General features: G+C 38.0%; 2 protein-coding genes across 2 annotated transcripts; one reads left to right on the top strand and one right to left on the bottom strand.

Annotated features, from left to right (window-relative positions):
* The first annotated feature begins 30,720 nt into the window (after positions 1-30,720).
* marcksl1a (MARCKS-like 1a) lies at positions 30,721-34,500 on the top strand. The gene is made up of 2 exons (XM_051647998.1): positions 30,721-30,998; positions 33,202-34,500. Exons 1-2 carry the CDS (start codon positions 30,927-30,929, stop codon positions 33,727-33,729), a joined length of 600 nt encoding a protein of 199 aa, XP_051503958.1. The 5' UTR covers positions 30,721-30,926; the 3' UTR covers positions 33,730-34,500.
* Positions 34,501-43,278: 8,778 nt separating this feature from the next.
* On the bottom strand, positions 43,279-52,226 carry LOC127411948 (E3 ubiquitin/ISG15 ligase TRIM25-like). The gene is made up of 7 exons (XM_051647907.1): positions 52,113-52,226; positions 50,929-51,583; positions 49,329-49,427; positions 46,475-46,708; positions 46,221-46,377; positions 45,605-45,646; positions 43,279-45,065 (listed from the first exon to the last, which is right to left on the bottom strand). The coding sequence occupies exons 2-7, from the start codon at positions 51,484-51,486 to the stop codon at positions 44,782-44,784; spliced, it is 1,374 nt and encodes a 457-aa protein (XP_051503867.1). The 5' UTR covers positions 51,487-51,583; positions 52,113-52,226; the 3' UTR covers positions 43,279-44,781.
* Between the last annotated feature and the right edge of the window lie 19,863 nt (positions 52,227-72,089).

Below are 72,089 nucleotides of genomic sequence, written 5' to 3'. Positions count from 1 at the left end.
CATCACATTTCAAATTCTATATTGTGTTTAATAGATATTCATGTGCTGGAAATGACACTGATGGAAATGACATTTTTAGCATTTAAAAAAAAAAAAAAAAAATGTCATAGCTAACATTTGATGGATCCTAAAATACACAATAAATAATATTTTCACACTTTTGCGTAATTCGCCAAAATAACAGCTTGATTGGAAATTAAGACCAAAAAAATCCTAAATTAAATTGTATTTGTTTTCTTTAAACATCAGTTTGTCTCATATCTCAAGCATGCTCTTCACTGACACTTTAGTTGACTTGGTAAACAATAACACTAACTTAAAAAAAAAACAACAACCTTTGTTGTAATAAAATTTTTTTTTTTTTTAAATCATAGAAATCTTTATCACAAAATAAATATTGACATGGTTTATGTTTATTTCACTCTGTGGACATTGTCATAGTTTTACACACGTAATAATTTATGTTTTTATAATGGATTTTCAAAGTTTAATATTAAAAATCTGGATTTGGGACAATGATGTAACAGTAAAATCTTTACATAAAAGGCCTTTGAAAAATACCAAAAGTAAATTATGAAGGCCTGGTGAAAAATTTTTAACATAATTTTTAATTAGACCCTTATATGACAAAAAGAAAACAAAATCTGTTTGTTTTGATGAATATCAACCCCTGGGACATGAAATAGCCCGAAGTTGAAGAAACACCCATATATTCAATATTAATTCTTTCTTTCTTTATTTATTTATTTTTATTTTTTGCTTACCTGAGCAAAATAGGGTGCTGTGGGGACCTTCCTATGTGGTTGCTAATGTGTTCTGAGTGGGTTTTTAGTGCATTATGCGGATGCTATGGTGTTGTTTGGTGGTTTCCAGGGTTTGAGCAAAGTCAAAAAAGCCCAACCCAAAGTCTCTATAATACCCTGGTCTCTAGATATAGTCTTCAGTGTAAGTCAAAGGGACTTTTTTTTTTTTTTTTGCTAATTTTTTCAACTGCTAATTGAAAATTTTACATCTAATTCCATAGAAAAGTAATAGCAAAGCAATGTTAGTAATAGTGATACGATTTTAACTAGAATTACTCAAAGCAAAGTTAAGAGATTGTTTACTATAGTTGTAAATGCCCTTGTCATAGTTCACTGTCCAGAGCCCAAACCATCAGCCAGCAAACAGGAAATCCTCTTCTGACAGGAAGTGACACAGCCCACATGTCAGTGAAACAGGAAATGCAGCCCATGTGCAATAAATTAATAATCGGACGTCAAGCATAGGTAAAACAAATCTAACCAATTATTGAAATACAGCAACTCTACTGATTCTGGGCAAAAACATTCTAGCACACAGTCTGAATCATGGGAAACAAAGAAGACTACAGACACTTGATAACTTGTATAGCCATAGATAACAGTGTCTTTGAGGAACATCCCTAAAGGAATGTACACTCTTTTTCTCTCTCTCGCTCTCTCTCTCTCTCACACACACACACACACACACACACACACACTTAAAGGTAAGAGCCAGGGGGGATGATGTCATGTGGCAGATGACACATTTTCCATAGAATCAGATGGGAAATGACAGAGTTGGTGAGTTTTGTTTCAACATGCCATGCTCTTACGCAACGGTCGTTTCTACACGGTTTGATGCTTTAGATAATTTCAAATAGTTCCGATAGTTTCAAAGTGTGCATGCCACCAGCATTTCACACCAATAGAATCCCACCTATGTCCTGTACAGGGGCGTAGATTCCAGGGGGGATGGGATCTCTTGGAATCTAGTACAACAAGTACCCCATATTTATACCATAATCAATGGAAACATATAAATTCTTCACACTGTAACCCCCCCGCCAAATCTATGCCCTTGGTCCTGTAAGTTATGATGTCTTAACACATCTCTGCTCTTTTAACACATTTATTTATTTAAACACTGTTTGTGTGTTAAGCAAAAATCCCAAATATTTCAATGGCAAACAGAGCTATCAACACCAACTGTGCATAACATTTGATTAGTGGTGTTGATAAGGCAAACTTCATTTTTGCTCACACTTAGGATTCGAACAAACCCTTAACCTAAAATAATGTTCATAGTTCAATGCAAGCCCAATTGACATAATTTGTGGCATAATGTTAATTACCACTAAATTTATTTCAACTCGTTTCGTGTTTATTTAAAAACAGCAAAAAGGACAGTTACATTGAGGCATTTACAATGGAAGTGAATGGGGCCAGTCCATAAATGCTTAAATATGCATCTTTTAAAAAATATAGTCACAAGACGTAAAGAATACACATGTTAACATGATTTTATTGTGATCAAATCACTTAGTAACCTTTTCTGTGTAAAGTTATATCCAATATTACAACTTTATTGTCGTGACAATGTAACGCCTTCTAGTGCTTCTTCTAGTGCTTTTAGATCTTAGTGCTGCCTTCGACATGATAGATCACGATATTCTCTTGAATAGGCTAGAGAATTATTTTGGCATTTGTGGACTTGCATTAGCATGGTCCTATTTAGCAGACCGCTACCATTTTGTCTGTGTAAACGAGGAATTGTCAAATCAAACAAAAGTTAAGTATGGCGTGCCACAGGGATCAGTTTTAGGGCATCTGCTTTTCTCCTTGTATATGCGTCCCCTGGGAGATATTATCAGGAATCGTGGAATAAGTTTCCACTGTAATGCAGACAATACCCAACTTTATATTTCTTCGAAACCCGACGAAATTTCACAATTCTCCAAATTAGCAGAGTGTATCTATGAAATAAAAGATTGGATGGCCAGAAATTTCCTTTTACTCAATTCCAACAAAATAGAGGTACTACATATTGGACCAAAAACCTCTAAAAACAAGCCGCTAAAATATAATTTGACTCTCGATGTATGCACTGTTACATCGTCTTCAACAGCGAAGAACTTAGGTGTTATATTTGATACCAATATGTTATTTGAAAAATAAATTTCCAGAGTTTGTAGAACAGCATTCTTCCACCTATGAAATATGACACATGCTCTCTGTTGCTGATGCCCGAAAAACTAATTCATGCGTTCATGACCTCAAGACTAGATTATTGTAATGCATTAGTGGGAGGATGTCCAGCAAGATCAATAAATAAACTTCAACTGGTTCAAAATGCAGCAGCCAGAGTGCTGACTAGAACCAAGAAATATGATCATATTAGTCCCATTTTATCATCGTTACACTGGCTACCTGTTCAATTTCATATTAGTTTTAAAATGCTGTTAACTACATACAAAGCTTTGAATAGTCTAGCTCCGCAGTACTTAAGTGACCGTCTACCACGCTATATTCCATCACGTTCATTACAACTGCAAAACCCTGGCCTGTTAATAGTTCCTAGAATATCAAAATCCACAAAAGGAGGTAGATCATTTTCCTATTTGTCTCCTAAACAATGGAATAGTCTCCCTAACACTGTTCGGGACGCAGACACACTCACTGAGTTTAAGTCTAGACTAAAGACTCATCTATTTAGCCAGGCATACACCTGCTGTCAGTTGAGCAACTTGTATTGAACCCAGAACACCTTTAACCTTTGGTGTTTAACTTGTCTCACACTGTTAATGGTACAGACATACTGTAAATTAGACAGTACCTTAAATAATGCAGCTTGGTAGGAAGATGCATGCTATTCTTTTTCTATGCAATTTTTTGTTTGTTTTTTTGCCGGAGAGACAATAAAATGTGCAGGGTTCCCACAGTTGGAGTAAACATGGAAATATCAGGAAGCCCCTTTGTAGACCAAATATACATTTTTGTAGTTGCTCAGTTGTAAATTCTAAAGGTGTGGGAACCCTGAAAGTGCAAGACAAATCCCATTGACTAAAACTGAAAGAGGGACATCTCACATTTTCTAGAAATGTGCAAATCTAGTATTGAATCTAGACATTTCTAGTCTAGTATTGAATCTAGACATTTTCTAGATGTGCAAATCTAGTATTGAATATGTGTGTTAAATTGTGTAGAGATGTGTGTTTATAGATGGTAGGTGAGGTGGCAAGGCTCCTGTAGGTCTGAGAATGATGTACATGATCTTTCATCTTAAGGAAGATGGGCACACACACAAACACACTTCTCTTATCCACGTCTGTCATTTACACTGGCATGTGTGGAATGAACAGAGACAGACATGGCTCAGATGCGCTCGCTGTGAGATAAACAGACAGATTCATTGACTGTCTTGTCTTTGATTCTATTGCTGCTTGCTGTAGTGTCAACAACACTGACGTGCACAGAACGGGGGCAGCAGAGGCCCAATCCCCTGCTCCTTTCATTCACAAATCTATAGGTGCCCTTTTGGTCATTCAGAAACGGGAGAAATTTTAATAATTAAATTAAAATAGTTAAATAAAATTAAATTAAAATCTCGTCATAATCTCACAGTAAGAGTAATAATGTGTTATTGTGAGATTTCTTTGTAAATCGCGGACATATTAAAGAAAAGGTGCCTTTAAGAGCGCGTGCTACAGCAGATCGGGGGCTGATTCCAATCGCAAATGATCCTCCCTATGCCCTATACTCACTCCGAACTGCAGAGCCCTTGAAGTGGGTACTCTGAAGAAAGCATGGCATTACTGTATGAATGTACCCTTCGCTAACAGTCTTGTCAAAGGGCCTTCCAAGAAAAGATTCATTTTCTCACTTTCATTTTGAACGAGCTTTCGAGTGGCATCCCTTCCCGCAGCAGTGTCCTTCAAGGGAGCAAATAATGCAGTTTTGAATTCACCCCGGAACATTGAAGTGCCGTTACCTCAGACGAGTAACAGGTCAGATAAAAAATCCACTCCATGTATTGTGTTGTAAGTTCATCAAAAGAATCATACTCGATTTCTACCGTATTTCTGACATCACGTACCACTAGTGTAGACAAATGTATTAATTATAATGGGAGCGGTCGCGTCGCTTTCAGTGATATAAATTAAATTAGTCTTTTATAGAAAATTGACATAAACTGAAGGAGCTGTCAGGTTCAGCCAGTTTGGTTTTGTTGAAACTAATAAGCCATTAGACTAATCACTTTCAGAAAAATAATATTAGGCTACCACAGTACAGCAGCCCCTTATAGGCCTTTATCACATTTCCGTGTTCGCAGAGCGGAAGCATTGCTTAGTAGCGTAAAACAACTTCTGCTGCAGTCTGTTTCAATGGCAGTGCCCACAGCGCAGAATTATTACGGACTATTTGATGTACAATTAATCTCAAATACTTAATCTAAACAGACCTACCTCACTGTACAATCATTACTCAGGGATGATAAAGAAAAACGGTGTCATGTTGGTTTATTATTTTAAACAGGGTGTATGTGAGCAGGGAACACTTCACAGAGTATAAGTAAATAGAATGCAAGAATATATACAAACAAGAGTACATTTACACATTAAAGAACATTAGAACAAGACAGTGTTATACAGTATGTCACAAATAAAGTACATTCCGAGTAAAGATTATATTAGTTAGAGTATTTGCGATGATAATGATCACGTTGCTTTCATGTACTTACTTATTATTATCTGCATGTATGACATAATATCCATTTAAAAATATTCAAATAAAGAAACATTTCCATCTCAGAGTCCAGTTTCAGAAAATAACTGGTTTAATCATTGTAAACGTAGAGTTATATCCTTGTGGTTTGAGTACGATGATTGGGGAAGCATCCACTCACTAGTCGCGACCAAATGCAATGGAAATAAAACATAAAGATGAAAATGTCCCAGTGTCTACAACTGTATTATATTTACAAAAGTGAAAACAAAGACATTACAACACTTAAACGCGGTCTCTTCGGACTTGAGTTGAGCACCATAATCCTCTGGGAGTCAGCTGAACAGCACGTGCAGCTCCTCGTGAACTGGGAAAACTTTGCACTGATAATCACCTCACTCAGATACTGTTACACATTAAAGTGGTAGATAACACATATGGTTAAAGAAACAATTAAATGTCTTATTTTTATTGCCAAGTGCATCCAAGTTGGCTACATTTATTTAGAAAACCTGTGATCGTCTATAAACAGATCGACGGGCGGATGTTTGGTTGCGCTACTATTCGGAGCCGGATGTGACGACATGCGAACTGTGATAAAGGCCTATACACATATTTCGCAGTCTGCGTAGGGCACCAACTCCCTAGTGGGGCACCATCATACCATAGGGGGACACCAGAAAAGGTAGCATTTGCGGAACACAGTCGATCGCCTCGCACTCTGACTTTCTCATCGCGCCTTCGCACTGTGCACCACGTTACCAGAGTAATGCCATGGTAATGGATGATTGATGATGCTCATATTTAATGATACTGTCATGGAACTCCAAGGTACTTTAAAAAAATACCATGGTTTTACTATGACACATGTCATAAACATGGGGTTATCACAGACCATGTGTGAAAATAAATAAATAAACAAGTGTATTGACATGGTGCTTTTTGTGAGAAATATAACAGAATAGGCTATTATTTGTGATAAAGGAAAAATGGAAAAGATTATGTACAATATTATATATACAAGAAAATGGTTAAATATTCAAAAAGTACCCTTTTTTATCCTTCCGCCCCTGTCCCTGCTAAGGTCTGTGCACGTCACTGCTCAACAACATGAGTTGATGTCCAATTATCAGTGATTTACAATGACTATCCCAAATATTCAAGACCTATATTAACCTTTGACCTCTTGGGTCTTGAGCGGTACCATGCTCTGACTTGCACCTCTGATGATAACGGCAGAGAAGAGCCTCCGTGTCACCATCAGATAACACTGAGAATCCTGGAAATGTGTGTTTGTTTCCTTGATCTCTGAGATATGATCAATGCAGAATAGTTTTCTCTATGTCTTATCCGAACATCAAACATCAAAGGTGAAGTCTGTAATTTTTAAAATGTTAAAATAAGTTATCCTATTTCAGCTTAATATGCTGAGACAACTTTTAGTAAGTTATTGTCCGCAAAAGTTGGGAGGCGGTGGGGCGTATCAGGGAAACCTGTTTAAAAACAATCATCATTTTTGGGAATTACAACAGCATTCACACTCCATATTACTTCCTGTATTGTCCTGAATGACTCCCACCACATCTCTGTCATCAACACTCCACCTAAAGACTGAACCACCCAAAACATCCACCGCCATCTGCGTCAGCTGAACTTATGCATACACTTACACATGGGCACATTTCCCTTCTCCTCTGACATGGTCATAGACCCATTTACAGTGTGTGTTTGTCCATTTCCTGGGCAGCTGAGTGTGGTTCTTTTTAAACTGCTTCCTCTGATCTCTCCCGGGGGTGAGTCAACAACAGATGCAATTAAACGCAGCTTAAAAAGAACACTCTTTACACTGCAAAAAATTAGTTACTTGCTCAGTATTTTGGTCTTGTGATCTGGTAAAAATTTCGAAACATCCTTAAAAGAAGATACATTTGCAGTAGATAATGTTTAATTTGTATTGTTTACATTGTGAATTCATGACGCTAATGCGCTAACATGATAACGCAGCCATAATATGTGGCGATTACACTCTGTTATTGTAATTTATGATGACACTGATACTACTGCAACGGTGGGCGTATAAAAGTGTTAATGTTCATAATGCAACAAAAGAATGGTGGTAGAGGCATATCTTACTTTGGGCAGATGTGTAAACGGCTTTTGCAGCAGATTGCACTTGAGTAAATGGGCACTTGAGAGTATTTGAATAGATTTAATTCCTTCTCTGGACAAATTAAACAAAACAAAAATCGCATGACATGTTCTTGGAAAATGTTTCTATGCGAATATGCGATCGTACTAATGGATGAAAATGTTCACCAGCTCACTAATAACTCTACACGCTGGTGTGTTCACGTTGAATACTGACTGAACAATGAAAGTAGTTAGTGGAGCTTCAGATCACACCTACTGATCATGTGGACAAATGGCAGTAAGAAGGTGTTTAGCAGCCGGTTAGAAGTTTTCCTAAAATTTCGCTCAGGCGAGCTGTTACAAACCACAGAAACTAACATAAAAACACTTTCTTTTTGGCCAGACTTTGTTCTTAATGACGTCACACCCATTCGGTTTTCAATTTCGTATGAAGTATATCTGGGCCTAGAGTGCTTCTTTTACCCTAAAAATTTGATTGTTGAGTGTCACTGTTATTGTTGTTTTTTATGTTGGATGTTAAAGGCCCCAAATGCCGGGTTGAAATGCGTGTGTCGAAATTAATCTGCGATATGTAGTCTTATTTTGAGACTTTAAGCTCACAGTTTGCAACATTTGTTTCAATAAAAAATAAAAAAATAAAATAAAAAAAATAATAATAATAAAATGTTTGTACAACAAGATTTTGTGTGTGTGCGTGTGTGTGTGTGTGTGGAAATGTTTCTCCAATTTATTAAATTCACATTTTTATTTGTATTTTTTTAGGCTAATTTTCATTCAGTTAAATTTATTTGAAAACAAGACTTAATATACTATATTAGGACAAAGATATTTTACCTGAAAAACTGTGTAAGAAAATGATTTTTTGCAGTGTTATTTTATTAAATAATTTTATTATTTTTAATAATAATACTAATAATGAAGGTAACTGTTCCCTGTACATGCAAATAGTCAAACACTGTAGATACAGTACTTTAAATACACAGCTAATTATCTTCAAATGTACATGTACACATCACGCATCCTCAACTCATCCACACTAGGATTTGTCATCTTCTCTTGTCTCCCTGAGGCGATTGACATTTAGGCATGTGTGGTCACTTCCTGTTTCCTGATGAGATGGTAGTCTTGCTCAATCTCAGAGAGCCCCAGCAGGGGGGAAACCCACTTCCTGTGTCCCGGAGCGAGCTGGGAGGAAGGATGGGAGGATAAACGGAGTGACATGTGGTTGACAGGCATTTCTCTGATAAAGAATGTAAATTCTCAGTCAATGAATCACTGGCTGAATCAGTTTGTATCTGATCTTAAAGCTGATTCAGCAGCAGTGATTAATCACACAACTGATAAATGTTTGGGAATCAGTGCTGATGGGAAAATCCCACTTGTGAGTTTAAAGCAAATTACTGTATAGCAGTCTAGTCTAGTCTAGGACATATGCAGGCATATGCCGAATGCCCATCTAACTTTCTTAGGATTTTGCATATGCCCACCTAAAATAAGTGATGATACATATGGCCGCCAGAACAATGACTAATCTTTTGACCTGGAACTTTAGCAATCTACTAACGTGATGCTGCAGCACCGTTGAGCGAATGTTTTTTTTTTTTTTTAGTGTACAGAGATTCATTCTAAACGCGCACAACTGATGGCACTGGCAAGACAGACAGTCCGACCAATCTGATCCACCAATCTGAACGTTCATTTCAGATGTGACTGGATATTTGCTAAACAATCATATTTTCTGTTTCAGTAAGGGGCGGGACATTTCCAGCGTCTTATGCTGCACAAGCATTCCTGGAGTAACCATAATTTGTGTTGTAAATTTATTTCCCTGCTAAATGTAAATATATATATATATATATATATATATATATATATATATATATATATATATATATATATATATATACAGTATATATATGTCACACATTATATTAGGTGGCCTTAACTACTATGTACTAACATTAAATACATACAAGACTATGTATTTACTGTGTAACTACATGTTCTACAAAATTTCCACATTTGCTGCTACAGAGTTTGAGGTACGGGTAAGTTTAGGTGTAAGGGTAGGTTTAGGGTTAGGATTAGGGGTTAGAGTTATGTTTTGGGGTAAGGGTTGGGTTAAGGTTAGGGGTAAAGTTAACAGTGTAACTACAAATGTAATTAAATGTAAGTACTTTAAATGTAACTGCAATGCAACAACGTGTGTACATAATAAGTACATTGTATTAAATGGTTAAGTACATAGTAGTTAAGGTCACCTAATATAAAGTGGGTCATATATATATATATATATTTGCCTTTTACTGATGTCGGTGGTTATTTTTTTCTTGTGATATCAGATCATTCACATTTATATTTTTAAGTAGGAAAACAATTTCACTATACACAGAAAAGCACATTGTAGTACACAAATAAAACAAATAACCATTAATCTTATGTAGGCTATATATGGTAATACAAAAAAAATGTGTTAAGTTAACGTGAACATTACTACACTTATATACAATGCTTAACAGTTGATTGCACATTATGTATGTATTAGTTTATTAAATAGAGTACTTAAAGTATTAACAATTTTCATAGCAGCCTAATGAAAGGAACATTAATGACACCTTAATTTAAATATATATTTAACACCATGGTTCTTAGTAGTGTTCTGTACACCATCCCAGAAAGAAACTTACCCTGATATACATTTTGTAAGTTCATGTGGGTCTATAATTACATCAGTATTTATTTATTTTTTAATTTAATGGAAAAATCCCCCCAAAACATTTCTTAGACATTTTACATATGTACGGTATAGAAATTTACATAAACCAAGATTAATTTACTTAAGAAACACAAATGTGTTAGACTTATTTATTTTTTGAACCCCATTGTTTCAAACATAAATCAAACTAAATTTAATGAGATTTATGGTTAAAACAAGGACAAAAAGTGAGGTCTATTCTCTGAAAACAAGTCTTATTGGTTATATTTTTTGCTTATTTTAAAGAAAATTATTTACTTTGCAGTCCATTCCCACAACCAGTAAAATGACAGGAAGTAAGCTGAGCAATTTACAACACTTCTGAACACAGATTTGCATAAAAATACAGAATTTACTAAATCTGGAGTGAAAAAAAAAAAAAAAGAAAAAACAAAAGTTAGTTCCTTTTTAGATGCTTATGTGATTCAGGGCCACCTGGATTTAAAGGGATATTTTAGCCAAAAATGAAATTTCTGTTGTTGTTTACTCACCCTCATGTTGATCCTAATTGGTATGACTTTCTACCATGTAATACAAATGGAGATGTTTCGCAGAATGTTGAAGCTGCTCTTTTCCATAAAACAAAGTGACCATGGGCTTTTTTTAAAAACACACCAATAAGTATAATAAAAGTTGTCCAAATGACTTATGTGCTATATTCCAAGTCTCCTGAAGATGTACGATAGCTTTGTCTGAGGAACAGATAGAAATTCCCTCCACCAAGCAGTGAAATCTCATGCTCATGTATAGTCACACTTGATGACAATGCTAAATCGCATTGGTTCTTGTATGTTTCATATCTTAAAATGCAGAGACAACCATTTGTAAGTCATTTGTAGGATGATATCCCCCTAAAAGTGTAAACACTGGCTCTGTTGTGCTATCAAAACATTGTGCTTATTTGAGAAACCCATTTAGCCTGACACAGCAACATTAGCTCAACCAATGACATGAGTCTTGGGTGGGACTATCTGTTTGGCGACCAGTGGAAGACTTGGGGAGTGTTCAGGAAAACTGTTTGGAAACATTTGTAGAATGCAATGAGTAAATCTGTGTCACTAAGAGGCTAAACTGCAGTAAGTTTTAGTGTAGGAAATTCCCACATAAATATAATAAACAGGAGTGGCTTTTTGTCACATTTTTCCTTATTACTTCCTGAAACATACATATAACATAGACAATGACATATCGTCACTTACAGCAGACTATCCTGATTCAAATGAGCCCAAACACAACAGAATATGATGAGTAGATCTTGAAATATTTCTTAAAGAGTGTACATGGAAAGACGATAAACAAAATGGTGCTCAACACACATTGTGTGTGTGTGTTTGTGTGTGTGTGTGTGTGTGTGTGTGTGTGTGTGTGTGTGTGTGTGTGTGTTGTGTGTGTGTGCACATATCTGAGAAATATGAGTGTGCAAACACACAACCACATATGTCTGTATCTAAAGGATTGTAATGCTCCTGAACACTTAATATTTCTGTGTTTTGTTGTCTAATCCATTCATTTCCAATGGCTGGTCATTTTTGTCTGGGAACACAAGAAGTGTAACAAAGTGAAATAAAACCAAAACATTTTTTAAAAAAGTGTTCAAATTTTTTTGTGTGTAAAAAAAATAAATAAAAAATTAACATTTGGCAGTCTGATGTTAAAAAATGCAGCTGATCTTACATCTGGTTCATTCATCACACAGGAAAAGAAAGGTCAAGCTGAGTGCATTGAATTGTAAACACTGTGAACAGTATTTTGCACAGTGTGTCTCGTGTGTCCTGCCTATTTTGGCAAATGTAGTTGATCATCTGTGTATTACAGTACATGCAGAAAATGTATACATTGATATACAGTAGCTTATACTAACAATATGCCACAGAAATAAATAGAGAAATATGGTGGCATGCTATTCTGAACATAATGTGTTTTTTATGCTTCTTTTTGATGTAGTACCTCTGGTTTTGAAGTCTGTAGCATTTTGTTACATCCTGAATGTGTTTAAAAGGACGTGCTGCCCTGTTAAAACCCAGGATGTCTTTCTACTTCCTCTTTGAAACATTTTCAGTCATAAACACAAACAACACCAGATGCGCCTAGCCGGACACCACTCTCAAACACAAACCAGTTAGATTTAGACTGCGTTTGATTCAGAAGTGATCATTCCTATGCCCTAATTCGTTTGAAGACTTTACTCTCCACTGTGAGAGTTTCGGAAGGCTGAATGATGTGAAGCTCAAAAATATTAATGGTTATTCTGAACTTACTTTTTTAGTCATTTTAATTGACTAAAACCCTACAGCTTGTCTACACCGAATGTTCTCCCTTTGATGTGGCCTGTAAAGGCATCACTTATGGAACAGAGTGTTAGTTACAGGAGTTACGATTTCAACTGTTTTGCTAACCTTAACCTGCACACCCTCTCTCCAAGACCTTCAAAGATATAGCAGCCAACCTGATGTTGGCAAACCCAAACATGCAAAATGATTAACAGGAAAATATTAGGAACAAGATTCCCATGGGCATGGAAAACCTGGAAATATCAGGGAATTGTAAAGATTGTGTTTTCCAGGCCTGTAAAAGTCACTGAAAAGAATAAAATCTGAAAAGTCGTGGAAATTTCAATAGTGAATATATATTTTTCAAGTATTTCACTGCTCTAAAATATTTCATGATCTAGACATTGCTCTTGTGTAGAGTAAAACTTGCTCGCAAGCCATATTCATGTCCGATTTGTCAGTGAATTGGATTTGAGTCAAATCACAAATTAGCAAATCGGTCTGAATCAAAATAATTTAAAAATTCTGTATCCATTAATCACAAATCCCTGTTATAGTCATGGAAATTAATTGGTCAAAAAGTGTGGGAACCCTGAAAGAAGTCTAATACACTGTTACCCAACCTTTTTGCCATACATACCCCCACAGCGCCATCAGTAAGGCTAAAGTACCCCTTTATCGACACAAAACCATATATACATATATACTGTATATTAGGGATGTTGATTTAATGTGTTAATTCAGTGAGATCTGCGCTTCCTGCCAGCAGCTGACGCGAAGCGTGACGTAAGCGCTGACGCGAGTTCACGCGAGAATTCGGAAGCGGCGCTTATTTAAAACAGAAAACTGAACGTCATGCGAGAGTTTCAAACTGCATCAGAACCCTGGATGGAAGCGCAGATTTAAAGTTAAAAAACGTTTTAATTATCGAATTATTAACTGTGCCTTTAAGCAGCTTGAAAAATTCCAGAAAATGATGTCAAGCCTAATTTAGCTTCTGATAGGCTAATTGGAGTCAATTGGAGGTGTACCTGTGGATGTATTTTAAGGCCTACCTTCAAACTCAGTTATTCTTTGCTTGACATAATGGTAAAATCAAATGAAATCAGCCAAGACCTCAGAAAAAAAAAAAAAATCGTGGACCTCCACATGTCTGGTTCATCCTTGGGAGCAATTTCCAAATGCCTGAAGGTACCACATTCATCTGTACAAACAATAGTACGGAAGCATAAACACCATGGGACCACGCAGCCATCATAGCGCTAAGGAAGGAGACGCATTCTGTCTCCTAGAGATGAATGTAGTTTGGTGCAAAAAGTGCAAATCAATCCCAGAACAACAGAAAAGGACCTTGTGAAGATGCTGGAGGAAACAGGTAAACAAGTATCTATATCCACAGTAAAACAAGTCCTATATCGACATAACCTGAAAGGCTGCTCACCAAGGAAGAAGCCACTGCTCCAAAACTGCCATAAAAAGCCAGACTACAGTTAGCAGGTGCACATGGGGGCAAAGACCTTACTTTTTGGAGAAATTTCCTCTGGTCTGATGAAACAAAAATTGAACTGTTTGGCCATAATGACCATTGTTATGTTTGAAGGAAAAAGGGTGAGGCTTGCAAGCTGAAGAACACCATCCCAACCGTGAAGCATGGGGGTGGCAGCATCATGTTATGAGGGTGCTTTGCTGCAGGAGGGACTGGTGCACTTCACAAAATAGATGGCATCATGAGGAAGGAAAATTATGTGGATATATTGAAGCAACATCTCAAGACATCAGCCAGGAAGTTAAAGCTCAGTCGCAAATGGGTCTTCCAAATGGACAATGACCCCAAGCATACCTCCAAAGTTGTGGCAAAATGGCTTAAGGACAACAAAGTCAAGGTATTGGAGTGGCCATCACAAAGCCCTGACCTCAATCCAATAGAAAATTTGTTGGCAGAACTGAAAAAGTGTGTGCGTGCAAGGAGGCCTACAGACCTGACTCAGTTAAACCAGTTCTGTCTGGAGGAATGGGCCAAAATTGCAGCAACTGATTGTGAGAACCTTGTGGAAGGCTACCCAAAACGATTGACCCAAGTTAAATATTTTATTTAAATAAAACTATTTATAATTATTTCATTATTATATATTGACTTATTGTTATTATAGGGACTTTCTCAGCAAATTATTATATATGCAATTAATTGTATTAATTAATTGGTACACCGATTAGATTAAGCATTGTAATCGATTGACAGCCCTAATATATATATATATAGTATACATATATATACTGTATAATGTCCATTTTGCTCACTTAGGAAAGAAGGGGTCTCTTAGCTAAAGCTGTTAATTATACAGGGAACCTTCTAACTTGGTACATTACAAAAACTTTATTTAAAAACAATTATTTTATCGTTAGTTTTACATTATTTTGGTCACATTTTAGCTTTTAAAAATGTAAAAATTCTATGTATTCCATCAATAAATATGATGTCTTGGAATTGCATATATTATATTGCATACATTTGTTTTATTACCTGTATATTGTTTACATGTATAATTTGTACTAATTACAGTGATGTCTGACAACATCTAAAACGGTACTGTCTCTTTAAGACTACCGGCGGCAGTACATATTAACGAGATAGAAAGTGCGCAGTTTCTTTACCACATCCGTGCTATGTTTGATTAGAAACATTTAGCATAGAGTAAACGATTGATATCAGAAAGATCAATATTTTTACCCATCCATAATTTGATTATATTTCATGCCAACATGTGATTTTGTTCAAAGTAGCAAAATAAGCTAATTTCACGTACCCCCTGGAACCTGCTTTTGCGTACCCCTGGTTGGGAATCACTGGAATAATATACCAGGAGAAAGCAATCTGTTAGCATTCCCATTCATCTCAATGGCAGTTAAATGTGATGTGCTGTGACTTGTTGTGCTATGGACAAGATTGCGGGACAGCATATTCAGTGTGTGTGTGTGTGTGTGCGTGTGTGAGTGTGTGTGTGTGTGCGTGCGCGCGTGTGTGTGTGTGTGCATGTGCATGTGCGTGTGAGTGTGTGTGTAATCCATTCATGTAAATCCTGTGACTATATTAATATATTAAAATGATGTCAGCTCTTATTTCGGTTCATATGTGCAAATGCCTTTGAAATGAAATCATAATCAGATTATTAGACACGCACACACTGATCTGCTGTCAGGCTGTGTGTTATTAAAAGACTAACCTCTAACCCTAAATATTAAGCTTTGGCGCATAACTAGTCCCATGATATGAGTTGTTTTATTAATTTTTAAGCAATCATTCATAATTAGAGAGTATAATCGTGATTTGGGGGTGGGCTCTTCTGACTTGGGCCAATAAGAACCACCTAGAAATCCCTGGCGACCCCACAGCAACATGCTAATTCACTCAGAATTAGTCATTACCAATACCATCAGTGCAGTGAGTTTTCCACAGGCAAGCACCACTATCACACATTTTATTCAAGAAATAACAACAGTTATATACTTTTTGAAAATGTAAGTCATTTATGCCTTGCATTGCACAGATAATCATCCACCAAGTGAAAATCGTCTAGAAAAGTAATAGCACACCTCAAATATCCCTCAAATCATGTTGCTGAAATCTCCAACCCTTAGTTTGAGCAATAATAATAGTAATGCTTGCCTTACCAGGATCCACTAATTAGTATCAAATATATCTCAAATATATGTCTCAGACACTCAAATATTGTTTCACGGAAGAGGAATGGACCTCTGAAAGGGAAACAGAAAAGCAAGTCGGAGCAGTAAATGAGAAAAACAGGGTTGGGGAAGGATTTAATCTGAAGGAGGGGAGAGAGGGGTTATTGAGGGCAAGGGATGTTGGGGGTGGGGGGGTGAAAAATGGGTCATGCCATTGAACACGCTTACAGAAACCCAGCGCTATGGCAACCTGACAGCAGCAGAAGATCAGTGAAAATGTGAAACTGGAACAGAATCATAATGAGCTGAAAGAGTCTGGGAAACAGAGAGCATTTGTCTCTCGTAACGATGCTTTTCTCACAACTACACAGATGTCAGTGCAAAGGTGCATGTGTGTAAAAGAGAGTGCAATGTTTGCAGCCTTAAATAAATACTCTATCTAAAACAACAGTGATTTATGTTTTCATACTTTGAGCAAAAAAAAAAAAAGATTACACATTTTGTGTATTTAAATTAAAGGGATAGTTCACCCAAAATGAAAATTTTGTCACCCTCATGCCATCTCAGATGTATATGACTTTCTTTCTTCTGCAGAAAACAAACAGAAGAAGAATATCTCAACTCAGAATGTGAAAGTGAAAGTGGAGAATTACAGTAAAAAAGGACTTAAATATTGATCTGTTTCTCACCCAAACCTATTATATCTATACCTATTAACTGTGAACTATCACTGACATTCCTTTCTGTGTAAATATGCCTCCTTTCTATGAAAATTAGGCTCATTATAGATTACGCTCTATTTAAACTCTATTTGCACAATTAACATCACGTTTTTACCGCTCGAGGAAAGCAGGCAGTAAACTGAATTTTATTGGCTTCGTTGCACCGTTTGCCTGATCTGCATAATTCCTTTATTGAACTGGGCGCTAAAACGGTGCAAAAACAGCACATGCTTTTACTGGCCGCAATTCATTCTAATTGAATTCCCCCTCAGTACGTTTTACTTTAAGATAAACAGACATTCTGAATACAAAGTTGACACACATTGCCGCTACAATCTTATATGTTGTACAGCCGCTTTTCAAAGCCAGTTCATTATTTAGATTTCAACTATTTCAAGAAACTCTCGCCTAAATAGCACGTAAAAGCAAAATTAACTGTAGTTGGTCGCTTTACATGTCATTCTGGTGGTTTCGTCTTGTCTAAGTGGGTGGTTCTTGGCCCAGACCGGACCAGACTTTATGCTGATAGTCAAAAGACTAGCAATGCAAGACTACATCTGGTTTAACAGATGATTTTAATGAAATATGATGTATCAAAGAAGCACAGCAGCAGATGTATAATTTGATGATGCAGAGAGAGGAAGAAAGAGAGAGAGAGATGGGGGTGGTAGAGAGAGATTATTGCACTGTTATGGCTGTGGGGGGAGTAACTCAAAAGCAGTTTTCAGCTGTTTCTCTTATGCAAGTACACACTCACACATACACACACACATGAACACACACACTTTCAGTTATGCTGTAGGCGAAACTGTACTGCAAAAGAAAATTATACAGGATCCGCATCTACAGTGGGGTCCAAAAGACTGAGACCACTAGTAAAAGTGAATCTATTTTTTTTATTATTATAACTATTGATTTTATCAGCGTAACATCTTGAATAATAAGTTGAATTGAAAGTGTATTTTGTATGTCCCCGTTTTGCTTTAATGACAGCATGCACCTAAGCTGGCATGAACAAAACCTGATGATCATGTGGTCCAGAATGGTCAATACTAGAAATACTGCAAAATGTAGAAATTATTCTTCATTTCATTTCAAAACATTTTTAAAATACTTTAAAATGCAGTGTTGGACCCTACTGTAAATTACTTTAAAGAATGTGAGAGAAATGATGTGTGACTGTGAGAGAGATGATTGGCCTGTAGCTGGCACACTGACCCATTAACACTGCAGCTCCACACACACACACACACACACACATACAGCTCTCTCTCTCTCTCTTATACACACTCAATTTCTCTCTCTAGAGTATCTGTCCCTCCCCCATCCATCCAATCTAATTCCCACACTATTCCAGAGAACAGTCCACACACACAGCTTCTCTAAGTCCTGAATGGATCTAAATGATTTACATTTACTTTTATGCATTTGACAGATGCATTTATCTAAAGTGACTTGAGTGCATTCAAATAATATATGTTCTGACCATAAGGTTGTGTATTCTGTGGGAATCAAACCCATGACCTTAGTGTTGCTATAGCACCATGCTCCATACCAGTTGAGCAACATGACTGAATGAAAACTGACAGTAAATGCCATTAGTTCTCATGTGTGTATCGTATTTGAAAGTGGCAGTTTGAATATGCAAAAGGAGAGCTGCAGCAGAGGGGAAGATTTTCAGTGAATAATGAAATAAATTTGGGTCTATTCCAGTAGTGTAGTCTAGCGCATACACCAGCATACGCTGTATGCCCTCCTATCTTTCTAAGGATTTTGCGAACAGTATGCTCACCTAATCATACTTTACGTTTCAGAAAGGGACGGGACATATCTAGCATCTACAGTGAAATGCTGAAATGCGTAATTTGCGCTGTTAATTTACTTTGCTGGTAAAAGTGACCATTTTTAAGCAGTTATATAGCCTACATCTTATGCTATTAAACTACGTGAAAGTACTAACTGCACCCGCGCTTGTTTTTGATTATCTTCGCAGATGCTGACCACATTATCTGAGTTTTCCAGTAATATTAAATGTCAATTTTGTCTGCCTTTTACTTCTGTCATTGAAGCCTTTTTTTTTATCGTGAGATCAAATCATTTCAGTATATATTTCTTTGCAATAAAACAATTTCACTATACACACATAAGCACATTATTGTCACACACACACACACACACACACACACACACACATGAAATATAACAAATAACCATTAATTCTTATGTATATAGTATTATAACTACATTTATATTAGCTACAATGCTTAAGAGTTTTTTTGTTTTTTTTTCAAATTAATATACAGTTTTACTCATTTTGTTAGTAAGAGGAATAACATTTAATCAAACCTATTAATTGATATACTCAAGGTGGCGCCGAGTATGGCTGCTGTGTTGCGAGCTCCGACACAACATAGTAGTGTTTTGTTTGTTTTGTTCACAATTCTTATGTTTTTTGTCTTGGATGTTGTCTGCCTTATTGTCTACGACAGACAAACACTTTTGGACATTGGTTCAGCAATTTCACACCGTAAACCGGACTTCACATTCCTCAATGCCGACCCGCTGTTTACAAACACGCCAGCAGAGCCCTTTGTCTGGGCAGCACGGCCGCGGAAACGCAAAAGGAATAGGGGAAACAGAGCCGGCGTTCTCATCAGAGTAAGACGCCGCGCAAATCGACCCCCGCTACCCAGTATTCTACTGGCAAATGTTCAGTCTCTGGATAACAAGCTCTGCGAGCTGAAAGCGCGGATCTCTTTCCAACGAGATACAAGGGACTGCTGCATTATCTGCCTTACGGAAACTTGGATGTCTGCGGAGATTCCAGACTCAGCCATTGAACCCGCGGGGTTTTCCGTGCACTGAGCGGACAGAGCGAAAGACCTCTCAGGTAAAAGTAGAGGTGGTGGTGTATGTTTTATGATCAACAAATCCTGGTGTGATCAGAGGAACGTACATTCTATCAAGTCTTTCTGCTCTCCTGATCTGGAATTTCTTATGCTTCTGTGTCGACCATTCTGGCTACCGAGGGAATTCACAGCGGTCATTATCACTGCTGTGTACATTCCCCCACGAGCCGACACAGACCAGGCACTCAAGGAACTGTATGGGAGTATAAGTGAGCAGGAAACCGCGCACCCTGAGACTGCGTTCATTGTGACCGGAGACTTTAATAAAGCCAGTTTAAAATCAGTCGCACCAAAATACCACCAGCACATTAGTTTCAACACACGAGGGGACCGGGTTTTGGACCATTGCTACTCTCCCTTCCGGGATGGCTACAAATCCCTCCCCCGCCCATCATTTGGCAAATCGGACCACTCTTCCATTCTGCTTCTGCCCGCTTACAGACAGAAACTGAAACAGGAAGCACCCACCCTCAGAACGATCCAGTGCTGGTTGGACCAATCAGATTCTACGCTACAAGACTGTTTTGATCACACGGACTGGGAGATGTTCCGGTCCGCCTCTGATGACGACATCGAGCTTTACGCTGATAGCGTAATGTGTTTCATCAGAACATGCGTAGAGGACGTGGTTCCGACCAGAACAATACAGATCTATCCGAATCAGAAACCTTGGATTAATAGCGATGTTCGCGCGGCACTTACTGTGTGGACCTCCGCTTTTAATTCCGGGAATCAGAATCAGAACCGCAAAACGCCAGTACAGGAGCAAGATTGAAGGACAGTTTAACACCACCAACTCTAGAAGCATGTGGCAGGGAATTAACATCATCATGGACTTTAAAGGGAATAAAAACTCCGCCATGAACACCGCTGCCTCTCTCCGGGATGAGCTAAATACTTTTATGCTCATTTTGAGGGAAATAACACCGCCCTCGCGGAGAGAGCTCTCGCGGCTGAAGCTACAGAGGTTAGTTCACTCTCCGTCTCTGTAGCGGATGTAACCCGATCCTTCCGACGGGTGAATATCCGCAAAGCCGCGGGTCCAGACGGCATTCCGGGCCACGTCATCAGAGCATGCGCGAACCAGCTGGCTGGTGTTTTACGGACATTTTCAACCTTTCCCTCTCTTTGTCTGTAGTCCCCACATGCTTTAAAACATCCACCATTGTGCCTGTTCCAAAACAATCAAAAATAACTTGCTTAAATGACTGGCGTCCTGTTGCTCTGACCCCCATCATCAGCAAATGCTTTGAGAGACTAATCAGAGATTACATCTGCTCTGTATTGCCTCTCTGTCTTGACCCGCTGCAGTTTGCTTACCGCAACAACCGCTCCACTGATGATGCCATTGCATCTACAATACACACTGCTCTCTCCCACCTGGAAAAAAAGAACACTTATGTGAGAATGCTGTTTGTAGACTACAGCTCAGCATTCAACACCATAGTGCCCTCCAAGCTAGATGAGAAACTCCGGGCTCTGGGCTTAAACAGCTCGCTGTGCAGCTGGATCCTGGACTTCCTGTCAAGCAGACGCCAGGTGGTTAGAATAGGCAGCAACATCTCCTCCTCACTGACCCTCAACACTGGAGCCCCACAGGGCTGTGTTCTCAGCCCACTCCTGTATTCCCTGTACACACATGACTGTGTGGCAACACATAGCTCCAATGCCATCATTAAGTTTGCTGATGACACGACGGTGGTAGGCCTGATCACTGACAATGATGAAACAGCCTACAGAGAGGAGGTGCACACTCTGACACACTGGTGTCAGGAGCACAACCTCTCCCTCAACGTCAGTAAGAAAAAGGAGCTTGTGGTGGACTTCAGAAGAAAAGACAGAGAACACAGTCCCATCACCATCAATGGAGCACCAGTGGAGAGAGTCAGCAGCTTCAAGTTCCTGGGGGTTCCACATCACTGAGGAACTCACATGGTCCATCCACACTGAAGTCGTTGTGAAGAAGGCTCATCAGCACCTCTTCTTCCTGAGACGGCTGAGGAAGTTTGGAATTAACCGCCACATCCTCACACGGTTCTACACCTGCACTGTAGAGAGCATCCTGACTGGCTGCATCTCCGCCTGGTACGGCAATAGCACTGCCCACAACCGCAAAGCACTGCAAAGGGTGGTGCGAACTGCCAGACACATCATCGGAGGTGAGCTTCCCTCCCTCCAGGAAATATATACAAGGCGGTGTGTGAAAAAAGCTCGGAGGATCGTCAGAGACTCCAGCCACCCGAGCCATGGGCTGTTCTCACTGCTACCATCAGGCAGGTGGTATCGCAGCATCAGGACCCGCACCAGCCGTCTCCATGACAGCTTCTTCCCCCAAGCAATCAGACTTCTGAACTCTTGATCTTCCACGATCAAATACATCAGCACTGCACTTTATTACCCTTACTCTTATATCTCACACCGGACTGTCATAAATTATATTATTATTATATTATATTCTCTCTTAATAACTGACTATCAACCGACAGCCTGAATGTCAATACAGTACAATACTGTACATTCTATATATACTATATATACTTTTTTATATATTTTTATTTTTTATTTTTATTGAATAATGTGTATCTGTGTAGTGCGTATTGTATACTGTACAGTGTATGTTATTATTTGTATATTGTGTTGTGTGTAATTATGTGTATATTAGACTTTAAATTGTGTTGTGTTAATTTGATGTTATTGTAAATTGGTATATGTCTCATCACTGTCACGACTGCTATGTTGATCGGAACTGCACCCAAGAATTTCACACACCATTGCACTTGCGTATATGGCTGTGTGACAATAAAGTGATTTGATTTTGATTTGATATATATATATATATATATATATATATATATATATATATATATATATATATATATATATATATATATATGACTTTTTTAGACTGGCTATGTGCTTGTTTTGCGAATGACTGATACATTTACAGTATGCCCACCTCTTCAGTCACTACTAAGGGCCATTTCTGAGCAGATGGGGGCCCTAAGCGAAATCCTACTTTGAGGCCATGATCCAGGCCCACCCATGAATGGTCTCGCAGCTTTGAGATTTTTAAAAAGAATAAATAAATAAAATAAAATAAAATACAAATGACCATGCTTTGCGGGGTCCCCTGGTGGCTCGGGGGCCCTAAGCGGCCACTTATACTGCTTATAGCTGGAAACGGCCACGTCACTACTACACCACTGGTCTATTCCTCACACAAAAGTTATCATATGGCCTCAGAAGACTTGGAATATGGAGTTGCTTAAATGGTGTTTTTGTAAATGTTCATGATTATGTGTTGATGAGTGTGTTTACATGCACTCCAATACACTATTCAGTTTATAAAATAAAATAAAAATCAGACAACCTTTTTAATTATTCTCTGATTTTGACATTGAAACATGAACAGTCACTTGCACACATTGCATAAGCCGGTAATAATTTCAGAAAATGATTTCAAAGATTTCAGAAAGAGCCATTTTTCCAGCTTAGTTTTACTGATGAAGTTCTGATTTCTGAAATTTACAGTATGATTTTATAGTACAATGAACTCTGAAGGAAGATTTAGGAAAATGTGATTCTTCATGATAAAACCCCTTTAATCTTAATGGAATTTAGATGATCTCCTGTGTAAGTTTATGTAATTTTCTGTGTAATTTTCATGTAATTTTGCCTGGAATTTTTGGCACTGTTACATAAGTGTTTTCTGTCTTCTGAAGAACTCAGCATTCTTTCTCGAGGATTTTGTCCCACCTTCATCTGCTTTGTTTCCCCCTCCACCCACCAGGCCGTGGCGTGTTAAGGGTGAATTATCCAGAAGCCCTGGAGCTCATTTCCCTGTGTGAAGATCGTCCCGTGGAGAATGACAGCAGGGATCTTTGGGTGGCAAACACAATCCACACATACCAAAGGGGGGGGGGGTGCAGGCATTAAAGCCATGTGGCATTTCAGCAGTTTAGTCCAGTTGTTTATCTGTTGTTGTTATTAACATTTTTATTGATTCCATACACAAAAAACAATAAACACAACATAAAATACGAAATCAGTTATATAAATTATATAAACAGGTGGGTGTGTCTTTAAGACCAAGTCTATACAATCTAGAGGGGGTCCAATATAATTGATTCAAAATCTTAAATTGCATCAGACGCACCCTTGAATCTCTAGATGCAGACTTGACATTTTTTAGAATCTTAGCCCACACTTCATCCTCCAATACCAAGTTTAAATCTTTCTCCCATAATCTCTTGAGAGAAGTTGAAGCTCAATCCCCCAGACTCTGAATTAACAGGAAGTAATACACTGATGCCTCATGACCTTTTCCAAAAGCAGTTATCACCACTTCTAGAGTATCTGCCCTTTTAGGGGGGTGTATGCTACTCCCAAATATAGTACAGAGCAGGTGGCGCAGCTAAAAGTACCTGAAGAACTGAAATCTAGGAATCCTGAAATGTTGGACCAAATTTTCAAACCACCACTCTCATATAGGTCACCGAGTGTATTAACACCCCTCACAATCCACTCCCACCAGAAGAAAGGGGACTCACCAATACGCAACTTTGGGTTTAGCCATATGCTCGAGGCAACATTTAAATAAATGTCTGAATTGAACACTCTGGACACTTTTGACCATTGTGCATGCAGATGCAAGATAACGGGGTGCGACTTAACTTCTCCAATTAGTTTAATAAAAAGGCTTTGTAATAGTAAAATAGGGGCAATAAATTTCTGTTCAATTCCAAACCAGGGAGGGGCTCTCTCAGGTGGAAGTGACCAATGAACCAAATGTCTGAGACCGAATGCATAATAATAAAACAAAATCTTGGGTAGGCCTAGCCCACCTTTGTCAATCGGTCTATGTAACTTGTTTAAATGTAACCTGGGACGCTTTCCATTCCAAATGAAGGACTTCGCTATACTATCAAATTGCTTGAAATAAGAGAGGGGGACATCTACAGGAAGAGATTGTAGTAGGTAGTTGAATTTTGGAATACAATTCATTTTAATAACATTAACCTTTCTAATCATCGATACATTTAATGAAGCCCACCTACTCACATCACTTGAAAACCTTTTTATTAAAGGGTCAAAATTAACTCTGACTAAATCATATAATTCTGCTGGGAATAAAATGCCCAAATATTTAATACCCTGTTTGGGCCATTGAAAGGCGCCCGGTTGAAAAGCCGTTACTGGGCAGTACGCTGTCAGAGCCAAAGCTTCGGATTTAGACCAATTAAAAATTTATCCAGAAAATTTAGAAAAGGAATGAATAATTCTGTGGAGGCAAGGCATAGATCTAGTGGGGTCGGAGACGAATAATAAAATATCATCTCTGTAAAGTAAAAGCTTATGCGCCACACCTCCCGCCACCACCCCTGGAAAATCATCCTCCTTTCTTATCGTGGCTGCTAATGGTTCCAGGGCAAGACAGAACAATAATGGGGAAAGAGGGCAACCCTGTCGGGTGCCCCTATTCAGAGTAAAATAATCTGAAATTAATCCATTTGTTTGTACCGCCTCTACTGGGTGTTTATAAAGTAACTTAATCCATCCAATAAAATTATTTCCGAACCCATATATTCCCAAAATCGTAAAAAGATAATCCCATTCTACCATATCAAATGCCTTTTCGGCATTAAGTGAGATGGCAGCGACCGGAGTCTGATCATTCGCCACTGACCACATGATATTAATGAGACGCCTAATGTTGTCAGAAGAGCTGCGGCCCTGAATAAACTCCACCTGATCTATATGTATAAGAGATGTCATAACTTTACTTAAACAGTTAGCCAAAATAGCTGGATCAGGGAAATTGGATGGTAACTTTTACACTCGCTTGGATCTTTGTCCTTTTTAAGAATCAGGCTGATCCGGGCTTGTGTCATGGTTGGCGGAAGCTTCCCATTCTTTAATGATTCTGTATAAACTTCTAACAAAAGTGGAGCCAGTTCTGTAGTATAAGATCTAAAAAATTCAGCGGCAAAGCCATCTGGCCATGGAGCCTTGCCAGTAGGCAGGGCCTTAATTACCTCATCAAGCTCCTCCAAGGTTATCTCAGATTCAAGAGAATATTTTTGCTCAGTTGTCAATTTAGGGAGTTCTAATGGTTCCATGAAGTTTCTAGTATCTTCATCAGTAGACGAAGATGTGGAACTATAAAGATCAAGATAGAATTCTTTAAAAGCATTATTAATATCAGTGGCTGAGGTAAACATTTCACCACCAGAAGATTTCACTGAGGGAATGATAGAAAAAGACTCTCTCTGCTTTATATATCTAGCCAAAAGCTTCCCTGCTTTGTCTCATGACTCAAAGTATGACTGTCTTGCCCTGAATAACCAAAACTCCACTTTCCACGACAAAATAGTATTATATCTGTATTTCAAACGGGTCAATTCTCTGAGGCCATTAGACGACATTTGGCGCTTCAGCTCTGCCTCTGCACTTTTAATATTCTCTTCCAACCCCACAAATTCTCGAGCTTTTAATTTTTTGGTGAATGAGGCATACTGTATGATCCGACCCATAAGAACTGCCTTAAGTGCCTCCCAAGCCACGCCCACAGAGGATAATGAGGACCAGTTGGTCTCCATATAAACATTGATTTCAGCATTTAACATTTGCTGGAAATCAGGATTTTGCAAAAGGGATACATTAAAGCGCCAGCAGTATGATTTCTTTTTCTCCGTATGTGGCAACATCTATAAACTCACCAGGGCGTGATCTGAGACTAAGATGTTTCCAACTGAGCAATCGACAACAGATGAAATGAGAAAATAAAAATCTATTTTTGAATAAATCTTATGGACTGATGATAAAAATGTTTAGTCCCTACCAGATGGGTTCAAAAGTCTCCAAATATCTGCAAGACCAAGATTTTTACACATCCTGTGAAGCGTCAATGTTGCTCTAGGGGGCTTGCACACTTTTGCTTCACTATGATCAAGTCTACTCCCAATATTATACCATGAGGGGTGCCAGCAGCTTGCAACATCCCCTCAAGATCTACAAAAAAGCCCTGATCATCAGCGTTTGGTGCGTAAATATTAGCCAAAATCAACCTTTGCCCCTGAAGTTCTGCTAAAACAACAATGACTCTTCCCATTTTATCTTTAATCTGTTTGAGAAATTTGAATTGTAGATGTTTATTTATCAGTATAATGACCCCTCTGCTCTTACTTGAGCCAGCGCTAAAGAAAACATGTCCATCCCATATCTTCCCAATTTTTTCTGCTTCCTGCGGGGAAAGATGCGTTTCTTGAAGAAACACTATATCATAGTTTTTACGCTTAAGAAAAGAAATAACTTTCCTTCTTTTTATGGGGTGCCCCAACCCATTCACATTCCATGTGGAGAGAGAGATAACCTACTCATAATAACATCTGACATTTTGATATAATAGAAAACAATTAATCGTTTATACAGACCACATTACCCATTAATGCAACAATCAAACCCCGAACTTCCAACCGAACAAAACAAACAGAAAAAATGAAAAAAGTGCGCATTAACCCCACGCACGACAGCGCCAACCGGCGTCAATCCCTCTAAACTCAAAGAGTTCATGTATGCATGCGAGAACCCCTGCAACAACTTTGCCATCGGAATGCTCAAATCCGGTGCTTCTGCACACATTTTGTGAGGCAAAATTACATAACAGAAAATACTTTGTAAAAACAGACCACAGCCAATAGGCAGAGTAAATACAAAGAACATGTAGATTCATTCACAGAACTGTCTTGAAGGTGTGTTCCTCCACAAGACAAACTCCAGCTGATATAAAACCTTTCAGTTTACTCGGACAGACAACCAATTGTTCAGTGAGCCAGCTGTTATGAGTACAGCAGATGACATAATAATTCCAATGTCCCGCGAAAATACTCTACAAAAACAAACTCCAGCCAACAGGAGGCATAAGCACAAAGAACAAACAGATTCATCCATAACAGTACCGAAGCAGTGTTATTCCACAAAACAAGCTCCAGCCACTAGGTGGAACCAGCAATAAAAAAAAAAATAATAAAAACAGGCATCTTATTCAACTAAACACTGTCAGGATTTATGCAAAAGAATTGAGAATAAAAAGCACATTTTCCTTTGTATTTTATATGAAGCTTTGGTTTTCATCATCGATTTATCTTTTGTGAAAAAAGGTTGTGCATACGAGCTGACATCACTTCTGTAACAGCTTTGATATATCTGTAGTTTTGAGTGCACCCAGCAGCTAAACAATTTGCATAAATACATTTGATTGAATAAGACGCAATAAAATGCGCTCACCTAAAATTTGCTGGTTCATATTTTGGAAAAGAGTGTAACTGAACCATGCCCAAACAAGCTTAAACGCACGCGCTCTGGTTCGGAACTGGACCACGGATCGATTGACGGCCACCGCTGTTGCACTTTGTACCGATTTTCGTATGTGTAGGTGAAACGTAGCGTAAAGCGCACATCGTTGAAAGTTTGTAGGTGGCGCTATCGCGCCATTTTGCCACACCTAATTCTGAATCCCATATCAGATGTACATTTTCGCCACTTCTGATGCGTGTACAGAGTTTCATGAGTTTTCGAGTATGTTTAGGCCCTCAAAAATGCGATTCATTTGGGGCAAAAATAATAAACGCCTAGAAGAACAATAGGGTCGATGCTCAGGCCCTAATAATAATATATTATATATGTACTGTATATATAGCTATACAAGATCATAAAATGTTGTTGAAAATAGTAAGATGAAGAAAGTGTCACACAGCAGGACACTAATGACAATGCTTAAAATTTCATATCAATTACTCATTTAACTATGTGTAAATATTTATTTAAAAAAAATCAATGAAAACAAAGTTGGCCTGAATATGTACATATATAAACAAATATAAATACATATGAAACAAAATAAATATACCTCTTAAGGTGTAGAACTTTGCAGATATTTTGCAGATTAATTGCTCGTATTTTCACTCTATGTGAGTTTGTTGCATCTTTATATCTGCAGTGTGTTTTAATGCCTTCCCCAGATTATTCTAGAGAAAAACTGAAAAGACCAATGCTTTGACAAGCGCTGTTTCTGCTATCCTTTAAACAAAATAAGCCTCAAAGACTCAATTAGCCTCAAAGTTATATTTTTCTTGACTTATTTTCTGCATTTTTATCAGGTGTGAGCATTATTCAACAAGCCGCACATCAGCTCCCTGCAGTATGAATAAATTATGACTATGACAAATTACTATTTACTGCTCATAGCTTAAATGTTTGCAGATTTTATATACACTGCTGTTATTGTATCTGTTGTAACTTGCAGTTATTTGTCATTTTGTGATTATTCAGAGCTCATCTTATACTTAAAATGTTGTCTTTGGTTGTCACTATTATTGTGATTTGTATGTCAAATAATGAGATCCACGCAGGGTTCGGAGTTAATGCGCACATACGGAAATGCGTTACGATGTGTAATTTAAAAATAAAATCTTCCCACTTTTTCAAAATTAAAGTCATTGTTTTAGCTTTGTATTACAAGTATTTTGAATATTCACTTTGTAATGGAGTCCACGTGGTCATGGTCTTGTTGAAGCCCAGGGCAGCTGCCTATATCGCCTGTAGGACAGGCTGGCACAAATTACCCAGTGGCCCACTGGGAAAATGCCCAGTGCTCCCGATGGCCAGTCCGCCCCTGCGCATATTGTTTACGTCTTGTGGTTTATACTTTTTTCTCCCCAAATTGGAATGCCCAATTCCCAATGTGCTCTAAGTCCTCGTGGTGGCGTAGTGACTCACCTCAATCCAGGTGGTGGAGGACGAATCTCAGTTGCCTCAGCATCTGAGACTGTCAATCCGTGCATCTTATCACATGGCTTGTTGAGCGTGTTACTGTGGAGACCTAGCGCATGTGGAGGCTCACGCTATTCTCTGCGGCATCCACGCACAACTCACCACGTACCCCACTGAGAGCAAGAACCACATTATATTGACCACGAGGAGGTTAACCCAACGTGACCCTACCCACCCTAGCAACCAGGCCAATTGGTTGCTTAGGAAGCCTGACTGGAGTCACTCAGCATGACCTGGATTTGAACTTGCGACTCAAGGTGTGGTAGTCTGTGTCTTTACTTGCTGAGCTACCCAGGCCACCACCCCTGGTGGTGTTGTTGGGTAATCGACATTATGCCACAAATTCTGTTGATTGATCCTAACTTGAATTGAACCCATGATAATTATTTAACAGTTAAACAATATACACACACAAAAAACATGTTTTGTTTGAAACATTTTAATTAGAAAAAGGGAGAAAAAAAAAATACCTGTAATATTTCTTAATAGCTATGATTTTCTTTTGAAACCTTTTTCATTTTAACATCTGGAAACATGACAACATCCACTCAAGCCAAAGTGAAATTATTTACAATTCACCCCATGTTCACTTAATTGTGATGTTGTGATCAATTTCAATCTTTAAAATTGTAACTATAATATTTTATCCATTATATTAAGACATGGTATGAAAATGCACAGTGAACTAGGAATGAGCCAAATGATCAATAAAATTCCTACTAAAAATCCCTAATATAGTAATATGTCAAACCAGAGGAGTAAAACTAGAGATACTGTAATCTTGTGTGTGTAGTGCTGTTGAATGGGGCATATGAAATGCTCTGGTGCAGATTGGGCAGTGTAGCTAGTGGGTGGAGTCAGGCACACAAATACTCACACTTGTAGCTGTGAAAGTCTTAGTTTGCTCTCCCCACAGAGCCGTTTGGACTTACTACCAGAAACCAGCCTTTAATTCTGTCTGCTAAGCAGTTTAAGGGAAAACACACACCAGGAATCTGATCGCTTGGTCACCGTCTGTGCTGTGTGGGTTTGAATTAGAAGGACCATCAGTGTTTTTCTTCATTTCTTCTCATTTTAACTCTTTGAAGAAGACATAAAGGAGGATGGGTGCTCAGTTATCTAAAGGTGAAGCTACAGTGGAAGGAAATGCCGTGGCTGAGAAAGCCAATGGTCAGGTAAGGGTCTATTAGTTTGCATTTAAGTATTTAAACAACCAGCTTTCTGATAAACTTGGGTGGCATCTTATCAATAGGATAACAACCCTGTTTATTTCACAATTAGATGATTGCTGTTTTTTTTTTTTTTTTTTCATATATATATATATATAGAGAGAGAGAGAGAGAGAGAGAGAGAGAGAGAGAGATTTTGTTCTTATATATATATATATATATATATATATATATATATATATATATATATATATTTGTGTGCTACATTTTTTTTATAATGTAATTAGTTATGCCAAAAATATCATGCCAGGTCTAATTGATAATTTTGTGTTTTTGTTGTGTTTTTTTTTTTACTCTTGGGTGGAATTAATTGATTTTAAAACAGCCTCTCTGTCTTTTTATATATATATATATATATATATATATATATATATATATATATATATATATATATATATATATATAATGTGTCTCAAACAGTTTTAGTTGGTTTTGTCAGTTAACAGGCAGACTCTGTGGTTGTGTTGGCGCTGAAACAGGCAGTAACCCGATTTGAGAACAAAAGGTTGCAAAGCTGCATGCAAATGATGCAGAGCGCTTCTGCTGATCTGCAAACAATGTAATGCATGCATTTGTGTGCGAATGCTTTGCCATTTCTTTAGTGACTTATTTACAATCATTCTACCCATGCCCTTTCATGCATATGCGCCCCTCCCCCAATAAAGAGAGCATTTTTCTTAATTAATGCCTTGAATAAATTATTTTGCATACATTTATACTTGTTATGAGCCTTGCACAAAGGCATAGTTACTGTATCTCAGGGCTAGTGCTCTGTGGGTACTGTATCTGAAGGGCTAGTAATCAATTTTCCAGTAATTGCAAAAAAAGAGATGTGTGTTTTTGCAGGCAGACTTTTAAATGGCTGTTTTAAATGCCGTTATAGGGTCTTTGTCTACCTTTGTCTTTGTTCACCCTGTAGCAGCTGGTCTTCCATGTTGTGAGTTATATTTTGTGGAACAACACTGCCCTCATGTGCAGTGGGTATTTAAATGATGTAGTTCTGACATTACATTCAAAGTTGGGGTGTACAGCAGTACCCACTCACATTCCTAAGAACGAAGGCATCCTGTCTTTCCCCCCTGGAAATATGGTGTTTTTTCTGCGTATTTTAAAATATGCTGTACTTTTTTTTTTTTTATCTATTTTAGCTCAACAAGTGAAGAATATTTTTCTATAAGGCGAGCAACACAGTCGTCAGGGGATTGACGGAATGGCGGATCGATCTCGATACATCGACGTTGAATCGCGAGCATCGATCCTTACATAATATCAGTACTAAGTGTTTTTAACAAGTGATTTTATTTATTTAATGCGGAAATTAGTGCATGACGAGCTTAGAAGTGTAAATAAATTAAATGTGTTGTCAAATAGTTGTTTAGGATAGGAACTATTTTCCTTCCGCTCATCTCAATATCATCATGTGGAGTTTTATTTTTTTTATTTTTATTTTTATTTTTATTTTTTTTACCCCGCTAATCAACGACGTCGCTAAAATTGGATTTGATGATGTTGAGGTTTTAGTTGCTGTTTAATTAATGATTATAATGATGTGTTTTTAAATACAATATTATTATATATCTAGAATTGCCATTTTATAGAAGTAGTTATTGATATATGTCTTGAAAGTAGGCTACTTATAATCGTATTGGACAGAAAATAAGTGGTATCATTCACTAAAAGGGCAAAATGTTGGTAAAATATGGCTTACATGTTGTGCCGACGGTTTCTAACATTCACATTCAAGAACAATTTTGACCCCTTAGGCCTACAAGGTTGTATGCTTGATTAGATCAAATGAAATCAAATAATAAATAATAATAATAATAATAATAATAATAAAGAAATGCATAATATAAAGCCACATCCTCAAGTGTCTGTTGATGTGCTTCTGTTGTTTTTACAAAATTGTCCTATTCAGCTTGTCACGTTAATAGCTTTTCATATTACTGAGCCAGTGCAGTTCTTTGTGGCATTAATAAATGTCAGTGTTTGATGAAAAGTGCCTTTGTGTTTACATTTTTATGATAAAAATTTCGGGTACAGCGTTGGGTCACCACTTGATGTCAAGAACAAAATCTGGACAATGAATCAAACCACTGCATTTAACAAAGCCTTTATCTAATCAAACCCTTTCTCCTTTTCTCTTCAGGAAAATGGCCATGTGAAAACCAATGGCGATGTCAAGCCAGAGGGAGATGCAGTCGTAGTTGATGGCAACGGAACAGCGGAGGTTGCCAAGGAGACGGAGGCAGGAGATGGCATTGAATCCGCGCCTGCCACCGAGGGCGATGGCACCAAATCTGAAGGCGAACCGACAAAGGAAACCAAGAAGAAGAAGAAATTTTCACTGAAGAACTCCTTCAAATTTAAGGGCATCCTGAAAAAGAACAAGAAAGGAAGTGAGGAAGGTGGGGAAAACGCAGCCACGCCCATTGCCGAAGACAAACCTGAGGAGAACGGCCAGGCTGCTACGGAAACCAAAGAGGATGAGCCTGCTGCAGAAGAGAACGATGAGACTCCAGCAGCACCCGAGGCAGAGGCGGAGCCAAAGGCAGAAGACTCCGCCCAGGAAGCAGAAGCTGCACCCACAGAGGAAACTACAAAATCTGACGAGACCCCCGACCCTGCTGAGACCGTGCCCACCACAACCTCGGACCCAGAGCCAGCTGCGGAGTGACCTCGCTTTGCAATGGCAACCAGACTGTTTTTCTTTATCCTTTTTCTTTTTGAGATTAAAAATATATAAATATATATAAATATTTGAGACTTGAGCCACAATCTTAAAGTTACAGCAATACTACAGAGAAACCAAGTTGTTTTTACCACATTTGCTGATAACGGTTACTAGTTCATGGTTCGTCCGGTTCTGTTCCTGATCCGTGTGTTAGTGCGGAGAACTTTGTGGTGCCACAGATTGGGCCAGGAATGCTCTGTGTGTGGATTAGAACGATTTATGGAATTTTCGCCTCAGAGGAAGAGCAGTGTTTGGAAGAGCGTGGCTGCCTGTTCACAATCTTTCTTCTTTTTTTCTTTTACACTTCATCCGATCTTTGAATTTTCAGGGCTGATGAGTGAAATGACAAATTGTCCTCTTAGGAGATGGTTGAAGGACAATGTAAATCCTCTAAAATGTTTTTTCCTTGTTTTTAAATAGCTCTACATTTCAATTTTTTAGCCCTGAAAACTGTATGGTGTCGAAAAACCTGGGAGAGTGGATAGTTTTTTAGTCTTAGTCTGTTTTTAATGTTTTTATAGTTTTATTCAGATCCATCTAGACATCTCAGAGTTTACGACAAAGGGGAATTACACCACTGCTTTTATCAAATATATATTTTTGTTCTGTTATGTCTCTGTACATACATTTTCTGACTCTTTATTTTGCTAACATTTCCAGATGTGAATAAGCTGATGTTGTAAGATTAGGCCAAATAAATGTTTGACCCCCCTCCTTCGTTTCTTGACTGTACAGTTGTTTCTTGTTTTTTCAGACTTGGAAAATTGAAGTGTTTTCCATGAGAAAGAAACAGTTATTTGAACAACACATCACATCCCCTGCCCCATGTGTGCTGAATTATTATTTTAGCTAATTTGATGATGCTTTCGACAACCAATAAGTGTAGTATCCTACTCTTAGCTCTGTTGAACACATTTTACTATGTTTAAATCGATTCCAAGGAATTGCGACGTGTCCTAGACAGATGTGATGCAAAACAGTGACAAACAATAAAAGTGATAAAATCTCTTCCATGTAAATCAGAGTTTATGTCCTAACCAGCAGCAATAAGCAACAAGATATTTTGTTGTTGGTTGCTTGGTATCTGTGTAGTTAAAAACTAACTTAGCTTGTTAATTAACTTGGCTACAGTTGCCTTGTCCTGAAGTTTTACATGCTATACTCTACATAAAAATATTTTAAACAACATTTTGCTTATTATTTTATAATTATTACATTCTGCTTTTATTAATTGGGAGACGACATGCCATATCTGTACTTTTTAATTGTAAAAATTCACTTGTGTTTTAGGACTATTTAAAATAAACTGGTGAAAGCAAAAAGGTGTTTAGAAATGGTTAAAATAAACTTAAAAAGAAATGGTGACTAGTTACATGCCATAAGGCAGACATACATTTTCCCTTACACATTTATATACATTTAAAGGTACATTTTTGATAAGAAGTCCATGGCCATGTCATGCATCAACTACCTATCTGTCTGCAGCATTGTGCATAGCTCTAACCACACAATAAACTCAAAATATTATTTTCAAACTTACAGTCCTCATTAAACATCAAGCAAGGAGAAATATGGTGGAAAAGGAGAGATTGGTTGTTGAGTTCGAGAAACATCATTATATGACATATCCCACAAGCAAAACCCAAAAACGGATGCCCTTGGAGAAGCATCACAGAAGTCATGAAAATATCCACCTTATTTTTCAGCAAAACTAGGGTGCCACAATTATCAACCACGAATGTGGACCACTTCCGGTATATAAGCCACTTCCAGCTATTTTAGCTATACAAAAATACTGCTTTTATGCTGCTTTATATTACAGGCTGGCAATAAATGTTGACATATTATCAGAATCAGAATGAGCTTTATTGCCAAGTATGCTTACACATACAAGGAATTTGTCTTGGTGACAGGAGCTTCCAGTACACAACAATACAAAAACAGCAACAAGACATTTAAATAATTAAAATTTAATAAAAAATAGATAAATATTGAAAAGAAAAAGTATATACAGAATACACAATGGACAATATATATATATATATATATATATATATATATATATATATATATATATATATATATATATACACACACACACACACACACACACACATACATACATACATATACACACATATACACATACATATATATGAATACTGTATATATACATATACATACATACCTACATACACACACACATACACATACGTAGTGCAAATCTAATTACAAATCGGTTATATACAGTGCAAGGGAATGTAATGGCGGGAGAGGTAGGATGTGTTGGATAATATAAAAAGACTAAGCTGTGTATTGCAAATTAATTATTGCTTAAAGGGACAGTTTTATCTGTTCATGAGATGGATAGCCTGGGGGGAAAAAAATGTTCCTGTGCCTGACAGTTCTGGTGCTCAGAGCTCTGAAGCGTCGGCCAGAAGGCAACAGTTCAAAAAGGTAGTGGGCAGGGTGAGTGGGGTCCAGAGTGATTTTTTCAACCTTTTTCCTCACTCTGGAAGTGTATAGTTCTTGAAGGGGGGGCAGGGGGCAACCAATAATCCTCTCAGCAGCCTAAACTGTCCTTTGTAGTCTTCTGATATCCGATTTCGTAGCTGAACCAAACCAGGCAGTTATAGAAGTGCAGAGGACAGACTCCATAACTGCTGAGTAGAACTGTATCAGCAGCGATTATGGCAGGTTGAACTTCCTCAACTGGCGAAGGAAGTACAACCTCTGCTGGGCCTTTTTCGCAATGGAGTCAATGTGGGTCTCCCACTTCAGGTCCTGTGAGATGGTAGTGCCCAGGAACCTGATTGACTCCACTGCTGACACAGTGCTGTTTAGAATGGTGGGGGGGGGGGGGGGGGTCAGTCTTGGGGGGTTCCTCCTAAAGTCCACAATCATCTCCACCGTTTTGAGCGTGTTCAGCTCAAGGTTGTTTTGACTGCACCAGACAGCCAGCTGTTTAACCTCCCTTCTGTATGCACACTCATCATCATCTCGGATGAGGCCGATGACAGTGGTGTCATCTGCAAACTTCAGGAGCTTGACAGAGGGGCCCTTGGCGATGCAGTCGTTGGTGTAGAGGGAGAGGAGTAGTGGGGAGAGCACACATCCCTGGGGGGCACCAGTGCTGATTGTACAGGTGCTGGAAGTGAATTTCCCCTGTCTCACAAGCTGCTGCCTGTCTGTCAGAAAGCTGGTAATCCACTGACAGATAGACGTGGGAACAGAGAGTTGGTGTAATTTAGTCTGGAGAATAGCTGGGATGATGGTGTTGAAAGCCGAACTGAAGTCCACAAAAAGGATCCTTGCATATGTCCCTGGTATGTCCAGATGTTGCAGGATATGATGCAATACCATGTTGATTGCATCATCCACAGACCTGTTTGCTCAATAAGCAAATTGAAGGGGATCTAGAAAGGGTCCAGTGATGTCCTTCAGGTGGGCCAACACCAGTCTCTCAAATGACTTCATGACCACAGACGTCAGGGCGACAGGTCTGTAGTCATTAAATCCTGTGATTTTTGGTTTCTTTGGGATGGGATGATAGTGGAACGTTTGAAGCAGCATGGGACTTCACACTGCTCCAGTGATCTATTGGAGATCTGTGTGAAGATGGGGGCCAGCTGGTTAGCACAGTATCTAAGACATGTAGGTGAAACGCCATTTGGGCCCTGTTCTTTCCTTAACCTTTGTTTTCGAAAGACACGGCACACATCATCTTCACAGATCTTAAGTGCAGGTTGAGTAGCAGGAGGGGGGAGGAGGGGGATTGCAGGAGGTGTTGGTGTTTACGTGAAGTGAAGTGAAGGTCAGAGTGGGTGTGGGGTGTGAGATTGGACCTTTCAAATCTACAGTAGAACACATTCAGGTCGTCAGCCAGTTGTTGGTCCACCACAGGGTTGGGGGCAGGAGTCGTGTAATTCGTAAACTGTTTCATGCCACTCCACACTGATGCAGGGTCGTTAGCTGAAAGCTTGTTTTTCAGCTTCTCAGAGTATCTTCTTTTAACCACTCTGATTCCCTTATTCAGTGTGTTCCTGGCCTGATTGTACAAGACTTTATCCCCAACTCTGTAAGCATCCTCTTTGGCCTGACGAAGCTGCCTGAGTTCTGCTGTAAACCATGGTTTGTCGTTGTTAAATGTTAAATAAGTCCTAGTAGAAATGCACATATCCTCACAGAAACTGATATATGATGTTACAGTATCTGTGAGCTCATCCAGATTGGTGTCTGCAGCTTCAAAAACACTCCAATCAGTGCAGTAAAAGCAGGCTTGTAGTTCCAGCTCTGCTTCGTTGGTCCATCTCTTTACAGTCCTTACTACAGGCTTAGCAGATTTTAATTTCTGTCTGTAGGTTGGAAGAAGATGAACCAGACAGTGATCAGATAGTCCCAAAACTGCTCTAGGATCAGAGCGATATGCATCCTTTATTATTGTGTAGCAGTGATCCAGTATATTTCTGTCTCTGGTGGGGCATGTAATGTGCTGTTTGTATTTGGGCAGTTCACGTGTGAGGTTTGCTTTGTTAAAATCCCCAAGAATAATAATAACTGATTGGTATTGTTGTTCTGTGTCTGTGATTTGATCAGCCAGCTGTTGCAGTGTGGCATTCAAACACGCGTTTGGCGCGATATACACACTCACCAGAATAAACGAGGAAAACTCCCGCGGTGAGTAGAAAGGTTTACAGTTAATAAAGAGCGCTTCCAAATTAGGACAGCACATCTTCTTTAACATCGTTACATCTGTACACCAACTTTCACTGATGTAAAAGCATGTTCCACCGCCTCTCGTTTTCCTCATTAACTCTGCGATGTGATCCGCTCTGAACAGCTGAAAGCCTGGCAGATGTAACGTGCTGTCCAGAATGGTTTCTCTCAGCCAGGTTTCTGTGAAGCGCAAGGCAGCAGATTATCATCAGTTACAATTTTCATGAACTCATTGGTTTTGAGCGCATATAGTTTTACCGTTTATCACATTATGCCATCGTTTAATGGCAGAATGAATGAAATCAGGCACCGACATGGACAATCCTGGGTGCCGTCTTGACACGCCTCCACAAACTTTACACAACCAGCAGAGAGAAGAAAGATGCAGGCATAATGCTGCTTCAACTTTCTTTGCACCAAAACTGCATCTTGTTTCATCTTGGCAAAATAATAAGTGCATTTTACTCTCCGTTCTTGTCAGAGAGCATTCTCAATTTCTTAGCGGTGCATAGTGAACAAACAGGCAGATCTCACATTCAGCATGGCTTATGAAACATCGCCTTTGGAAATAAATAAAGGCATTATCGGAGGTTATGCAGATACATATGAATGGAGGTTTACATGAAGACAAGAAAGACTAGATCGTCACAATCTCGGTAAAGAAAGAAGTAGATTTTTTTACAGTCTCTTCAATACAACAACACACAGCAACAAGTGAATGATTTACTTACTCTTTTACTATAAATGCCGACGTTACAAAATTATCTGACATTGGCACATAATTCTGCGTTACATTCTGTGGTTGTGTGATAGTTTATAAGCCCATATCACTAAATTCTGGTATTATAACCTTCTAGTTATTTACACTGAGGTCAATTCTAGCGGAACTTTCTCACATTCGCCAGAAATTCAGCCGCTGTTTACTTCCGCGTTGCAAAATAAGGTGGATAAGGTAGGTGTTTTTTTAATTTTACGCGTTTAGCTGTGACGACTCGTCCACGTGCTGTTCTGATTGGCTGTTACACAGAACGTTGTCACATCATGTCTGGTTATGTCACAGACGGTTATGTTCAGATGAAAAGGAATAAATGTTTGTAGTCTGGCTACCCTGAGGAATCTACCTTCAAATTTCTGTAAAGAAACGGATTGGACAGAAAAGTCATTGAGGGTAAGGTTTTGAATAATGACAGGTCATGCCTTGAAATTAGTGACATGAACCTATAACAAACAAATTTAAAACCTTGGCTGATGAAAGGGTTTACTGAGAGTTCTGTAATGAAGAAAAGTGCACATACACTGTGTAGCCCCAAGCAGCAATCGTCAGGGTCAAAGCCGATTGGAAAATTGGAGAAATTACCACAATAGAGTGCACTTATTCAGCTGGATTCTGGAAGTATTTTTCCCATATACTTTTCATAAAATCCTTCATGAAAGAGTTGTAAGACATGAGCCAAACCAACCAGCTCCAAGGTAAATCACAATATCACAAACTTCTTTATGAGACAAAAAAGTATTTGAAAATCTGACAAAAAGGCAGAGGTACACATAGGCGTAATATATGGGTGGGATGGTTAGGACATAGCCCTACCACTTTTTGCCTTTGCCAATTTTGTCTCCATCACTTTTTGAAATAGCTTTTGTCAGGTACGTGTCTAATGCCAGAGAAACATTTTCAGTTCTTAAACAGGAGTTTCCATTTTGTTTGTGTGTGTTATAATAAGTGGTGATCCAGCACTGAAGTTTGCTATTTTTTAAATATTTTTAAAATAAAAAACTTTACCATGAGACCAATCAGTCAGTCTGGCTAAAATGTACTGATGTATGTATTTATCCACTGAGTAACAAAATCCAAGTAGGCCTACTAACAGTGCCTGATTAGTACGGATCAAGTTATTAAATTAATTATGTGAAATATTTTTGGAGCTCTTAAATTGGTCCTCAAGACTGTTTGTTTATCAAAACAGAAAAACATTATTTGACATTATCTGCACATAACCTAATGAATATTCATGAGCACTTTGTGACATCGGCCCACCCTCCAATGGGTTTATTTCAGTTATAATGTCCCTTTTGCTTACATATAAATAAATTATCTCCCAGCTAATGCTGTTAATTATACAGGGGACCTTTTAACTAGGTATATTAAAAAATATAAATTTTAATAATTACATTTTATTACTTTTTCATAATTTTGGTCATATTTTGGCTTTTTAAAAATGAACAAATAAATGTATTCAATCAATAAATAAGATGTTACACCAATCAGCCACAACATTAAAACCACCTGCCTAGTATCATGTAGGTCCCCCTTGTGCTGCCAAATCAGCTCTGACCTATCGAGGCATGGACTCCACAAGACCTCTGAAGGTCTAGCAACAGATCCTTTAAGTCCTGTAAACTGCGAGGTGAGGCCTCCATGAATCGGACTTGTTGGTCCAGTACATCCCATAGATGCTCAATTGGATTGAGATCTGGAGAATTTGGAGGCCAAGTCAACACCTTGAACTCTTTGTCATGGTCCTCAAACCATTCCTGAACAATTTTTGCAGTGTGGCAGAGGGCGCATTATCCTGCTGAAAGAGGCCACTGCCATCAGGGAATAGCGTTGCCTGAAGGGGTGTACCTGGTCTGCAACAATCTTTCAGTAGGTGGTACGTGTCAAAGTAACATCAACATGAATGCCAGGACCCAAGGTTTCCCAGCAGAACATTGCCCAGAGCATCACACTGCCTCCGCCGGCCTGCCTTCTTCCCACTGAGCATCCTGCTGCCATCCCTTCCCAAGGAAATGATGCACACTCACCCAGCTGTCCACATGATCTAAAAGAAAACAGGATTCATCAGACCAGGCCACCTTCTTCCACTGTTCCAAGGTCCAGTTCTGATGCTCACGTGCCCATTGTAGGCGCTTTCGGCAGTGGACAGGGGTCAGCATGGGCACTCTGACCGGTCTGCGGCTACGCAGCCCCATACGCAGCAAGCTGTGTAATCTGACACCTTTCGATCATGGCCAGCTTTAAGTTTTTCAGCAATTTGTGATACAGTAGCTCTTCTGTGGGATCGGACCAGACAGGCTAGCCTTCGTTCCCCCCTCGCATCAATGAGCCTTGGGCGCCCATGACCCTGTTGCTGGTTCACTGGTTGTCCTTCCTTGGACTACTTTTGGTAGGTACTAACCACTGCATACAGGGAACACCCCACAAGACCTGCCGTTTTGAAGATGCTCTGACCCAGTCGTCTCGCCATCACAATTCGGCCCTTGTCAAAGTCACTCAGATCCTTACGCTTGCCTATTTTTCCTGCTTCTAACACACGAAATTCAAGAACTGACTGTTCACTTTCTGCCTAATATATCCCACCCCTTGACAGACGCCATTGTAATGAGATAATATATTATTCACTTCACCTGTCAGTGGTTTTGTTGTTGTGGCTGATCAGAGTATATTTCATATATTATTTTTGTTACATATTTATTGTTAAATTGCATAATTTTTACTATTTATAAGTATTTACATAGATTTCTTGAACACATGCTAAAACCAGTACTGTCTCTTTTTTAAAAAAAAAGGCATTTCTGTAAAGAAGGTCTGTAGAAGATGTTAATGAGAAAGGACTCGAATGACTTTACCTCATCTGTGAGATGCATGATTAGAATTAAATGTTTTTTTTTCTTTTTTTTTTTTTTTATCAACAACTGACTGTAAAGAACAGAAAGGGTATTAAAAGAGAGACCGTATTCAATGACAAATGGGTTGCATGGATCTCGTCTTTGACACACATTACACGGAACAACTTTTACTCACAGCATGCTGTGAAAGGATCTCACTGCTGAACACTTCACGACTAAACTACACAATTACTGGTAAGTGTAACGTAAAAATTTACCAGCCAGTGGCAAATATATTCACTTTATTCGCATAGCGCGAAATTTGGTTGCAAATGTGAGTGATTTCCTCTCATTGTAGTAGAGGGTTGCGCATTGAGTGAAAGATCGATCTTGGGATATAAGAATCGATATCGAGATCGTTCAAATGAAGATTGCGATTAATCGAAAAAACAATATTTTTACCCACGCCTAAAAGTTGTTTACCATGAATTCCTCTATCAAACACGATTTTAAAACAGTGAAGTTGAATTAACGCAGAACAACCTCAGAGCTCACTGTAGGTCTGTCTTTAAAGGTTTATAAGGTTATCGTGGAAAATCATTTGGAAGCACAGATCCTGATGTTGTGGATACAGTTGTTTTCAACTTCTTTTGCCAGAGTTACTGTTGTCCATTTTTTCCAAGACTTGTGAATTCTGGACCTTGTGCTCACAAAGTAATGGTACTGGTCAATTATTCATGCCACCACAGCAGGATAAAAAAAAAAAAAAAAATGCATTTGCCCAAATCTACCACATGTTTGATAAATCACAATTCTTGGAACTATTTTTTTTTTTTATCTGGGGGTGTCTCTAGTTGAGATGATGCACTCCAAATTTCAAGAGAGTTTGGACAAATGGCATAGGAGGAGTTTGAAAAGTAGGTTTTCCTGAAAATTTAAAATGCCAATGGAAAAATGGAATTCCCGCTAGATTTCCAGTTCTTTGCACAATGACAGCTAGAAGCTATACCTTATGTCTCATGGAAACTTGATGGTTATTTAAGTATTTACAAGTATACTGATGAATATTGACCTCCTCTCTAGTAATGAACACACAATGTGGCGAGCAGCTCCTCCTGCTGGGACAGGTTAGTTAATACTCTGTGAGGGAGACAGACACTACACAAGCTGTGGAAATATGACATTTTAATCACATGGTAAACTTTCAGGAAACATTATAGAGCTGGAAGAAAGGAGATGTTTCTGACATAATACAGTAGCAATAAATATTCATGGATTTTGCCTGTTATGTAAACAAAAATGAAAAAAATAACAATCCATAAAGGTAGATGAACTGTTGTTTACAAACCCCACCTATGTAATAGATTTTAAAGTCATACTGCTAAATATACTGATCAGTATTTGTACAATGTAGCAGAAATCACCAATCCTGCACAAATTTCATATTTCACAACTTAACTGTTGTCTTTAGTTAGAGATTAAGCAAAATTATACTATGATATACATATACATACACAGTGCATTCAGAAAGTATTCAGACCCCTTCATTTTTTTTTTTTTTTTTTTTTTTCACATTTTGTTGTTGCAGCCTTATGCTAAAACGCTTTAAATTATTTGATTTGATTTTTTTCACATCAATCTACACTCCATACGCCATAAATGACAAAGCTAAAACCAGATTTTTGAGTTTAAATTTTAAAGTTGTCCCTAAGCCACTTGTGTTGTCTTGGCTGTGTGCTTAGGGTCATTGTAATGTTGGAAGGTGAACCTTCGGCCCAGTTTGAGGTCCTGAGAGCTCTGAACCAAGTTTTTATTAAGAGTATCTCTGTATATTCCTGCATTCAGCTTTCCTTCAACCCTGAACAATCCCCCAGTACCTGCAGCTAAAAAACACCCCCACAGCATGATGCTACCACCACCATGCTTCACCGTTGGGATGGTATTACGCAGGTGATGAGCAGTGCCTGGTTTCCTCCAGACATGATGCTTGGAATTGAGGCTAAACAGTTCAATCTTCATTTCATCAGACCAGAGAATCTTGTTTCACACAGTCTGAGAGTCCTTTATGTGCTTTTTTTGCTTTCTTGCACTCAGGAGAGTCTACCAGTTTCTACCATCTCCACACATGATCTCTGGAGCTCAACCAGAGTGACCATCGGGTTCTTGGTCACCTCTCTTACCAAGGACCTTCTCCCCCGATTGCTCAGTTTGGCCGGGCAGCCAGATCTAGGAAGAGTCCTATTTGTTCCAGACTTTTTCCATTTAAGAATCATGGAGGCCACTGTGCTCATGGGAACCTCAAATGCAGCCGAATTTATTTATTTATTTATTTATTTATTTATTTATTTTTTTTTTTGTAGCCTTCCCCAGATCTGTGCCTCAACACAATTCAGTCTCTTGGTTTTTGCTCTGATATGCATTTTCAGCTGTAAGAACATTATATAGACAGGTGTCTGCCTTTCCAAATCATATCCAGTCAATTGAATTTGCCACAGGTGGACTCCAATCGAAGTGTAGAAAAATCTCAAAGATGAACCCGAGAAATGGGATGCACCTGAGCTAAATTTCAAGTGTCGTAGCAAAGGGTCTGAATACTTTGTCAATGTGATATTTCAGTTTTTTCTTTTTAATAAATTTGCAAAGTTATCAAAATTCTGGTTTTTGTCTTTGTCATTATGGGGTATAAAATCTTTGAAGCATTTTAGCATAAGGATCTGAATACTTTCTGAATGCACTGCATATGAACAACAGAGAAAGCTTGCATATATAACTGTGTTGTTCAAAATCAGTGAATACATATTTATGAAAAGCCGAAACCAGATTTAATATCTGATTGCTATCCAATCGGGAAGTCAAAGAAAGGCAAACCCAAAATCTGACTGAAAGTTCTGTCAGAATTCCCAGGTGAGTCCAATGAATTGCCAGGCTAGCCAAATAGGTCATCGAAATAGGTTCAGCTGTTTATGAACAAAAGAATGAAAACATGCATGTTTCAGTGGGTTTAGAACTCAAACACATTTCTACATTTACATTTATTCATTTAGCAGACACTTTTATACAAAGCGACATATAAAATGTGGAAGGATACAACATAAGCGATTCATCTTAAGGAGGCAGTAGAACTAAAAGTGCTGCATTACAAAGCCTCAGTTGCATTAGAAAAGTATTAGCCAAGACAGAGATTAGAGTGATTTCTTCAGTTAAAAGCTAAAATATAAATGTAATCCTCTTTAAGTTATTCAAATTTTGTGCTCCATAGAAAAGAACGTGGGAAAGTATTTCTTTGGACTGTTGGATTGGTCTTTTAATATGTTTACTATTTTTAAACTAGAAACTGTTCATCAAAATTATGTTGCGAAGAGAATAAAAACATCATAACTGTTAAAATATTGAATGAGTAAAAGAAGAAAGAGTGAATAGAAAAGCAAATAAATGTTGATGAATGATATTTCTAAATGTGTGAGTGTGTGCATTTCTGGTAAAAGACTATACTTACACATTTGAAACATGGTGGCTTTGAAAATTTGGACCTCAGCAACTGTGAAGATGGATACACATCATTCACTTTCTGTACAAATCACTCAAATGTTGTATGACATTTTTACATGACACACAAAATTTCAACAACAGCTGAGATTTAAACTCCTTTTCAGTCAGTACAAAATCTTCATGATAATGGCATGATTTTTCTACTAATGCTTACTGGGCCTCCAATTGTGAAATTTTTTATAGATTGAAACAACCTACAGTACTTCTGGTTGTTACACTACTTTTTGGTTCACTGTAATACAGTAGGGAGACTGGGGCTAGTTGTCACATGGGCTATTTCTCAGTAACAATTATATTTGGAGTAAAAAAAAATTGCAAATGATGTTTTATACAGTACGTCTCAAACACTTACTTAAGACCCCTCTTAAATTATAATACGTTTGGGGCAAGTTTTCACAAAATTTTAACATGTGTCCAGTGAATGATATCTTTTTTCTCGGGCAGTATCAGTGGAAATTCTCAAAAAGATGTTGCCACTATTATATTTTGACACTCAGCATTCACTCAGCATACTTGGTTCTTACTCTAAAGGCTGAATGGTTGGTTCTTGACTGTTGTTTTACCTTTTCTTGATATTTTGACCATGTGCTCTTTAAAAACTTGATTCAGTTGGCTTTTCAGCTCTGAGAAATAGTTTTCTACATTCTTAAATGTCAGGAGGCCATTAACAGCCTTGGGCACGGTTACGGGCACCAGCAATCCAGAACTGGAAGAGTAATTCTGCAATTGGAAGAAGAAACAATACATGAAAATAGATAAGCTCATTGTCAGTATTTAATTGAAAATAAGTGTTCTTCTAGATTATCTGTTTTTTCACCTGGAAGAAATAAATGTGATCCTCTGTGTGTAAAACCTGCTCCAATAGATCGTTGTCCTTCTTCAGATTACCAATCTGCTGCTCCAGACTCCTTATGTGATTCTCAGCCTGTTCTACTTCTTTCTTCTCTTGAGCTCTGATCAGCACTCTTACCTCACTTTGTTTTTTATGTATGGAACGGATCAGCTCCTTAAAGATCCGCTCACTGTGCTCCAATGCTGCCTGAGCAGAGCGCTTTGAAAAGACACCAAAAGAGAACGTAATAAAAGATTTGATCAATCTTAAAACACATTCACAGCAAACACAGAACGTACCCTTAATGTTACTCTGTGGTTTCATTTGGTTATCATTTTTGGTGATCATAATTGCTTTTGTAGTACTATACAGGTAATAAAATTTGACAAATGGTCAATTACAGGGGCATTCACTGGTTCTCTAGCTAGTGTTAGCATTGCTCTTTTTCGTGTACTTTTATGTTACAGTGGTGTTAGACACTATACTGCTATCTTTCATGATCGTCTCTGCTGCTCCCATCAGCTATGGAATATCATTTGCATCTGGAAAATGTCAGAGTTTGAGGTAATTTCTAAAGTTATTTATTACTCCTATAATATAATTGCTTTGCCTAAAAACATATGTCAGAAATCAAGTGAACATGCTTCTACTGTTAAGGATAGATTATTATTGTCCCTCATATCAATAATCTTTGGAGACTCTCAACATTTCACATTATTTCTAAAGACAGTTATTACCTTTATTAGAGAACTGCTATAGTATAAAATAATCCTCAGTTATCTAGCGATACAGAATGTCATGGTAAAGGAAAGATTAGAATTGTTTTTATTTTATTTCCAAGCAACCAGCGTCATGGTTTACACAAAATCCACAGCAATCGCTGTGCCAAGCTACTTTGCACTAAACGAATGAAGACGTAGATGCCTTATCATTACCGACGTTTACTCTAGTTTTTTGCCTTAGCAAAGTTGCTTCAGACCTTTTTTTGCTTCTTCGGCAGTATAGCTACTGGATCTACCGTTGTCTCCGCTGCTAAAGCAAGATAAATAAGTATGTTCCACTGTGTTCTGTCACAATGACAAATCCCTTGTGTGTGTAAGCATACTTGGCAATAAAGCTCATTCTGATTCTTTTCGCTCTTCTCATCACCAAACAACACTGTACTAAGCAAAGCCAGGCGTATCTACACAGGCTTCTATGTTTAGTGAAACACTGCAGGGCAAGTGATTTCAACATGGTGAAACACATTGAAGGGGGTAACCCGCACCATGTAGAATAAAACACCTTTTATCGAAAACTATTATGAGTACAGTCTTCATCTCATGTGAGTGCACCACAATTCATTCGTTAATGTGTAAAACTTTTTTAAATTGGCTCCAAACTATTGAATGCACCTTTAAGGGTTACGTTGTGGTTTTAATTTAGAATGTGAGATGACCCAGGTTCAAATCACAAATCTGCATCTTTTGAGTTGGTACTACAGGTGATAAAATTGAATAAATGTTAAATTAAGAGTTGCATTGTGGTTAGTTTTAATTTAGAATGCGAACGACCCATGTTCATGTCCCCAATCGGCATCTTTTGAGTCGGTACTTTTCAGATAATTGGTCTAATGGATTAACAAAATAGTCTGAATCGGTTTGTGATTCAAATCATTTGGGCAGCTCACTCCCTCACTTAAGTTTTGGAGCAGTTTCTCAATCGGCAAAACAGAAACTGGATACTTCAGAACACAAAGAATTTAAACAAAAACCTGACGTTTTTTATAGATATCGATAATAGATGTGAGATTGAATATAGTGTTTGCCAACTCTCACGCATTTGGTGTGAGGCTCTGTGTCACGCACTCACGCCACCAGTGTTGTAGGTATCGAGACCGGACTCGTTTTTGGACTAGGTCTCAAGACCATATTTTTATGATCTTGGTCATGTCATGGACTCGACCCTCTCTGGTCTCGGTCTTGACTTGGACTCGAACAAGTGTGGAATCAGACTTTTTCCCGAGACCGGTTGAGTCTTCGTGCATTCCCAATTTAATTTTACCAATTCTATTATGCTATCAATTTAATTGAAACAGACAATGACAACTACCATGTTAAAGATGTTTGAAGTAAAATTTCAAAGCTTTAAGCAAAACAATTTCTGAACAAATGTGCAAAAACCAACAAGTGCTTTATTCTTGTTCTCCACCTTCACTACTGCTAAACTTTTGTGAAAAAACAGCAGTATTGCTTGATCAAACTTTATACATAGTAAAAAAGCTTTTTGCTGAGTTTTGTTGCATCCCACATAGCTGCACGTTGAAGGTATTTTGGTCACAACCATGTTGGCATGGTCATACAGTGATGTTACATGATATGGATCAACAGAAATAACGTGTTATTTAAATTGCATTAATTTAGTAAAAAAAAAAAAAAAAGGATAATTCTTTGCATTATAGGCCTTGATTTAGGTTGTTGTGGTAGACAGTTACAAACTACAGACAGACATAGTTGGCCAACTAGTATCAAATATGCGCGTGTTTGATTGATTTAACCCATGCCATTAAAATCTCACTCCTAAGTTGGCAACCCTGATGTTAGTCTCAGCTTCAGACAGCACGCCCACGGAATGCCCACAGTCAATTCTCTAACCTTCTGATGCATTTAGCACACAAAACTGGAAAAAGCTTTCTCGATCAACTCGGCGCAAATCTGATTCACTGGTTTGATGGAAGTCCGCGTTGATAGAGTGCGCTTTTGAGGATATATTATGTGATGATATGTTTGGTTTATTTTAATGATTTATTGAACAAGGGCTTTTCAGTCAGTCTCTTGGAACAGCTGTACATCACACTCACCTTGTGAGAGTCCACAGCCTTCTTTAACTCCTGCACATTCTTCTCTATATCCTTGATTTTCTGGATAATTTCCAAACTCTTTTTTGATTTGAGTTCCTTCTGTTAATTAGATTGGAATTAACCATGAATGAAAATCATTGTCTGGTTAAAAGGTTAAATAAAATCTGCAACAAAAATAGTGTGATAAACCAAATAATGATAACTTAAAGAGCAGTTACACAGCAGTTTTCATAAATGATATGTTTGCAATCTGTTGATGAAAGCTAAAATGTTGAGCAAATGGAGAAGTCTTCTGGTTCTGAATGGTTTCTCCTGAGGAATAGGCATTGGTTATCTCAGGAGTGTTCCCTCTAGAGTTTCAGACAAGATCTCAACAATGTCTCAAACTGCTCAGATTCGCTAAGATCCCAAAATCAGAGATTTCAATATAAATTGCCTCATCTTTTATTTCTCCCATGGCATTTTTGGACAATCATTTGAGGCAGAGTTACTTAAACCAAAACTATGAAATAGCAACCTCTGAGCAATAACCTATTAATCTAGGAGACCTATTAAAAACCCCATATTTATTAAAATAAATGTTTTTAATTTACATACTGAAAGAGTGCAGAATGAGTTTATCTGTCTCTAACACTTGCAGCCTTATAAGCAAAGGTATTTTCCTGGGCTTTAACATACAAGAAACTAGATTTGCATTTTCTGAAGGAAATACCAGTGCTGACAGGGCAGCAAAAGAACAGTGTTAACGTTTTACATAAGCTTAAGTTGTAGGATTTGGGACTAGTTATCTTAATTTTTACTCCAGTGAATATTATTGAAAATCAAATTCTGTTGAAGTATGATGGCCCAATCACAGCCATGCTAAACAACAGCACTCTTGCTGGTGTGATATTGCTTAAATATTGGGTCAGTTGTGAGAACCTGTTCTCACTCTCAAGGCATCAAAAACTGACGCTTTTGCAAAAGCCCTGCACGTCAAACTACAGACACCAAAAGCAGCCACTAGCGTTTGTTTCCCGACGCATGTGGCAGGTAAGCCCAGTGCAGTGTCATGTGCGATGTGCCACTGTCAATCTTCTGATATTATTGCGTGAATATGTTTTATTATACTAAAAAACATATTAGTGTAGTTATGATATACAGTCATTTTGATATTTTAGATCCCCTAATCCAACCCCTATTCCCAACCAATTCTCAACTATATAGCTAAAACTCGTAACAAGCAGATAAATGTAGTCACAATAATCTATTTAAAAAAGCACTATAGTAGTATTCCAAAACATACAATAGCTTTGTGTGAGGAACAGAGTGAAACTGAAGGTTTTAAATCGCTGAAAGTCTTCCCCCTCCTCGAAGGCAGTGACATCCAGTGAGCTCTAAAATACCGGTCACATCTCAATCAAAAGATACACCTGAACTTGCATTTTTGTTCAACTAAACGTTGAAAAACACTTTTTAAAAATTAAACCCCAACCCCAAAGTTTCACAATGATAAATTTGACAGTCTATTGATCCCAAAGGTTTCTTATTGAAAACAATGCGCTTTGAGTTACTGAAATGTCCTTGTGTGACAACTAGCCCTTCTCTCCTTTATACTTACCTGTTTTTGTGCCATTTCAGCTGCAGCTGAGACTGTTCTATGTCCAATGTGATCCCCCAGACAGAGTACACAAATACATCGCCCATCATCATGACAGTAAATCTCCAGTGCTTTATGATGTTGAGAGCAGATCTGCTGCTTCAGCTGTGGGAAAGCATTTACCAGATTGTGATTCTTAAATGCATCAGACTCATAATGAGGATGAAGGTGAATTTGGCAGTAAGAAGCCAAACACACCAAACAAGATTTGATGGCTTTTAGTTTTCTTCCTTTGCAGACATCGCACTTCATGTCTTTAGGCCCTGCTTGTGGAACGTCCTTCATTTCCTGTACAAGTTCTACCAGCACAGTGCTTCTGCTCAGATTTGGTTTTTGATTGAATGTCTTCCTGCAGTTGGGACAGCTGTAAACTCCTCTCTGACATTCGCTATTCCAGTACTTCATAATACAGCCCATACAGAAACTGTGCCCACAAGATGTAGTCACTGGATCCTTAAGTATATCCAGACAGATTGGACAGTTTAAAGGATTTTGAGCATCTGAAGAAGATCCTGCCATTATGGTGCTTCCAAACCCAGTGGAGGTTTCAAGGTTGAATGACAGGTTTTACTTTGAATCTTTGATATATTCATTGAATAGGAATTATAGGGAATGGCTGCATTGGAAACATGACAAAGGGAAATGTTTTGTTTTTAACAAAGTGAGCATAATGAAACCATATTTAGTGGATCAGTAAGTTTCAGGAAATGTAACTATATATTATATCTATACCAAGATCAACAGTCATGAATTAGATAACATCTTATTAGTTATTCTTTAATTGCAATTTGCAAAAAAAAAAAAAAAAAAAAAAAAGAAAAAAGGAGACTGACAAGTACTGACAAGTGGGGGATTAGTTAAGGGATAGTTAACCCTAAAATGAAAATTCTCTCATCATTTACTCAATTTCATGCCATCCCATGTGTATGTCTTTCTTTCTTCTGCTGAACACAAACAAAGATTTTTAGAAGAATATCTCAGCTCTTTAGGTCCATACAATGCAAGTGAGAGGTGGCCAGAAATTTGAAGCTCCAAAAATAACTCTTTTTAGTAACTAATGAGAGAAATTTCATTTTTGGGTGAACTATCCTTTTAAAAGTGCTTTATATGCAAAATTGAAAATTCCCAAGAAAAACTAAACCTACCTTCACAAGAATGTGACACTGGCATTGCATCGCCTAAAGCTGAGCTGGGTAGCAAGCTCTCCTTAACGGAGAGTCACTAGGATCATTATTTTCCACTGTTCTCATGGGACATCTGAGAATAATTACAGAGGAAATTGCCTTTTACAGAAGTCGCTAAGCTGTGCTGGTGGAGACCAGGGTAGCTATTCCCTTACCTGCACAATAACAAATAAACTAGACAGATAATGCTGCATGTCTGCAAAACTGAGATTACCCATCTCTTATCAGGGAAGAACAGTGAGGAAAAATATAAAGGAACTTTATCTGATAATAAATAACATGCACAGTTAACAATTATTTTGACAAGTAATTTATTTTAATAGCCCTGCCGTTGGCAAAGGGTTGCACAGCATCCTACTGGTAGATTTCATAACCACACCAAGAATTTCACAATGATGTGGTATAATTGCAAATAGGCTTCTCAGTTTATGCTTTATTACCTTCCTTTGGTGTTGTACTCTTGGGTTTGACATCGTATGAGCGCTTTGAGAGCATCCTGCAGTGACTGCAGCCCACTGTACTGCTCTGTTTGGTTTGCAGTGAAGCGGATGCAGCACTTCCTCTCCCGGCTGCAGGCCGCTCGGATCAGCATTGTTTTGAAATGTGGGTTGAAGGTCCAGAGCGATATATCAAGTGGGGTCTCACACGTGTTGCTGCCTCACAGAGGGACAGTTTACTAAATTTGTTTATACTCATAATGTGTTCATTTAGGGTCTCTGTCAGTGTTCATTGTAGATAACAACTGTACTCAACACCTTTTACTGTTTCTGAATTTTTGAAGAGTTGTTGCTGGCAACATTCAATGATTTACAAGTTAGGACAAAAGGAATCATTCCTGAACTAACGACCATGCTTAATAGATCAGCTTTGCATGTATTTTCATGCTGATCCAGGCTGGTACGGTATACAGTGGTGTGAAAAAGTGTTTGCCCCCTTCCTGATTTCTTATTTTTTTGCATGTTTGTCACACTTAAATGTTTCAGATCATCAAACAAGTTTAAATATTAGTCAAAGATAACACAAGTAAACACAAAATGCAGTTTTTAAATGAAGGTTGTTATTATTAAGGGAAAACAAAATCCAAACCTACATGGCCCTGTGTGAAAAAGTGATTGCCCCCTAAACCTAATAACTGGTTGGGCCACCCTTAGCAGCAACAACTGCAATCAAGCGTTTGCGATAACTTGCAATGAGTCTTTTACAGCGCTGTGGAGGAATTTTGGCCCACTCATCTTTGCAGAATTGTTGTAATTCAGACACACTGGAGGGTTTTCGAGCATGAACTGCCTTTTTAAGGTCATGCCACAGCATCTCAATAGGATTCAGGTCAGGACTTTGACTAGGCCACTCCAAAGTCTTCATTTTGTTTTTCTTCAGCCATTCAGAGGTGGACTTGCTGGTGTGTTTTGGATCATTGTCCTGCTGCAGAACCCAAGTTTGCTTCAGCTTGAGGTCACGAATAGATGGCCGGACATTCTCCTTCAGGATTTTTTGGTAGACAGCAGAATTCATGGTTCCACTTATCACAGCAAGTCTTCCAGGTCCTGAAGCAGCAAAACAGCCCCAGACCATCACACTACCACCACCATATTTTACTGTTGGTATGATGTTCTTTTTCTGAAATGCGGTGTTACTTTTACGCCAGATGTAATGGGACACACACCTTCCAAAAAGTTCAACTTTTGTCTCGTCAGTACACAGAGTATTTTACCAAAAGTCTTGGGGATCATTAAGATGTTTTCTGGCAAAAATGAGATGAGCCTTAATGTTCTTTTGGCTCAGCAGTGGTTTTCGTCTTGGAACTCTGCCATGCAGGCCATTTTTGCCCAGTCTCTTTCTTATGGTGGAGTCATGAACACTGACCTTAACTGAGGCAAGTGAGGCCTGCAGTTCTTTGGATGTTGTTGTGGGGTCTTTTGTGACCTCTTGGATGAGTCGTCGCTGCGCTTTTGGGGTAATTTTGGTTGGCCGGCCACTCCTGGGAAGGTTCACCACTGTTCCATATTTTCGCCATTTGTGGATAATGGCTCTCACTGTGGTTCTCTGGAGTCCCAAAGCTTTAGAAATGGCTTTATAACCTTTTCCAGACTGATAGATCTCAATTACTTTCTTTCTCATTTGTTCCTGAATTTCTTTGGATCTCGGCATGATGTCTAGCTTTTGAAGATCTTTTGGTCTACTTCACTTTGTCAGGCAGGTCCTATTTAAGTGATTTCTTGATTGAGAACAGGTGTGGCAGTAATCAGGCCTGGGTGTGGCTAGAGAAATTGAACTCAGGTGTGATAAACCAGAGTTAAGTTATGTTTTAACAGGTGGGGGCAAACACTTTTTCACACAGGGCCATGTAGGTTTGGATTTTGTTTTCCCTTAATAATAACAACCTTCATTTAAAAACTGCATTTTGTGTTTACTTGTGTTATCTTTGACTAATATTTAAACTTGTTTGATGATCTGAAACATTTAAGTGTGACAAACATGCAAAAAAATAAGAAATCAGGAAGGGGGCAAACACTTTTTCACACCACTGTATGTGAGAGGTGTCCAGTTACCTCTGAGGCCTGAGATAAACACATGATATCTGATTTTTACAAGCCCAATCCAAACTACCTGTGTAGGTGGTTTGAAATCTGACTAAAATTAGAGTTCTGTTAATGCATCTGAATGGTTGGATCAGATTTCATGTGATTTTATTTTATTTATGTATTTATTTGCCATATGTTGTGTGACGGATTGTTACGTCAGCTGTTGCGACAAGAAGACTTGTGATAAATGTCATTGCACATGCCACCCTTTCTCTTTTTACACTGTTGTCTGAGATGAATGTTTAGATTTGGATACTTCCCTCAAGAAAAACTTTATCAATGGTAAAACAATCATTGCAAAAAAAAAAAAAAAAAAAAAAAATGCTTAGTGTCCGCACACTGATTTTGTTGCCCCAAAAATACTTTATTGACACTCGCAATGTTTCGACCATTAGGTTTTCGTCAGGCCAAAAAAACTAAAACAAAAAAACACGTGGTGGACAAATGCAAGTTTGGGTAGTTAATTACAATGACAACTAGGGCTTAAACGATTAGTCGGTGTTATCGACAACATACATTTTAGTTGTCGAATAGTCGTTTGATCTCATTTAACGTAACATGAGATCTCATTAAACTCTAATGATGATGCAAGAGCAGCATTGCAGTTCTGTTCTGACTGAGGAGAGGAAGAAAACACAGCTCACAGTCCAGATGCACTCTAAACTTTCCAAACAGCTTCAGGTGATGTAGATCGCAAAGTATGAGGGAATTATAAAGCAAAAATACCAAATAAGTAAATACAGAAGCACCCATCTTTAAAGGAAACACACCGGCATTACATTTTTAATGCAATTATATTTCATGCGTTATAGCTTTATTAAAGTTCAAATAATAAGGAAGCAGGTCATGTAAATAACTACAAACTCTGAAACTGTAATTTCTCTGTGCGGTCAGCACCTCTATGAGTTGTGTGAATGTCCCGATCTAAGGGGGAGAGACTGAAACTGCACCCGGCTGATGCACACTCAGTCGCGGGGACGCTCATCCCTCGAGCGCGCACGCTTAATGCAGCTAGATTATAACGTGATGACTCATGACTTATTGAATCATAATATATGTCACTGTGTGTTTCTTATCAAGAAGAAAATTGGCAATATGCAGCTTTATTAATAAGAGATAGTTTTTTTGTGAGTTAAAGATGGATTGAAGTGAACAGAAAGGTGAGAGAGGGTAGTCTTCGCCCCATTACACACTGCAACAAAATACGTTTTTGATTTGTTTTTGTTTTGGCTTGTTTTCCAATATAAATATATAAAACTCCTTTAAAACAACGTACATTTTCTTTATCAGCTATACTGCAGAAGAAAACAATTTTATCTGAGAATGTTGAATATAATATAAAAAATACAAATATTTTAAAATATCTTAAAATCCTTTTAAAAAAAAGATGCATTCACATGAGAAGCAGCATATAAGATATTTAAACTTGCTTTTAGAGAATAGATCTTGAATATGAGTATATTTTGTCTTTACTGCACTCGCAGAAGTATAAACAAGTGAAAAAATACACTTATATACAAAATACACTTATATTTAAGATACATTCTCTAGCAAGTCTAAATACCTCATATGATGCTTCTCAAGTAAATGTATCTTGTTTTAAGGATTTTTAGACCATTTTAAATAGAAAACAAGACAAAAACATTTGATAACAATAGGATTTTTTGCAGTGAATTTCTTTACTGAATTAAACTTAATAAAAATTATTTTTTCCTTAATAATTCAGTGAATGTTATTTAAAGGTATTTTTAAAATATGATTTTGTCCTCTTTATTGTTAGTAAGCACATTTAAAACAACCTTTTAAGTCGGGGCACAAGCTGAATAATCGGTTAAGAGCTAATGATTAATCCTTGCAGTAATCGCTGAATAGTCGAATAATCACTCTAATAATCATTAGATTAATCGATTATCAAAATAATTGTTAGTTGCAGCCCTAATGACAACCAATATGGACATGCTAGCAAAAGTGACTACAGTCTAATAACAGGGTTCCTATGGTCATGTAGGCTAAAACCTGGAAAATAATCAGGGAATTTTTAAATCTTAAAGGCATGGAAAAAGTATGACATTTTTTATAGTGAATATATATTTTTCTAAATATCTCACCAGCTAGATAATGCTCTAGCGTAGATTAAAACTTGCTCACACGTCAGTTATGTCTGCTTTGTGGGCGAATCAGTCTTTTGAGTGAGCTCTTGTCAATGAATAGGTCAAAATGATTTAGAAATCAGTCTGAATGATTCATTAGCTAATCAGCCTAAATCAAAATGATTTTTAAAATCACTAACCAGAAACACGAAAAACGGGAAAAGTCGCAAAAAATTCATGGAAATTCCATTAAGAAATTCATGGTTATTTCACATTTTTTATCTAATTTTAGATCGTAGTGTCTTAGAGGCGTGGACACATTCTACAAGGAAAATATACTCATCTCAGTAGAGCTGTTCAGCTACGATACGTGGACTTTTTGTTCTAACACATAAGTTACACATAGTCGTACCATAAACGGGAATTTTGAAGCCGTATTGAATTACATACCGTTTTTTTAAAAACGCATGGCGTCATCAAAATTCACGTTTGAGGTATGACTGTGTGTAATTTATGTTGTAGAACAAAACGTCCACGTAACGTCAAGTAATGTTTACCACAGGCCTTATTTTACTCATAAGTTAAAAAATCCCATTATAAAAACCCAAAGGAAAATCCAGAGGGAACACATGGAGAATTGGACTTCCGGGTTTGCCTACAAACTGATGTCACGGCTGAACAGCATTCAGTTTGTAAGCAAACCCGGAAGTCTAATTCGCCATGGGTTCCCTCGGGATTTTCCATTTAATATATGAGTGAAAGAGTCCAATAACAGGATTTTCCAACCCATAAAACACCGAATTCTCAACCGTGTTTTTGCACTACAAGTTAAACAGCTCTATGGAAATATGTGCAGTCGTTAATTTCGTGCGATGGACTTTCGTTGGCAAAGAATTTCCCCTTGCGGAGTTTGCATGGAGTTCAGTTTTGCGCTCAACATCCTCCCACGCCTTCTTCATCCACGGAATTTAGTCATGCAAAGGTAAATGGGATTTCGCCTTAACACATGGCAGTCTGATCCAGTGAATGAATCAAGAAAGAAATGCTCATTGCAGTAAATCTGGTTCATTCATAACTTAATAATGCTATTTCTTACAGTGTACTTTGTTGTATACTCCACATTTTGCCAAATCTAGTATGCAGAGCATACAAATAATAATAATAAAAATAATTATGAGTAGTATGCTAGTATGCTTTTCAAACATAGCCATTTAATGGCACACATGTTTGTAGAGGAACCAGTCCTCTGTGTCCATTGGAATCATCATGTCTTGTCCACTAGATGGCAGCAGAGACCATGTTCTGCAATCTCTTTCATGTCATGTCTACACACTGCGCATGACCTCTTTCATGAATGCAAATTACCTGTAAATGGCACATTTAAAGACTCTGTCTGGTTCCCACTACCCTGATTTTTGCACTAAATCACACTCATAAAGCAGAGTTCAGGTTGGAGACTGACCTCATGTTTGTTCAGTAGCACAGTGACTCTCAACTGTTTTACTTCAGGACTCAGATTTTACATCGGAAATCAAGTGGCGACCCAACACAAGGAATTTGCACCAATGCTGTAGAGTTTGACTGAACACCCATAGAGTTATTGGATTTTGGAAGTGTTTTCTCCTCCCTTTAAGCCTCTTCATTTCACTTTATTTTGTATTATTAGTTGCAATTTATTATTGGCATTTAGCATTGTTTTTTTTCTGGCAACTAAATTTTGGGTCGTGACACACCAGTTGAGAACCACTGCACACATGTGGGTAGTAACGTGCTACATTTACTCCGTTACATTTACTTGAGTAGGTTTAATAGTGGGTACTTTTACTCAAGTAAATTTCTAATGAAAAAAAATTACTTTTACTTTGTTACAAAGGGTGAAGTTCCTGTCGTTACATTACTGGTTTTAATTAAATACGTTTTTATAAACGTGTAATTTATTGAGAGATTTTTAAATGGGACTTTTACAACAACGGTACTTTACAGTTGCGTTTTGTCACTCGAGTCCAGTTCATCACTGCAGCAGCAGCAAGCGCTCAAAACAAAAAACAAAATTCGTCACACAATGCCTTCATTTTACACCAAGACAAGCGGATATTTCAAGATTAGAATTGCAGCTCCAACTTAAGAAAACTTGTTGCGGATTGGCGATTGTGATAACGTGAGCTCGTCTGTGTTGTGGTGATGGTCATTTTCAGGGTGATTCTGTAACTATGGGCTCTTATGACCTCAGTTTATAAGTATACATTTTTATATCAGTGCTGAAATCTATCAGCGTCTAATGTATAAATCCATTTAAACATTAAGTGTAAATGTCTTTTGATATGCTGATCTCGTACATGCGTGACTACTGGCGTGACTAATCTCTGCACGTGCACACTGCACAGCAACTTTGCGTTTGTCAGATGCGGCACATAAATAAGCCTAACACGCTTTAACATACAGAGATAAGGTGCAGTTTACCCTTACCTGTACTGAACTAATGATCTAAATTCTTTCTACACTGAAAATACTGTAACAACACTGAACTAAGAATCCATTGAGGACTTTAAAACGCTGTGAAATAGCGAAGGTAGCCAGTAATAAAGCATGATTTTGCTTGTTTTTATTCAGCATTATACATGATTGGGGCTGTGGAATATTGTTTGTTTTTCACCGTAATAATTACTAGAAACTGGTTTCCAAACTTCTCTTCTAATTGACAGATTCGTCCAAATCTGACAAGCGTCCTTAAAGTGATAGGTCAGCCATAAATGAATGTTCCGTCATCATTTCCCCACCCTCATGTTGTTCCAAACCTGTGTGACTTTCTATATTTTGTGGAATCCAAAAGATATTAGACAGAATATTAAAGACTGACAGTCTCAGTCACCATTCACTTTTAAAATATAGAGGAAAAAACATGCAGTGAAAGTAAATTGTGACTGAGGATAACATTCTGTCTGACATCTCCTAATTGTGTTTTAATGAAGAAAGAAAGTCATATAGGTTTGGAACAACATGAGGATGAATAATGAAAGAATTTCCAATAATAATAATAATTGATATTATTTTTAAATTATTATTATTCTGTAAATACATGTTAAATGTGTAATATGCAATGGAATATTGGAGATTAAACGTCCATTATGTTACATGTGAAAGTAACTAGTTACTCGTTACTTGAGTATTCTTTGAATTGGATATTTTTTTACTCTTACTCAAGTAGTTATTAACATCATTACTTTTATTTCTACTTGAGTAATTATTTATTTCAAGTAATTGTACTTTTACTTGAGTACAGTTTTTGGCTACCCTACCCACCTCTGCCACTGCATGAGTACAAATGCAATTTCTTTTTCATTAAGTGCATATCAATCCAATATTCAAATAGTGATTAAATAACTACAATGATTTTGTCAGCTAGACCCTGAGAGCAACAGTTTGGTTGAACAATCATATGAAATCCAGATCATCTTCATCCATATCAAAACAGAGCCGTGCAGGGGGGATATGGCGCCGTTTTCACACTATCAGCATGCAGATCTATCACGGCACCTCCTGTTCTGTGCTTTATCTGTGAATCAGTGTGAGGCTGAACCAGGGATGAACGGATAAGCTCTAAAAACATGAACGTGCATTTACGCACATTGATTCAGGACACTGAGCGAGTTCTGAAGTGTGTTTAATGCCCGCTTACTTCCTTAGTTCAGTACATTTGTAATCATTCGAAGTCTGTAATTACAAATTGTATGAACATAAATGACTCAATCACATGGTTGTGAGATCCTTTATGTGAAGTTAGGGATGTTGAAAACTACATAATTTTAAAACTGACTTTGCAACTGGTCTGAACTGGAAAATTCCTACTTTACAGTAAACATTTTCAATGCCCCCATAATATACTGTAGGTCTTATTATGCTGGATAAAATATTAAATTCACAATTTTTTAAAATGGAAATCATATTAGTTTTTATTTTGTCACAATATGACAATTAGGAGAAAACTGGGTGAATTTTAAATCATTTCGCTACTTTGGTTTGAGCGGATGTTGCCATTTTTGGCATTACATTTTTTTAAGTGATATTCCAGTTTTTTCTTTTTACTTTTTTCTCTCTATTTAAAAAGCTTCAAACATAAAATGTCTTTGGAATATTGTTTTAATTAGTAAAAATAATTAAATAAATAAATATGTAATTTCCGGTTTTACAATTATATGCACTTTTGTTTTTTGTTTTTTTTATGCAACAGTTCGTATGCGATTCAGTTCGCCAGGTGCCCGCCCAGGTTCAGCGGCGTCTGCTTCACCTCGGTGAAGGGCGAGAACGCCGCTACCTTGCGTGCAGAGATCGCTACCCTTCTAAGGAAGGGTGCGATAGGGCCTGTCCCTCCAGCCGAGATGAAGAAGGGGTTTTACAGCCCCTACTTCATCGTACCGAAGAAAGGCAGTGGGTTGCGGCCAATTTTGGACCTGCGGGTACTGAACCGGGCCTTGCACAGACAAGATGCTGACGCAAATTCGTATTTTAGCGAGCGTCCGGCATCAAGATTTCGGTCTTACCTCGACACAGACCCTTCCTGCGGTTTGCTTTCGAGGGCTGGGCATACCAGTACAAGGTCCTCCCCTTCGGCCTGTCCTTGTCCCCTCGCGTCTTCACGAAGGTCGCAGAGGCAGCCCTTGCCCCGCTAAGGGAAGGGATCTCAATGACTGGCTAATCCTAGCTCACTCTTGGGATGTGTTGTGTGCACACAGGAACCTGGTGCTCACGCACCTCAGCTGACTGGGGCTTCGGGTCAACTGGGAAAAGAGCAAGCTCTCCCCGGTTCAGAGCATCTCTTTTCTCGGCTTGGAGTTGGACTCAGTCTCGATGATGGCACGCCTCACGAACGAGCACGCACAGTCGGTATTGAACAGTCTGAAGGCGTTCGGACAGAAGACAGCGGTTCCACTGAAACTTTTTCAGAGGCTCCTGGGGCATATGGCATCCTCTGCGGTGGCCAAACCGCTCGGGTTGATGCATATGAGACCGCTTCAGCACTGGCTTCAGACTCGAGTCCAGAGATGGGCATGGCGCCACGGGGCACATCCCATGGTTGTCATGCCGATCTGATGCCGCGCATTTCTACTGGCAGGGGTTCCCCTAGAGCAGGTCTCCAGGTGCGTCGTAGTTATGACGGATGCCTCCAAGATGGGCTGGTGCGCCGTATGCAACGGGTACACAGCCGCCGGCTCCTGGACTAGCCCATGGCTGCGTTGGCACATCAACTGCTTACCTAGCTGCTTGGATGCAGCTTCATTCAAAATCAATAGTTTTCAGTTGCAAATGCCATTGTAAAAATTCACTATTCACAGTCAGTCATGATTACTTTAATCAATGAGTAAAAGTGTCAAATAACAGGATGGTTACTGAGGTTAAGCGAGTGGTATTCGGCTGGTCATGTGATTCTAACATGGCAGCCCCCATGTGCGGACCCTCTCCATGTAGAATTGAGTGCACCTTTAAAAATTACTCAGTTCAGTTTGATAGAATTTTGTTATGAAAGTGTTCTTTTGTGTTCCAAGGAAGAAAGTCATATGGGTGGACTGACATAAGGGTGAACATTTTTTGTGAACTCTCCCTTTAAATTACATTAAAAGCAACTATCCTTTACAACGATAAGCAAACAAATTTTTTTTTAAGCATACAAATTTTAATTTTGAAGTTACTGGGTTCAAAAGGTAGCGCATAACGTTGAATATACAGTGAAAATAAAGCTAAAGTAATTTGTCTTCATTTTCAGATTCAGCTCAAGGTATGCCAGAAACATACACATGTAGGAGAAAAACATAAACATAGACTACACTAATTTTTCCCACAATGTTTCTACAGTATAAGAACAGTCAAGCATATCATCTTAACACACCTAGCACAGCAGCTCTTTCCCCCATTAAAAGAGAGAAGTATGCACAGCTGGTTTAGGTAACTTAAACCCTTATTGTAGAAATAACTATTAAAAAATGTGATTCATAGTGACTCAATGTTGTTTCAGATGCAGACGGTGCTCCAGAAGCAGCGAACAGGACCAGCCATTACCAAACACTCATAAAACAGATCTCAATGTAAATGAGGTATGGGGCCCTTCTAAAAAAGAACGTCCACTTGCTATTTTATTCGGAAGGCAATATAAATTCCCAGCCAGCAATATAAGTGCCAGGGTGGTATGCATATACAGTATGTGTGTGCTTGTTTCACTGTAGGCCTACTTAAAATGCCCTTCAAAATGCAGTAAAACCTCTTAAACCTACTCTGCGGATGTTCCTCATTAGTAAATGTTCATAAATTGGCCAACTGGCTCAATTAAAATGTAAAATGCCAAAAATCAGAAAATCAAAATGCACAATAGTAAATGTATGTATGATGAATTGAGATAAAATATATAATCTCTTTCTTATAGTGACAGTTAATAATGTGAGCTTTCAACTCGGAGAGGGAAAAATTAATATGTGGGTTTGTCATCAAGTTCAAATTAGTTTCATGCCTAAACTAATAAAATACCCTTCAGCTGTCATGCAACTTTATTCACACTACACATATTTCACCTATAGACTGTGGTTTTCAAGACACACGGGTCAAATTTCAGACCTTTTGAAGTTTTTCATAGGCAATAAATCACAGGATCAGGCAGATTAATTTAGTGTATTTTGGAAAACTTCAAGCAGTCAAATATTATCCTGCTTTTAAGGTGTACGTTTTTATGTGTCTGTGTGTGGTGGTGATTTTTACTTGGACGTTTTCTGACAGTTCTTGAGACAATAATGCAAACAAACACCAACAGTATTATTTTTTTTTATATTTACATTAAAGGGATAGTTCACCCAAAAATGAAAATTCTCTCATCATTTACTCACCCTCATGCCATCCCAGATGTGTATTACTTCTGCTAACAATAATAAAAGATTTTTTGAAGAATATCTCAGCTCTGTAGGTCCATTCAATGTAAGTCAACAGGGTCCAAAACTTTGAAGCTCAAAAAAGCACACAAAGGCAACATAAAAGTAATGAATATGAAATCAGTGGTTTAATCCATGTCTTCATAAGCATATGATGGCTGTGTGTGAGAAACAGATCAATATTTAAGAAATTCTCCTCCGTGCCCAGTAGGTGGCGATATGCATGAATGTGAATTGCCAAAAACAAAAGAAGGTGAATGTGAAAGTGGGGATTTATAGTAAAAAAGTTCTTAAATATTGATCTGTTTCTCACCCACATCTATCATATCACTTCTGAAGACATGGATTAAACCACTGGAGATTACTTTTATGCTGCCTTTATGTGCTTTTTTTTAGCTTCAACGTTTTGGACACTCTTGACTTGCATTTTATGGACCTACAGAGCTGAAATATTCTTCTAAAAATCTTCAGCAAAAGAAAAAAAGTCATACAGATCTGGGATGGTATGAGGGTAAGTACATTTTTATTTTTGGGTGAACTATTCCTTTAACAGTGCCTACTTTTGGCATGAATGTGCATTTTTTAATTGCAGAATGCATCAAATATCCACATTAAAAAATAATTTCAGCAATGTTTTCTAGCTGTCTTAGATATAAATGATCATTTTAAAAAATTGCGGTTGGCTTCACATTAGTCCATTATTTCTATCCGGTGAAAGTCTATAGCAGTTAGTGGCTGTAATTTTGGTGGTATTTTGTTTTTATATCTTTGAGCATGAGAAAGTATTGTTTCACTAAAAGCCCATGTTTTGTCTGGGCTAGGAACGTTAAAATATTTTGATAATTAAAAAAGTGATGATTCAAATTAATCAAAGATCGGGCAATATTATTGTTTATCTGACTGATAACTTGACCGTTAAAACATAATGGCTGTTAATATATTATTCTTATGAGTATATCTCTATTAAAATTATAATTCTGTTCAAAAGCTGCATAGCAATATCATGTCTTTTTTTTATAACGATATCCAATTTTGTCCTTTACATACTGGACCAAACAAGAACATATCAACATTGAGGACATAAAGACATTACAATATACTATCAAATACAGTTCATTTATGTGAATTACCCCAATATCAAACATTTTAGGAATCGAAATGACATTTCTTTAATGATCGTCTTAAGAATATGATATGTTTTGGATGCCTTGATATTCAGGGGTTTAGACATTTTCTGTAAGGAGGCAAAAGGGGAATTTACATCAACAGAAAACAGTCTAAAATTAGGTTTGGAAGATGAATATAATTTTATTGAAAATCTGAAACAAATATCATATTTTCTGTAATCTGACCAACAAACTACTTGTCTCCCTTGGTCGGCTTTAGAATTAAGTTGCTCCGCAGTGCCACCCTGTGGCAAAACAGAAGAGAACCTCAACTGAGCCTAACCAAAACAGATAGCAAATTGATTTGTCTGTTTTTAGAAAATCCTAAATTACCTCAGCATTTTAACCCTATTCTTCATTATTAGACATTTAATAAGGTGATATGGAGGAAAGATAAAAGGCATTTTAGAGGCCAAAATTACACTGTAGTTTGATTTAGGAAAAGAGTAATGAATCCACTATAGCACGATTTGCAACAACTAACTTTCTGAAGTTGTGCCAATGTTTTGGCCTGTGATTTTGCCGTCCTCCCACAAGACTGATGCATTTAGTCTTCACCCACACCGAGCTAAAAGCTTCTTTATCACTGTTCAGAACAGAGATTCTGGCCAGCTGATAACCCTCATACATCACGGCCATTCTGACACATCCACACAGCAGGGATGACACCAGAAAAAGATCTTGTCTCTATAATAACACAGCATAATGACCCCGGCTTATCTGTGCATTTGTGCCAACATGTGCTGCTCTTGGGGTCAGAGTTTGGCTTATTGGCATGGTGTAGGAAGCTCCTGGATGCTAGATTCTGTAACTAAACCATTATGTGGGTAAAAAGCATCTTGCATTGAAAAGTTGAGCAGATTATGTTTAAAATTTAAGGGGAGGGATGTTCCCATTTAGATTGCATTTTATTGAACCAAATAACTGTATACACCCCTGAGTGTAAGATGAGTCATCAATATTTGTGGTCTTTTTTCTTTTTTTTTTCTTTAGGAAAAGACTTGACATATATTTCATCAACAGGAGTATGCTAGCATAGAGATTGCCTCAAAGCTATCAGATATGGACTGAAAACCACAAAACTCCAATTTTAATTCCATTCGGTCTTTAAAGATATGGAGGGGAGGGACTATGAGAACATGGCTTCAAGTTCCAGGCAATTTTTTACAGCATTGTTCACCTGGTTATTAAAGCGGTCCTGTCTGCCTTCTCTGGAAGCCCATTTGAGTTATCGAGCTCCCCTTTGTGCCGGTTCAAGTTACTTTAATATCTCCTTCCTTTCTAGAGAACAGTACTGGCTGTTAGCTCACTTTGACTCAAATGCAAACCAGCAATGTTTGCAAACCTAAGAATGTTGGTTTCTGGCATATATACAGCCTTTAGAAAATGTCCTGACCCTGAATTACAAATGCTACTTTGAAACTGAGTTTTCTGTTTATTTTATTAAGTTTTATTTTATTTTCATTATTTTAAATGTGACAGTGTATAGACTCAAATAAATAAATACATATAAAATAATTTATAAATATATAAAATACACTACCCTTCAAAAGTTTGGAAACAGAAAGAAAATGATTCTTTCAATTTTATTCACAAAGGATGCTTTAAATTGATCAAGAGTTAGAGCAATGACTGCTGAATATGGTGCTTTGACATCAAGGATAAAAATTGTATATATATATATATATATATATATATATATATATATATATTAAAAATTTAATAAGCACAAGTGCCTTAACTGGCCACTGCTGTGAATCATTAAAATAAGCACCACTATTTCAGTATAAGACCTCTACAGTTAATGGTTCACTATTGAAGTTTTGAATTGAAGGGATAGCTGAGAAAATAAAGAATAAAGAGCATAAGTGATGTTAGGAATTTCTGGAATTTAAAGAAAAGGTACAAAACAATATCAAAGTGTTTGGATGACACCACTAGTTCAATTATCAGTTAGTGGATGCTACATCAAACCACTCAGATAATGGTTATGTTCAAAAAATGACCATATTGCCTTCTTCAAAAATAGTACATAAAACAATATGCAGTATAGATAGTGAAACATTTTCAAAATGGAATACTAGCATACTGAATATTGCACAGTATATACTGTATAGTGCCTACTTCAAAAAATAGTATAAAACAGTATGCAGTATAGATAAGAATAAATGTTCAGAATGGAATATTAGTGAACTGCACTATTTAAAAAAAAGTATGTACTGTAAAACAGTATGCAGTATGCAATGATACATATTTAGAATGTAATACTAGCGTACTGCATACTATAGAGTATATACTGTATAATGCCTACTGTTTTTTTGTTGTTGTTGTTGTTGCTGTTGTTGTTTTTAAAGTGTGTTAAACAGTTTGCAGTAGGCAATGATAAATGTTCAAAATTTTGACTATGTTCAGAATGGAATACTGGCATACTGCATACTGCACAGTGTATACTCCTGCCTACTATTGTTTTAAAAAGTACTATGTAAAACAGGTCACAGTAGGCAATGTTAAAAGTGTTGGCTATGTTTAGAATGGAATACTAGCATACTGCATACTGCTCAGTACAGAATACACAGTATACTGCCTACTGCTTTTAAAAAATAGCATGTAAAACAGTATGCAGTAGGCAATGATAAATGTTTAGAATGTAATACTAGCGTACTGCATACTATAGAGTATATACTGTATAATGCCTACTGGTTTTTGTTGTTGTTGTTGTTGCTGTTGTTGTTTTTAAAGTGTGTTAAACAGTTTGCAGTAGGCAATGATAAATGTTAAAAAATTTTGACTATGTTCAGAATGGAATACTGGCATACTGCATACTGCACAGTGTATACTCCGGCCTACTATTGTTTTACAAAGTACTATGTAAAACAGGTCACAGTAGGCAATGTTAAAAGTGTTGGCTATGTTTAGAATGGAATACTAGCATACTGCATACTGCTCAGTACAGAATACACAGTATACTGCCTACTGCTTTTAAAAAATAGCATGTAAAACAGTATGCAGTAGTCAATGATAAATGTTCAGAATGGAATACTAGCATACTGCACAGTATATTCTATATCATGTCTAATTTATTTATTTCTTTATTTTTTACAAAATAGGATGTAACACGGGTCGCTGCAGTTAATGATAAATGTTCAAAGTTTTGACTATGTTCAGAGTAGAATACAGTACATAGTTTGTGATACCTTTAAAAATTTTTTTGTGTAAAACAGTTCAGAATGAAATACAAGGGTACTGCATACTGCACAGTGTATACTCCTGCTTACTGTTGTTTTACAAAGTAGTATGTAAAACAGGTCACAGTAGGCAATGTTAAAAGTGTTGGCTATGTTTAGAATGGAATACTAGCATACTGCATACTGCTCAGTACAGAATACACAGTATACTGCCTACTGCTTTTAAAAAATAGCATGTAAAACAGTATGCAGTAGTCAATGATAAATGTTCAGAATGGAATACTAGCATACTGCACAGTATATTCTATATCATGTCTAATTTATTTATTTCTTTATTTTTTACAAAATAGGATGTAACACGGGTCGCTGCAGTTAATGATAAATGTTCAAAATTTTGACTATGTTCAGAGTAGAATACAGTATATAGTTTGTGATACCTTTAAAAAAAATTGTGTGTAAAAGAGTTATGATGAAATACAAGCGTACTGCATACTGCGCAGTGTGTATGATGCCTAATGTTTTGGAGAAAAAAATATGTAAAACAGTATGCAGTAGATAATGATACATTTTCGGAATGTAATTCTTGCATACTACATACTGCAAAGTATGTACTGTAAAATGCCTACTATTTTTTAAATAGTATGCACAACAGTATGGAGTAGATAATAATAAATCTTGAAAATGGACTACTAGCATACTGTGCAGTGTACTATGCGGTGTATATAGTATAATGCCTACTGTTTTTGTTTTAAAATAGTATGTAAAACAGTTTAGAATGGAATACTAGCATACTGCATTTTGTTGATTCATGTCTTTTATTTTGAAATTCTAGTTCCTGTTTCATGTCATGTTTTCCTGTTTCCCTTGTCATGTGATTTCTGTTTTCCCTCCATGTTCATGTGTCATGTTTTCATTTGGTTTATTATTTAATTAGCTTGTTATGAGTTCTGTTTGTTCATTGGTTTATGTTCTCCCATGTCTTGTATTTAAGCCCTCATGTTTTCATTGTCTAGTTGTCAAGTATTGAATGTGATTGTATGTGTTTGTCAAGTCAAGTCAAGTCAAGTCAAGTCAAGTCAAGTCAAGTCAAGTCCATGTTCATGTTTTGTAGTCAGGGTTATTGGTGTTCACGTTTGAAAATAAACTGCACTTGGGTTCTTCATCTTCACGTCTTTGTCATTGCCATCATTGTCAGCAGTGCCAACAACGTTACAGAATACTTGACCAACCATGAACCCAGCAGTTTCACTTCTGCGCCTACGTCAGGGGAATCGTCCCCTGGAGGACTATGTTGAGGACTTCTGCGGTCTAGCCTGCCAGGTGAACTTTAATGAGGTTGCCCTCAAAGACTGTTTTAGATTTGGACTGAATGAGTCCATTTCTTTTTTGATGCCTGGCGGTCGCAGTTCCCTCAGCCTGGCTCAATATATCGACCTCGCCCTACGGTTCATTGGTTCCCCGTTCACTGTGGGGGAGGCGGATGCCGAGCCAGAGTTCCACGTCATGGCCGCCGCCGAGCCAGAGTTCCACGTCACGGCCGCCGCCGAGCCAGAGTTCCACGTCACAGCAACGCCTCAGCCTGCTCCATGCCACGTCACAGCAACGCCTCAGCCTGCTCCATGCCACGTCACAGCAACGACTCAGCCTGCTCCATGCCATGTCACAGCCACACCTGAGCAGTGGGACCTGGAGATGGTTCCCACCCTTATACCCACCCTTAGTTCTCCTGAGCAGGCAAGGGGAACTTTCGGCCCTCCGACCCCACCTGGACCCTCCGAGCCCTGGACTTCACCTTGGCCTGTCGGTCCCTCAACATTGCCTCAGCTCGGCGTTCCCTCGGCTCCACTACGGTCCTTCAGCCTGTCGGCTGTGCTGGGGTCCCTCGTCCCTCCGGCTCCTCCTTGGTCTGTCGGTCACCTGGCTCCGCTTTGGCTCTCCGATCCTCTGGCTGCGCCTCGTCCCTCCAATCTGTCAGCTTCATCTGGGACCTTCTTCCCTACGGCTCCACCTTGGTCCTCAGTCCCACTGGCTCCACCTTAGTCTTCCGATCCCTCAGCTCCGCCTTGCTCCTCCGAGCCTCCAGCACCGCCTTGGTCCTCCCTGCCATCGGCTCCACCCTGGCTCTTCGAGTCTTTGGCTACTCTCCGGGCACCATGTTCCATGGCTCCGCCCCTCGAGCCTCTCACAGCGCCGCCTTCCATGGCTTCGCCCCTCGAGCCTCTCATGGTTCCACCCCCCACGGACTTTGCCTTGGTCCAATGCCCCTCGCCCTTTCTCGCCATGCCACGCCCCACACCTCAAGACACCCCCCCCCTCCCAGCTCCCTACAGAACTTTGAATTTATGTCATGTTTTACGTGTTTTGTTTATGTGTTGGGGTGTCAGGAGCCACCCCTTAGTGGGGGGATATGTCAGGTGTATTTTGTTGATTCATGTCTTTTATTTTGAAATTCTAGTTCCTGTTTCATGTCATGTTTCCTGTTTCCCTTGTCATGTGATTTCTGTTTTCCCTCCATGTTCATGTGTCATGTTTTCATTGGTTTATTATTTAATTAGCTTGTTATGAGTTCTGTTTGTTCATTGGTTTATGTTCTCCCATGTCTTGTATTTAAGCCCTCTTGTTTTCATTGTCTAGTTGTCAAGTATTGAATGTGATTGTATGTGTTTGTCAAGTCAAGTCAAGTCAAGTCTAGTCTAGTTTAGTCCATGTTCATGTTTTGTTTTGTAGTCAGGGTTATTGGTGTTCACGTTTGAAAATAAACTGCACTTGTGTTCTTCATCTTCACGTCTTCGTCATTGCCATCATTGTCAGCAGTGCCAACAACGTTACATGCATACTGTGCAGTACGGAATATACTGCCTACTGTTTTTAAAATAAATGCGTGTAAAACAGTATGCAGTAGGCAATGGTAAATGTTCAAAATTTTGGCTGTGTTTGTAATGGAATACTATTGAACTGGTGTGGTATAAATTTGTTTATGTTCTACTGTTTTTGTTAAATAGTATGTAAAAAAACAGTACGCAGTTTCTCCATTTCCAGTCCTATGTCTTATGTCATGTCGTAAAAAGGCAAAAAGTCCATAAAATACATTTAAAACTGTTCTCATTTTAAACATTGAAATTCAGAATTAGTACAGAGGACAAAATGTCAATATAGGATTTGTAATTCAGTAAAATGAGAGGCTAAATTGGCTAAAGGTCTGAATACCTGTAGCATGTGTGGTTGGAGAATGTTTCAATCACTCTTGTTTATAGATGAATGAAGGCAGAGAGAAGGACAAGAGGAGGTACTAAAGGTAATGCAAGCCAGGTGGTGACATGACAGATAGCAAATTTCAGTGCTGGGAAAAGAGGTGTTCTCTAATCAGAAGCAGCCTCCGATCTCCTCTCACAGCTTGGCTGACTTACAGAAACTTACTGATGTGAAGAACCAGGTCAAATACTTAAGGACACCTTTGCACACAAAATGGAAAAATCCACTGTATTTTGAAAGTCGACCAACCTGGGGGAACCCAAGATCTAGCTTAGATCAATATACATTTTTTTTAAAATCCGCATCCCATGCCAGGGACCAGCATTTTAAACACAACATATGCTGGTGACCAACAAAGCTGGACTTTCCAAAAGGGTTGATGCACCATATTTGAATTCAGTTACATTTTTGAGTGAACTAAGCCTTTATTGAGATGCTGGGAATGTTTGGAGAATGTTTGGACCTAGACAGTTGAAAGCATACATTATGTTGGAGAATTTGTTTGTCCCATTCACTAATGGCTGGTGTGTGATAATTAACCTGTCTCTGTAGGTTCTCAATTAGAGGGTGTGTCACGAAGCTGATATCTACATTGTGAAATTTACTGCTGTCTGTTTGTGTGGTGACAGAATATTACTAACAACAGAGTCATTTTCAGCAAAGTTACAAGGAAGCAAGCATTCTGCCCAAGAGTTGACCTCACTAAACAATCGTATTAACTGTCTTTAGTCTTTGTCTCTTCAAATACAACATGC

This window comes from Myxocyprinus asiaticus, chromosome 21 (assembly GCF_019703515.2).
Source record: "Myxocyprinus asiaticus isolate MX2 ecotype Aquarium Trade chromosome 21, UBuf_Myxa_2, whole genome shotgun sequence".
NCBI lineage: Eukaryota > Metazoa > Chordata > Actinopteri > Cypriniformes > Catostomidae > Myxocyprinus > Myxocyprinus asiaticus.
Note: the sequence above shows the minus strand (reverse complement) of the source record. Positions and strands in the feature narration are given on the sequence as shown.

Excerpts from the sequence above, each read along its gene's own strand:
- LOC127411948 (XM_051647907.1), bottom strand. The coding sequence starts at position 51,486 with ATGGCAGGATCTTCTTCAGATGCTCAAAATCCTTTAAACTGTCCAATC. Across the intron at positions 49,428-50,928 it reads CTGAAATGGCACAAAAACAG|AAGGAACTCAAATCAAAAAA; the intron begins GTAAGTATAAAG and ends TCTAATTAACAG. Across the intron at positions 45,066-45,604 it reads AGCCACCATGTTTCAAATGT|CTGAACCTATTTCGATGACC; the intron begins GTAAGTATAGTC and ends GTTCATAAACAG.
- marcksl1a (XM_051647998.1), top strand. The coding sequence starts at position 30,927 with ATGGGTGCTCAGTTATCTAAAGGTGAAGCTACAGTGGAAGGAAATGCC. Across the intron at positions 30,999-33,201 it reads CTGAGAAAGCCAATGGTCAG|GAAAATGGCCATGTGAAAAC; the intron begins GTAAGGGTCTAT and ends TTTTCTCTTCAG.